This window comes from Sarcophilus harrisii, chromosome 4 (assembly GCF_902635505.1).
Source record: "Sarcophilus harrisii chromosome 4, mSarHar1.11, whole genome shotgun sequence".
Classification (NCBI taxonomy): Eukaryota; Metazoa; Chordata; class Mammalia; order Dasyuromorphia; family Dasyuridae; genus Sarcophilus; species Sarcophilus harrisii.
The window spans coordinates 124,527,491-124,599,579 of record NC_045429.1 but is presented as its reverse complement, the minus strand read 5'-3'; the positions used below and the strand labels follow the sequence as shown (position 1 = coordinate 124,599,579).

The 72,089-nt window shown below is 35.7% G+C and overlaps 1 long non-coding RNA gene across 1 annotated transcript; it reads right to left on the bottom strand.

Annotated features, from left to right (window-relative positions):
* Positions 1-39,658: 39,658 nt before the first annotated feature.
* Positions 39,659-46,806, bottom strand: LOC116423530. Its single transcript, XR_004234139.1, has 2 exons — positions 46,149-46,806; positions 39,659-39,852 (listed from the first exon to the last, which is right to left on the bottom strand). It is a non-coding gene; the product is annotated as an uncharacterized LOC116423530 (long non-coding RNA).
* Between the last annotated feature and the right edge of the window lie 25,283 nt (positions 46,807-72,089).

Sequence of the window (72,089 nt, the reverse complement as noted above, 5' to 3'; positions counted from 1 at the left end):
TTCATTTCACTGGATTGTCACAAAAAGGTTTGGCCCTATTACTCATGGAAAAAATGAACCTTGGGTTAAAATACATGCAAAGGAAATAATCAGGGGAGGATACAGCCATGTTGACTGTTTTTTTTTTTTTTTCTTTCCACTAAGAACCATGCCAAGTTCAGGAGAAAGTGCAAATCAGTCAAAACCTAACAACTTTATTCAGTTGGACAACTTTATTCAGTTTGAATAGATAGAATTATCTGGGAAAGAGAATTCTTCATTGTCTACCTGGATTCTTTTTACAAAGTTCATTTAATGCTCAATTGGGAAGTTTCCAGAGTAATGTATCTGGCAGGCTGGCTGCTATCTTGGTTATATAGGCAGTTCTCTGACCATATATCTACTGATACTTAGAGAAGTATGGCAGTTACAGCAGGGCATTACTACTAGTAGCAGCCGGAAAAACGATGACATGGCCTCTAAGGTTCCCTTTAGTTCTGCATCTGTGAACCCAAACAGCCAAGTACTAATGTAGTCTGTCACATAAGATGCTGACTCCATCCCACAAGAGACTTGCCTTTGTTTCCTCTCTTTGGGACTAAACTCTCATTCTTAACATTAGGCACAAATCTTGCCAGGGTTACCCTAGCTCTAAAAATAGGCTCAAACTCCTTTCTCAAATGGGTGTTTTGATGCCTGGTCTCTAGTAAAATCCAATCTCTGAGGTATTTACTGGATAATTCCTCAAGGTCCAACAATCCTTTCCTTTGTCCTTAACAATACCTTGTCCAAAGATCCTCTTGTTGTTTTTGAATAGTATCCGACTTTTAGTGATTCCATTTAGCTTTTTTGGCAAAGATAATGGAGTTTATTTTGCAGTTGAGGAAATTAAAGAAATAATATTAAGTAACTTGTCCAGAGCCACATAGCTGATAAATGTCTGAGGCCTGATTTCCTAACTCCAGAACTAGTGCTCTCTCTCTTGTACCACCTAGATGCACTGAGGAGCCACCTCATACATTTACTAACTGTATGACCTTGAGACACTTAAACATTCTTCTTCTCACTTCCCTAATCTATAAAATGGGGACAATAAAACATTTGCCTCTGGAGTGTTCTGTGAGGATCAAATGAGATACCATATATATTATTAATATATTATATTATTGAATACTTGTCACATGGGAGACTCATTTCTCTTTTTCAAGAAAGTACTTGTAACATACACAAGTAAAGCTTGCTTACAATTATTTGACCACTTCCATTTCTATATCCTGGAAACATATTGTCCAATATATTTTGGTGGTCTTCCCTTATATCTACTTTTGCATTAAAGTCACAAAATATTAAAGCATATGTTTTTAAATAAAACTTTATAAAACAGACCATTTAGTTGGAGTTTAAGATAAAAGCAAAATGGAACACATTTCTCTAGTCTAAGCAGTAAGATACGTTAGGGAGACAACTCTAGAAATCTCTGATTTGTTGAATTTAAAAAAGAAAATATTTGTATAAAGGGGTGCCACACTAAAGCATACTCTAAATCACCACACCCTCCAGGGAGCCATCTGTAGGGTAAAATTCACAAGCTAACAATGAATCTTTCAAATAAACACTGGAAAAAACCTATCTAACAATTGGAGTTTTGCATATCTCTAGGAAATGCAATCAAGAAAGGCTTGCTTACAATGAATTTTCTAAAAATAGTATTTTGTTAAATAAATATATATTCATTAATATCAGAATTATGCTTTGCTTTGATTAACTACAGGATATAAAATTGGGTGTGTACAAGAACTAGGAAAGTAGCAGAGAAAATCAATGACTTCAGCATTTTATCCACAGTAATCTAAAAGACACCTAACAATGGAAAAATGAATGAATCCAAAGAATTTTGAATATTCAAAAAGTTGCCCATAAATTTAATCTACTTCAAAAATGTCTTATTTCATAATCACTTTTCAAAATGGAATGAATATCACCTTTTTTCCTGTTACAAAGGAAGTTCTGACCTATACAGTCTTTCTCTCTCTCTCTCTCTTTCTCTCTCTCTCTCTCTCTCTCTCTCTCTTTATCTCTCTCTCTCTCTCTCTCACACACACACACATACACACACACACACACACACACACACACCTTACAAAAAATTTTGGAGAATTTAAAAAGGCAATGGTACTAGTAAACATAATAATAGATTATAGAATAAATAAGAAAAGATTCTCAATTCTAAATCTGTAGTTCAAGAGACTCCAAGCAACAGTAATTTTTAATTTTGTATATATACATATATGTATATGTATATACAGAATAAACAATGTACATGTAGAAATTCACATGTGCGTATATATCTGTATATGTAATACCATTCTAAAATGTATGTATATATCTACACACATGTAGATATACATTATATGTAGATATAATTTCATAAATATTTATGTGATATACATTCTGCAAATGTGAATATATTTACATATATACATATTTCTTCAGATTCTTCATTTTGGCTTATTCTGCTAGGTTATATTTCCTTCCTTAGTGTGGCCAAAATAAATCAGTTCATAGGATGAGAAACTTAAGCATTTATAAATAATACTCTAATAAATGAAATAAATTATTTATTTCTTCACTAGTATGCCACTTAATAAATATGATAATTTTTATATTTATAAATTTTAAAATAAGAATAAAATAAAATATGTAATATTTTGGGAGGTAAGAAAGAACTGAAGAATTTCTTCCTGTGAACCCCATATGAAACAACATAATTAATGCAAAAAATCTGAATAGTCTGTTATAACTTTAGAAAAAAATATTCTGCTAGTCAAACAATCTGCAATGTCATTTTCCATTTCCCATTTGCACATTGAGTTCTATCTTAAGAAAGAAATGAACTTGTTTCCTTACAAATATATCCTAAACTGGGGATTTATTTTATTCATTCAATTCAGTAGCTGCAATTCAATTTAATTCAATGCATTTTCATTTCAGTCTAATTTGGCTTAATAAGTGTTTATTTATTGAGCTCCTAGCATATACAAGACACTGTGCTAGGCACTAAAGATACAAAAATAAAAATAGAAAACTCATTTTCAAACCAGTATTCCTATACTTTGGCCTGTTTCCTCTTCCCATCAGAATTCAGATTCTGTCCTTGGAAACTTCAGCTAGGATAGGTGGGCTTTCACCTTATCATCCCTGAAACGAAGTTATCAGACCACTTCCTGGCCATTTCCAAAATACACTGATACATGCTGACCTTTCAACCCCATCCCACTCTTTTCTTTTCTCTTAAAAAAAAAAAAGATGTTTTGTTTTGTTTTTTTATTGGAGAGGGAAAATTTTTTTTTTTTAATTTACAACTTGGGGGCATATAAATATAAATCAGCTATGACAATTTAGACTAATAAATTAAACTAGATATCCCATATGGATATATTTTTTTCATTCTGTTTATTTATTTATTTTAAAAAATACAGTTATTTGACTATGTCCCATTGTCAAGCAGAATGAATGAAAAGCTGGCTAGTTCCAACAGTGAAATAATCATTAGCAAATGTAACTTTAATGGGTCCACTAAATGCTTCCTTACCACTAATGGCAATAATACAAGCCCTTATATTGTATAACTAATGTGTCACTACATCTGTTGGGGACAGTTCTATCAAGCAATACATCCAGTTTTGGTTTTGGTTTGGGGGATTTTTGTGGCAGATGGTACTTCTGACAGTTTTGCTATACAAAAACAATGAATAAATGAACTTCTGTTTGTGCAAAAGATTAAGTAAAAGATGCAATTTGATTTGCTTAGAGACTTTCCACTCTTATCCAAACAAGAAATAAATTTGTATGGGTTACTTTCCTTTGATAAATATAAGTTTCTTGAAAGCAGAAACTTATTTGCTCTTATATTTATATATTCAGCACTTAGTACAGTAAATACTTAATATATATATTTTTTCATTTTCTTAGTCTCAACCTTAACAGAACTAATGTATTAGAATAGAAATATGGAGGGGAAACAAAGTGCCTCACAGCCCCCAAGGGTTGAACCTTAAAGGGCTCACAGTTTATAAGACCTCCCTTATAGGTGATTTCTCTTTCATCAAATATTCCCTTCTTGAGGATAAAGATACCTTCTCTAAGTGCCCCAAGCAGAGATTGGGGGCTCAGGAGGGTGAGAAAAAGAGTCAGAGACAGAGAGACAGAGAAAGAGATAGTGACAGAGAAATTGAAACAAAGACACAGACAGTGACAGAAAGATAGAGACAGGCAGAGAGACAGACAGAGATAGACACAAACACAGAGAGACAGAGAATGTGTATGTATATGTATATGAGAGAGTATGTTTGTGCTCACAAAAGACTCATTACCACTGAAGATAGCACTCTTCAGGGCTGCTGAAATAATGTCTTTTGAGTTGGGAAGATGGAAAGCCAGCTGCTTCAAATAAAAGAACAGACAAATCACATCCATCTTGTGGTTGAACTTGGAAGGCCCAAACACTTACAAAATGTTTACTGTGACATCAAGGGATAATTCACAGACAGAAGAAACTGGAAATAAGCAATATGATAATAAAATGTTACACATAATGAAAAATTACAAGGGAGATGAGGAAGAGGTGTCATTTAGTCAAGTCTCTATCTCAGAGGCAAAATTACAATGAAATAAATATTAAAACCAAAAATCAACACAAAATTACAATAGTAGGAGTTAAAATATGTGAATATAAGTCAAGTTATCTGACCTTGAGTTCCAGCTTTTTCACCAATCATGTGCAATTCTGTGCAAGTTCAGTTTTCTGGAAACAGAACTTTTCAAGCAGGTCAGACCATAAGGATAAATTTGTTGTTCCTATGTCAAATGCTTTGGGGAGTTTTGTTTTACCTATTTTCCCTCACAGTTTTCTGGCTTATATTCACAACCTGTACATTCTGTCAGTGAAGCAAAGAGTAAAAAGGAAGAATACAGAATCCAAAAGTGATTCTAGGATTTGAAATATCACTGGGGATTTTGTGTTTTCATATAATCTTTTTTTCTGTTCTTCTTACTATAGGAAAAATTAGTGATTTGATGTTTCTCAAATACAGAATAACAAAAAATAAAAATTATATATTAAAAAAGCCTTGGAGGACCTTTAAAGTTTCAGAGTGTTGCTTTGGGGCATCTATGTGAAACAACAAAAAGAGTTCTGGTCCTGGAGTCATGAAAATCCATCTTCCTTCAGTTCAAATCTGGCTTCAGATATTTAATGGTTATGTGACTCTGGGCAATTCATTTAATTCTGGTTGCCTCAGTTTCCTTATATGGAAAATGAACTAGGAGAAGGAAATGGCAAACTACTCCAGTATTGTTGCCAAGAAAACCCCAAATAGAGTCTGAAGAATTGGACACAATTAAATAACAATTACTTTGAGTACAGAGAGATTGTCCAGACTTCAAGCGTTTCTCTGCACCTCACAAGAAGGATGTCATTTTTTTTTAGTAACAAACTTCCTTTTCAGATATAAGGCATAGAGTGAAGGAGAGGGATGGAACAATTAGAACCCAGAGCTGAGAGCAATACTCAAAAAGAACTGAATCTTCCACAAAATGGTTGGAGTGTAATTCACTTTCCTATTTCCTAAAAATGTTTGAAGTAAATGTAATTGAACTATAATATGAGTATGTTTCCTTTTTCTGGGGAGGAGGATTATATGAATCTGGGATAGAGCAGAATATTTTTTCTAAACTTTTAAACCCTAGATCAAGGCTAGAGGAACTGGGACCAGTGTGAAGGAACAGGTGTTTTGCCACAATTCCTCCCTACCACACAGGATGGGCAAAGTCTTTACTTCCTCTATTGACCCCTATAACAATTTCTTCATTTACAACACTGCTCCATTTGAGAGGAATTTACTTTGTGGTCCACAATGACCCAAAATGTTCATTATTTCTACTAACACCTTATTTGGTTTTCCTCATTTTGAAAATCTGAATTAATTTCTCAATCTTCTGCCCTAAGAAACTGAATTCACTTCAGAATTCTTTTCATACTCTGTAGCCAATTTGACTATTTTCTCAGAAGATAAATATTTATTTATAATTAACAGAGATGGGATCATGGAGACAGTGTCATTGAGCTCAGATAATTTTAACAATAAGAGGGTCAGGAGGTATATTAGTACAACCTCCTTCTAAGTGTAGAAAAATATCTTTGACCCTCCCTGGCAAATGGTCATCTAATTTCTTGAATAATCCTTAGGCTAATACTACTACTCCACTACTAGACAGTTTGAATTGTTAAAAAGATCTTCATATGAAGTTGAAATCTGAAGCAAAGACAGATAATGAGATCTTGGGGTACAATTGGGAAAGGAGTCTTATCCACAAGCATAGAAGGCATTGTTTCCTTGAGTTTTATACCCTGTTTTGCCAGAAAAATTCCAAATGGGGTCACAAAGATTTGGACACAACTAAATGACAAAACAACAACTAATTTTTTTAAGTCTCTACTAAACTCACCCTAGAAAGGACTCTATCCATGGGAGCCTAGAGCTGATAATGGGGTGAAAGGAAGGAGAAGCAGTGGCTGTCATCTGGGCATCCTATTTTGAGAAGTTCATTGATGCCCTGGAAAGTATACAGAAAAAAGGTAGGAATCTTTTTTAAGGTCATGATTTGTGAGAATCTATTGAAATAAGCAGCAAAGTTTAGCCTACAAAAAGATAAAACTTTGTAGGTACAATAACTCTTGTAGGAATTACAAAAGCAATCACATGAAAGAAAAATTAGATTTTTTGTCAATGGGTAGAAATTATAGAGACAGATTTAGACTTGATTAAATAAAAAGCTTCTTTAATTCCTATTAGGACTATCCAAAAACATGATGGGTTATCTTAGAAAGTAGTAGAGTCCTCTTCACTATACATCTATTAGGGAAATCTGGATAAATTCTTGGGTAGAGAGTATAAGAGGATTCTTATTTAGGTCAGCTTTGCATGAAATGGGCCTTGAAGGTTCTTCCATATCTGCTTTTGTTATTTGGGTGACTGGATTTTATCTTTATATTCTTTATTTTCCACATTAGTTATATAATAAGAAGTATATATTTTTCTAAAAATTTCAAGATTTTTTTTGCATTGCTACATTTAAAGGAGCCAATTTTATCTACAAGTGCTCCTGAATGGGTGTTTTTATTTTTTGGTCAAGTAGAGAATTTTCTATTCTCTTGGTGAAGCCCCTCTTTTTCATTCCTACTATCACCTTACTCTAAGACCTTCATCTCTCATGCTGAGACTATAATATACTCCTATCTCTAGTCTCCCTATCTCTAAGATATCCAGTATACTGGTGCTTTTAATGACATGATGGACCTATGATTTCATAAAGTGAATTATTCTCTCTACCAAGATTGTAATCCCTAGAGAGCTTCTGATCCCATAGGATTCTGGTGTTTGTCTTTCTTTTGAGGAAGATTCATGGAAAAGTACATTCTGATCATCTTCTCACCAGCTACCCTGTTGCTGCATCCCTGAACCACAATCCATTCCTTGGAAGATTTAACCTTTTCAGCTCCCAAACTCCTGTCTTGCCACCCTGTTCATTAGTAAATTCTGATTCACCACTGAATCACCAATGAACTCACCAATGATGAATTTTTATTAGTGAATGCCCATGCAGCCCACTCTGTCTCCAGGTATTTAGGTAACTCCAAAGCATACTTCACCTTGCCCATTGACCATCTTCTCACCAGATGCTCTGCTATCCAATGTGAAATATCCAATAGGCAGTTGTTGATGGGGAACTAGAACTTGGGGAAAGATGAGAACTGGATATAAAGGTCTGGGAGTCATCTTGATAGGGATAATAAACATTTGAGTGAATTACTCTTATTATTGATATTTCTTGTAGTTATTTTTAATTCAGTCTTTATCAAAATAAGATTTTTCCAACCATGGTTAGTTTTTCTATGCTGATAGGTATACCATGTTTCATGTTATATTGAAATAAAATGAGGGCATCAGAAAATTCCTCTGATATAATCCCATTACAGGAGATGACAACTTATTTTGATAAATGTTGAAATGTAGAACAAGAACAAGAACAGATTGGTAGAGAGAGGAGTAGAACCCAATAATTAAAAATTAATTCAGAAATCTCTTGAATTGAAAAGGAACCATTCTTTAAAATCCCACTGATTCAATAAGCCTAATTTTATGTTTTGTTTTCTTGAGAGAGGGGGAACAAAGGAAACCAAAAAAACTTTGGAAGGGACAGAAAACTACACATCCTTTAATATTTTGTTTCAATTGAAGAGTCCTTAATACTAGTTGTGGTAACTGTTGCTTCTGTTAAAACAATATCAAGTCTCCCTCTAGTAAAAATAGGCACAATTTCCAATCCATAGAGCTTCAAATATGCCTAATTTTATTCATATTTAGCTTCATTTTCCTTCCTCAAGCAAGTCTTTTAAGTTAACATCCTTGGCCCCATTTTATTTTTACAAGAGAAGAAATGGCAAGAGAACATTCTTACTCCAAAGCTGTTGGTTTTTCATCATCCCATAATTTAAAAATAGCTGAGAAAGGTTACTCCCACCCTAATTTTCCCTTCCCCCCCAAATTATATTTTCTCCTAAATATACACCACCTGATTACTAATGTAATTTTTACTGATGAAATTACAAACAGAGAAGGAGGAAAAATATATAATAAAAACACATCTGTAAGTCTGCGACTAAACTACTATTTTCTTCAGTGAGAATCTGTTAAGATAAACCTATATTTTAAATTTACTCTACGACCTGTGGTCATTTAACTTCTCTGTTCTTAAACTTTCTCATTTGTATACTTTGAAAAGTTATACTCCCAAAGTACCTCAAAAGAAAATTGTGAACATGAATGAGTAAAATATAAACTGTTTGGTTCATCATTGGAGTATAGAAGAACAACCTCTCCACCAATTCCCCCGCAAAAAATAAATTAGTGCCAAAACAAAGTTTTCCAGTACTGCTACTACAGGACAATCAAAACTGCTACAAATTATTAAATTTACTAAAAGGGAGGGAAGGAAGAAAGGAAGGAGGAGAGAAGGGAGGGAGGGAGGGAGGAAGAGAGGCAGAGAGGGAAGGAGGGAAGGGAGGGAGGAAGGAAGAAAGGGAGAGAGGGAAGAAAGGAGATGGGATTACTTTTGATCAAGAAGAAGTGACATACTTAAACTTGTGCTTTAGAAAAAATTACTCTGATCACTGTGTAAAGTTGTGAGTTTTCCATTGAATAAGAGTGTATCACAAATATTTTTATACATTTTGTTTTTCCAAAGATATACTATATTCTGTATAACTATTGGAATCCCTATGCAAAGGTTCTTAACCTGGAGTGTTTACCAAAAAGGGATTCCACAGTTATAGATTTCAGGGAATTTTGGATGGAAAAAAATTACATCTTTAATTTCACTAAATTTTAACTCAACAGTTTTCTATTATCTTTAATTATGAATTTTTAAAATTTTTTTAAAAAAACCCTAATTCTGAAATCTATATTTCACCAGACTTCTAGATTCCATAGTACAAAAAAAGTTAAAAACTCCTGTCCCAAATTATATAAATAACCTGTACTATATGTACATTTGCAACCATTTCTACTAAGTTGGATTTTAGAAGAAAACCACTGATGTGAGGTTTTAGGTCTAGGAAATTTCCTGCATGAAAACTCCTTTCACTGATGTAGATAAGGAGTTTTTACTAATAGTCTTAGAGTTACTCCAGAACTAGTTGGTGTTAGGATTTGAACTCAGAAAAAGTTATTCTTTTTTTTTTTCTAGAAAAAGTTATTCTTTATCCTGCTTCTGTTAATGTAAAAAAAAACTTATATGTATTTTTATATTATTTGTATGTATTCAATACATCCTTTTATGTGTATTTGTTGTGTTCTAGAGAATGTAAGTGGGGAGCAGGGGAGGGGCACAAAACTCTTTCTTCTTTGTCTTTGTCTTTCCTGTGACTAGCACAGGGTACATAGATACTATATATATAGAGAGAGAGAGAGTGAGAGAGAGAGAGAGAGAGAGAGAGAGAGAGAGAGAGAGTTTTACTATATGAAAAATCCAAGTCAATTTAAAGTTACTAGCAGCATCCTATCAGTAATGTTCTCATAATGTAATATAGTAACTTCTGCCTGTAAAAACTGCATAACCCATTCCTATCTAGTCAATCTTACCCATACAGGAGTTTATATTATTATGTGTTTCCCAATAGTCATTTCAGTTGGTTAGCCAACAAGTGTTTAATAATCATTTACTATGTGCCAATCACTGTTTTACAGACTGGACCTACAAAAGAAAGTAAAAACATTATCCTGGCCTCAAGGAACTCACATTCTAAATGGGGAGATAATATGCAAGCAACTAGGTGCAAATAAAATATATAGTCTTCTGATCATAATATAATATTCCACAAATGTACCTCACTATTTAATTATACACTGCTCAATTACTACTGGAAATGTGCACTTTGAATCCCACATTTTAAAGTCTTTCCATTTGGAAGAGCAGAGAAGAGAATTCATTCCTGGCTCCTCCTGGGGCCTGCTCCTACTAATGATTTTGATTTGCCAGTCCTTCTGTGAGTTATGATGGTTCACAGCCTTTCACTGAGGACCATTTCCCCAAGAAATTATTTCTTTCTTGGCAGAATGCACACAATTATAAAGTGCGCACTACAAGACTTTCAGTAAGGAGAATGACAACCTTACATTTAGATTACATCATAATTCATGCCATAGATTACTTTTTGATGGAGGCAATTTAAAAATTGGAAAGATTCCCATTTGTCTAAGATATTTAAAGGTTTATTGAAAAGGTGGAAACTCAACTCAGTGACCTCTAGTTTCCTTCTGCTGTGTTGATGTTATGTGATTTCAAGACTCCAGCATGGGAAGGGTTCATCAAGTCGTCAGAGATAATAAATGTGCACTCTTATTATTGTAAGAAAAGTAAACTATGTCCCTAAATCAATAATTACAAAGATAGGATTTTACAATCAAATCAGACATAAAACTAGGTCTGAATAAGTCCAAAATAGCACTACTGATTCTATCAATTAAAGACTAGACTGTGAAAATTCTTGGTCAGTTTAGAAGCCCTTGAAAACCACTGGAAGAAATGGAGTGACATAAGAAACATGTTTGAATGACTCTTGGTCATTTTTATATAAATTGCATTCCACTTTGGAATCTAGGGATTGGAACATCTGCAAACTTAGTGGTGGAAATCAAGTCCCTAAAAAGAATTCATTGGAGGGGAGAAAGTTGGGGTGAGATGAAAACCTCTAACCTCTGTCCCCTTCTCCTCTATCCCCATCTTTGTCTAAAGTTGGAGAATTTGGACTTTTTAAGACATCCTCGCAGCATTCTAGAAGAGCTGATGGCAATGTCTGTGCTGCAAGCTTAAAACAGACTAGATAAGATGAATAAAAGTTGATTCAATGTTCCACAAGGAACTCAGTAAAAAAAATTTTTTTTAATTACACCATACCTAAAAAGAACTCCATGAATATTTCAAGAAGTGAAGAAAGGGATTTCTAGCAATTAGCAACTAGCTGACTCTGGAGAAGACAGTAAGACTGATGAGTGCACAGCTCTGCTTCACTTAAATCTAGTTCACTTGAAAGTCAAGACATCACCACCATCCTAATGAAGTTTTTAAGAAGAAAAAATAACAAATAATAGGTATCTGTCACATATGCTCTCTAGGTTTGAATTCATCTACCTTCTACCATCTACCTTCCCTTGGACTCTATATATACTGGTGGGAGAGTACTTTATGCAATTTATGAGGGATGTTTTGTGTCAATTATATCCCTGCAATAAATTGTTATTATTCAGCCATTTAAGTTATACAGTAGCTGCCCTATTATAATAAATATGTTTTTAAAAACTAAGTCTAGCTAAGTAAGATCAACTGATACTCATGGAGGAGAAGTACACTGTTTGGATCTAATAACATACAGTTTTAGAAAGACATTGAACAATACTTCAGGATATTTTAGAACCCTAAGGGGATTTGTTGTAGCTATATTCTGGGGGCTCAGCCTCCCATGGTGAGTAAAAGTTAGAAGACAAGCTCCAAATATAATATATTAAACTTAAAAATCATTGAAACTACCATGTATGTTATTGAAAAGCATTGTGGCAAAGAGAAGAGGGCTAATGTTTAAAATTCTTCTTGTTGATCTCTCTCTCTACGTGTGTGTGTGTGTGTGTGTGTTTGCTATTTGACCAAGGACAACTCACATAATTATCACAGGGCCTCTAGTATCTTATCAATAGTGGATAAAATTAGATTAGATGATCTCTAAGGTACCTTTCTGCTCTAAACTATGATGCTAAAGACTGACTCCAAGACAGCTAATTCTGGTATTAGTTGAAATCCTTAGAAATAAGTCACAACTGAGCCAACTATGGTGAAAGAAGACATAACATGCTCCTGATGTCTATCTGAATTATAACTTTTCTTTCCTGTAGAATTGGAATGGGAAAATCTTGGTAAATGACTCTTCAGGAAGAGTGGCAGGGTTTCCTGAGCTGGCAGCACATCCAGATTCTATAGGAGTGGCTTTTCTAGGAGACTGCTGTACTTCTGTGTCTGCTTCTGATTGGCACTAGGAAGTTGAAAGGTGTTAGAACCACTAAAAAGTTAAATCCAACTCCTGTCAAGAAACCACAGAGTTGATTCTCTCAAATAGGAATCTTGGAAGTAAGCCCCACCACTGGCAAGGAAAATTATCCATGCTTGTCAGCTCCTCCTCTTGGCTCCTTTACAAAAACTTAGAACAAATATTAGTTTTGATAATATTTTACATTAATATTCTGCCTTTCCCTCAAGACTACAAAAATATAGACACACAAACACTAAGACCTAAGAGGGAATTTAGCACTTCTTTGATCATACAATTCTACCTCGAGGAAAAGCAATATTTGCAAATACAGCAGAATATTTATCTGACTAAAAGTACAAAAGGAGTTCTGATCTTTATAGAACAAGATAAGTTCGATATTAAATTTTGAAGGATGCAACCCTAAATTCTCCAACATTATAAATTACTTAATAATTGCCTACTTGACAATTAAGTAGACAATAAAATGTCTACTTAATAGACAATTTTAACAAATCATTTTTGAGAGTCCAGTGTTCATAAGGCATTGAACTAGGCCTTTGATTTAAGTACAAGAGAGGAAACTGGATATAGTGATTAGAGTATTATAGAGTCAGAAAAACCTAGCTTTGAATTTTGCATTTGATATCTACTAGTGTTATGTCTGTGGCTAGGTTATTTAACCATGAGTTCTGATTTTCTCACTTATAAATCAGTACAATAATACCTTACCAAGTGTGACTCAAATGAAATAATGTCTATAATATGCTTATTATATATTTGTCAGTCATTCTTACAAGTTAATCTCTGCCCTCAGGGAGTTTATACTTTAGTTAGAGAGAAAAGGTAAAATTACATTAAAAAACAGAAATTGAAGTCTTTTCTGGTAAACTACCAAAAGAAGAGTAGGCCAAAGTCTGTGGTTTTGTTTTTTGTTTTTTTAAACCTAAGTGAAGTTGATTTAACTCATATGGTTCCCTGAGGACCCAGAGTTAACTCAGTGACAGTAGAGTAGAATCAAACTTCAAAAGCATTACTTTTTAAGAACAACTCTGAGTGACTAAGTCATTTTCACTGTTATAAATAACCAACTTATCTATGAAACACCTATAAAGAAAGATGCTCTATGTGTCCAGAGAAAGAACTGATAAATAAAAGTATATATAGAATAATTTTACATTGAAGCATACTATTTTCACTTTTTGTTTTTTTTCTTTCACATTGTTTTTCCCTTTTGATTTTTCTTTCACAGACTAATACAGAAATGTGTTTTTAAAATGATTGTATATCTATAACATATTTAACATGTATAAGACTACTTTTCATCTAAGGAAGGGAGTGGATGGAGGGAAGGGAAAAGTCAGAACAAAAGTGAGTGCAAGGGATAATGTTGTAAAAAATTACCCAGGCATATGTTCTGTCAATAAAGAGTTATAATAAATAAAATAAAATAAAATGATTGGATATGTATAACCTATATCAAATTACTTGCTGTTGAGGAGAGAAGAGAAGTAAAACAAGGTTGCGAGAACAATATTTGAAACTCAAAATCTTATAAAAATGACTGTTGAAAATTATCTTTATATGAAATTGAAAAATAAAATACTCATAAGTAAAAAGAAATGATTTTACATATACTTTATACACACACACACACACACACACACATATAGGAGGAGGAAAAGAAGGGGGAAAAAGTTACATGATGACTTTATTATAGATTTAAAAGAAATAGCAAGTTGTACATAATGGATTTGCAGTTTCATGTACTATCATCTTTTTTTTCCTATTGTACTATGTTCTGGAAAAGCTTGTTTTATTTCTTTATTTTAGAATAAAATAATTATTTATAAAAAGTCAATTCTTTACCAGCTGAGCAAATTAATGAACACATTTAAAAAGAAACAGTGTTAAGCAATGAGGGGAAAGCACTGGATTTCCTAAAATCCCAAATTCTAGCCCTTCTTCTGATCCAAATATAGAATGGCACTAAGATGTAGAGAAATTTCACAAGACTTGGGTGGCTTCAAGTCCAAACTCTCTCTTACGTGTGTGTGTGTTTGTGTGTGTGTGTGTGTGTACTACACAATTGTAAGCAAATCATTTATCCTCTATGAAACTCAAGTTTCTTCCTCTGTAAAATCAGTAGATATGACTAGATCTCTTAAAAGTCCCTTCCAATTCAGATGCAAATGTTTTATAGATCTTTGAAAATAGGCCTCTCTTTAAATCAGGAACATGTTGCCTTTGTTTAGACAAGAAAAAAGGAAAGACTTACATTTTCAAGATTCACTTAGGTTAAGACGAAGATGACAGGATAAAAGCAGAGACTCATCTAACCTCTTCCAACTCCTCCCCCCAAAAAATAATGTGACAAAGCAAATAGCAAAATCAACAGAGTGAAACATGATCACAGCCCAAGATGACATAGAAAGTTGGTAGCAAAGGTCTGCCTCAAAGGAACATAGGGAGGAGAGTAGATGACCATTATATCAGGGAAGTGGTGCTATGATATACAAATGAATTGGATTTAAATGAGAGAGGACTGCAAAATCACAAGTCTTACTTTCTCCTCTGGAATTATCAAGGCCAAATGGAAAGACATGGATCAGGATGACTGGAGATTGCTCTGTATGCAATGGGAAACTTAGGCATTTTTCATTTTATCTGTAGCAAGGATAAACCAGGAGCCTTCCTATTAATATCAGGGATGGAACAATGAGAAATGAAGAAACAAAAATATCATTCTTTATAAATAATAGCATGGTAAACTTGAAAAATCCCAGAGAGCCAACTAAAAACCTGTTAAATAATAACTTTAGTAAAGTTGCAGAATATAAAATAAACTCTCATAAATCATTAAAATTAAAAAATATAAAATATCAAAATTATATATATATGTATGTATGTATGTATATGAAGAAATCCAGGAGCAAGAGATAGAAAGAGAAATTACTTTTTAAATTGCCACAGACAATATAAAATATTTTAGAATTTACCTTATAAGACAAACTCTGGGACTATATGAACACAATTAAAAATGCATTCCACAAATATAAAGTCATATATAAACAAGTAGAAAAATATTAATTTCTCATGGGTAGGCCAAATAAAAACAATAAAAATAATAAGGCTACCAAATTAATCTATTTGTTTGATGTCATTCCAAACTATCAAAAAATGTTATAGATAGCCAGAAAAAAATAATAAAATTCATGTGGAAGAGTAAAAAGTGAAGAATATCGAGGGGATTATTAAAAAATATGAAGAAAGACAACCTAATTGTACCAGATCTCAAACTGTATTAGTGAGCAGTAATAATCAAAACATCTGGTACTGGCTGAAAAATAAAGGAGTAGATCAGTGAAATACGTTAGCTACACAAAACAAAGTAGGAAATGTTCATAATAATCTTATTTCTGATAAACACAAAGATCCAAACTTTTGGGGTAAGAACTCACTATTTGACAAAAACTGCTAGAAAACCTGGAAAGTAGTTTGGCAGAAATTAAGTATAGTCAACACCTCTTACCATAAACAAAGAAAAAGTTAAAATTGGTAGATAATATAGACATAAAGGATAATATCATAAGCATACATGGAGTGTGTTAAATGGTTTACCTGTCAGATCTATGGATAAAAAAAAAAGAATTTATTACAGAAGAAGGGATAGATACTATTATAGGAAGTAAAAATGGATTTTGATTACATTAAGTTAACATAAACTTTTGTACAAATAAATCAATATAACCAAGATCAGAAGGAAAGAAGAAAACTGGGGAAATTTTTCTATATAAATTTCTCTGATAAAGGCCTTACCTCTCCAATTTATTGAAAACCTAATAAAATTTATAAGATTAGGATCATAAGAATCATTCCCCAATTGATAAATGGTCAAAAGATATGGATAGCTTTCAGATGAAGAATCCAAAGCTATGAATAATCATATGAAAAAATGCTCTAAATCACTGTTAATGAAAAAAAATTAAAATAAGTCTGAGGTACCATCTCATACCAATCAGTTTGATTACTATAACAAAAAAGGAAAATTACAAATTTCAGAGAAAATATGTGGAAAATTTGGATGCTAATATACTGTTGATGGACTTGTAAACTGATTAACCATTCTGGAGAGCAATTTGAAACTATGCCCAAAGCTCTATAAAATTGTAAATATCCTTTGACCCACTAATACCACTCATAGGTCTGTTTCTCAAAGAGATTTAAAAAGAAAAGGATAAGGACCTATATATACAAAAATGTTTGTAGCCATTCTTTTTGTGGTATCAAAGAATTAGAATTGAGAGGATGCCCATCAATTGGGAAGTGGCTGAACAAGTTATGGCATGTGATTATAATGGAATACTATTGTGTTATAATAAATGATGAGGAGGAAACTTTCAGAAAAACCTGGAATGATTTACATGACCTGATGCAAATAAAAGCAGAACCAGGAATATACTGTACACCGTAATAGCAATATTATATGATGATCAACTGTGAATGACTTAGCTATTCCCAGCAATATAAAGATCCAAGACATTTCTGAAGGACCTAAGATGAAAAATGCTATCCATCTCCAGAGAAAGAATTGAGAGAAAAGGTGATTTAGGCCAATTCTAATAGACTTGTGATGGAGAGAGCCATATGTATCCAGAAAGAAGTCTTGGGGATTGAATATGGATCACAACATAGCATTTTCACCTTTTTGTTGTTGTTTGCTTGCTTTTTTCTTTCTCATTTTTTTTTCCTTTTTGATCTGATTTTTCTTGTGCAGCATAACTGGAAATATGTATAGAAGAATTGCACATGTTTAACATATATTATTTGCTGTGTAGAGGAGGGACTAGGGGATGGGAGGGAGAAAAATTTGGAACACAAGTTTTACAAAGGTAAAATATTGAAAACTTGTCTGCATAAATTTTGAAAATAAAAGGCTATTATTTTTTGAAAAGTAACAAAAAGCTATTATTTAAAAATCATAAATACAAATGCAAAGTAGCAAATTAAAAGGTAGCTTGAGAGAGAGAAATACCATCAGGTGAAGGAATAAGGATCACATAGATGATGGTAGTTGAGGTGCATTTTAAAGAAAGAGAGACTCTATAAGGACAGTGGTCAGGCATAAGTACATTCCAGGAAAGGAAGGACAGCCAATATAAAGTATGAAGATGGAAAAATGGAATTCTATGTGTGAGGAATAGAGGGAAGGACAGCTTTATTGGATTTCATAATGTAAGAGAAGTAAATTACTAATAAGACTAGAAAGATCGGTTAGGGCAATTATGTGAAAATCTTTAAAAGCTAAAATAAGGAGTTTATATTTGATCACAGAGGTAATAAGGAACCATTGGAACTGGTTGAGGAGGAAAGTGACATGATTAGATCTACAGTTAAGGAAAATCACTCTGTCTTTAGTGTGGAGGATGGACGAGAATCTTGGTGTAGGGAAGTCAAACAGGAAACTGCTGTACTAATCTCAGCAAGTGACAATAAGGGCTTGAATTAAGGTGCTGGTTATGTGAGAAGAGAAAAGGGGAGGGATCTGAGAGATGTTTTTGAGGTAGAAATGGTAAGATCTTGGCAAGTGATTGGGTATGTGAGATGAAGAAATGTGACTTGCTGAGGAATAACTAAGCTCTTCAATGGTTTACAAATTACATATTTCCAACACTGATCTGTTATATTTTCTCAAACTTGTCTCTTAGGTATTTGAAATATCATTTCTTCAGTAGCAAAATAAGACCTGTCACTGATCAGTCCAAAAGGGGCTGTGCATAGGAGCACATATGCATCTTTCTCTTTTTTTAAGGATCCTAGAACAATTCTTTTTTGATTCTCTAAAAAAAGTAACATTCGGCCAATACAATACATGTTTTTTTTTCTTTCTCAAAGATGACATGTAAAATAAACTAAAGAACAAATAAACTATTGAAAGGAGATTTTCAAACATTTATATAAACATAATTTATAATGCTTATTTTTCTCTTTTTTTAAATTTAAGGTCACAGAACCAAGAAAGTACAAAATGCTGGATCTGTCAAATTAGCAGGATAGATTCCTTGATCTCTAGGGTCACTGTGAGCTATCAGAATTTGTAAATTTATGAATGATAAACAGAAAAAGCAAGAAAATAGAACTTCTATTCTGCTGGAATAAGGCATTTTATAATAATTTTATCACTAGAATACAATGCAAGGAAAGTACAATGCTTTCACCTGAGTTTTTCTTTAGAGCATACTGTAATGGTTTTTTATTTTGTCACTGTTAAAAGTCTGAGGTAAGCTACAGTTGGCAAAACATAAGACTACACGCGGATTCTCAGCTGTCAAATGACAGGTGCTTGAGGACAAGGCTGTTTTTGACTTTTTTTGTGTCCCCAAAACTTGACTCTTCAACCAGTAGCTGCCATTGAACAACAGGATTGGGAGAATCATCAAGATAAGTATTAACAAGTGTCAAACTTTAGTACCGGACATATCCTACAGAGTAAATAAACCCCATGCTCAGGAGCAACACCTCAGGCTCAGCCTATTCTTGGCTCATACCAAACATGTATGTTAAAGTGCACTTGAGCTGAGAGCCAAGGTGAGGCTATTCTTCAAAAATGTTCAGTTTTTCATTTCCAACCAATGGCTTCCAGTCCAATGTCTGCAAGTAAATATTTTTTCAGAGCTGGTTGGGGTGGAGAATTTGGAGTGGGGTGATGTGCTGTTACAAAGAGAGTAATTGCTATAAAGTGCTTAGCATTCTCTTCCCCTGTTTTATATGATTAGGGTAAAAATTGAATTTGGAAAACTAGGAATCATTCACCATGACTTGACTGTCTAGCAATAAGACTAGATCGCTCTAGGGGCCTTAACCACATATTCAAACCAGCATTTAGTAGACACTTGTTGCATGTAAAACTGCTAGATATCAGAGATATAGAATAAAAAATGAAAAGCAGCCTCAGCCCTCAAGGAATTTTTATTCTTTTAAGGGATGCAACATTCACATAGCTTAGTTAATACCCGACAATTTGAGAGGAGAAAGAACACTAACAAATATGGGGAAGACAGATAAATATTCCCAGCACTTTTCTTAAAGGATATAACTTAAGTATGATCTCATGAAAACATAGATTTAGAATTAGAAGAAACCTTAGCAACCATAATCCAAACTTTTCATTTTGTGCATGAGCAAACTGAGGCCCAGAGGAATGGGGTACTGGTCAAGGTCACTGATCATAAGCAATAGAGACAACTTTAAACTCGCCTCCCCTGTCTCCAAATCTAGTATTTTCCCCGCTATATCACTTTTCCTATATTTTTTTAAATTTTATTCTTTGAATTTGTATCTCCAGTGACAAGCAATCTTGACATGTGAGAGGCACTTAATGCTGGATCACTGATTCAGTTATGGTTCTGATTGGATTAAGTTCTGAGCTCGGCTCAGACTTTCCACTGTTCCACATATATCTAAAACCAACCCATGATACCAAGGGTACAGGAAAGATGGGAAAGGAAGGGTTTAATCTGCAAGAAGATACTGCCAATTGGCACACATGTCTGCAGGGGATATTTCTGCCTTTCACACTCTTTACTACAGTAAACACCTCACCAAAAAGTAACCAGACATGTGGGCATCCCCTGGGGACATACAAGTGGGACGTATCACTCAAAAATGTTTTGGAAACGTACAGACAGATCTTATTCCATGTTTCCTTTCCCAGCTGATGAAATCTGATTGGTGAATAGGGTAGGTGGGGATGGAAACAGGGCCCAAATATATGAGATGCTTTGCCTGACTATATCCAAGCTGGCTGCATCATTGACTAGGCACACATCTTGTTTAGAGTAACTTGGACGCCAACTCCTGAATCATATTTTCATCTCTTGGCTGGCTTCTCAAGTTATGTTCCACTGCCGAATTCAGGTGGGAATTAATATTCAGGCTCAATCTTGGGAGAAGTGTGTTTTTCATCAGGTCCTAGGAGAGGATGTAGAATCGTCCAAGTTAATGTTTTTCCAGACTCCAGTCACCTGCTCCAGGATGTCAACAGCACATGTTTTACTGTGTTCTACAAAGTGTCTGGAAAGCACCAGTCAGGGGAAGCAATTTTAGATTGGCTGACATTGATGTCATACCTAGCCCCGAACTGGCCAATAAAGGTGAAAGTTTAACTGTTTTCATTAATATCATTATAAAACTAAGGTTCATAAAAAACCTATAAGTCACTCCAGGTGGTGAATTTCAAAACTATAATAACACTCTTTGGTGTATAAAAGTCCCCCTTCTTTTGACTGGTGCCTTCATACCACCATAAGAAGCAGGCACACTCATAGTTGGCAAGTTAGCTGCCTGCTGTGTTATATTGCTTAAACTTGTTCTAGGCTCCTAAACAAGGTTAAAATGTATATTAAGACATGAACAGTAGTGCACAGATACACATAGCCCCGCTGTAATAATTATACCAAACACCTTTCCTGGGGATTTGTCATTGATTATAAGGAGAACCCTGTCAGGCTTTGTGGGAAAGAAACATTTTCAGCCTCTGAAACATAATTTCCACAGGAATTATTTGAGATTTGTGTTAGCTAGTATCCCCACCCTTTCGCCCTTTCTGCTAAGAAAAGCAGTTATTGTATTGAAACCCTTAGAGCTGCTCAGACCTAGAGGTTACAGCAAGAAAGCTATGATTCTATCTCTCTTGTTAATAACAACTAATATTGGTTTATCCCAGTTTTCAAATAGCTTTCACATTTTATGTATGATCCAGGCCCCACCAAAGGCCTCTCCATATAAGTTGGTCAACTGTTATTATTCCCATTTTATAGACAAAGAAACCAAGGCCAGGAGAAGTAATGGGAACTGTGTAAAGCATCCAGATAGTAAATGGCAGACTTAAACCTTCTAACAATTTATAAGTTAGCATTTAGTCCTATTATTGGACAGGAGGGGTTGAAAACCAGTTGATAATGACTTACAGTTTTTCAAGAAGATGAGTTCAAATCTGGCTTCTGACAATTACTAGCTATGCGTCCCTGAATAAATTATTTGATCTCTCTATGCCTCAGTTTCCTGATTTATAAAACATCTCCTTGAATATGTCCTCTTCTCCATTCTAGTGCAGGCCTTCATCATGTCATAACTGGATTATTGAAATAGCTTACTGTTGAGTCTGCTTGCCATGGTCTCTCCCTACTCATACAATTCATAATTCATCTATTAAAGAGATTATCCTAAAGTACAGGTTTGATCCTGTTACCCCCACCCCTACCCTAAGAGTCCTCTAGCTACTGAAGTACTCAGTGAATTACAATGTCTTCTCACTGTCTCCAGACTCGAATACAAAATGTTCGCTTTGACTTCATAACCCAGATCCCTCCTATCTTTCCAGCCTTTTTACATTTTACTCCCTAACAGGTACTTTTCAATCCACTAAAACTGGATTTCTAGCTGTTCCATGAGCAAGACAATTCATGTTTTGGCTCCAGGAATTTTCTCTGGCTATCCCATATGCCTGGAATGTTCTCTGTCTTCACTCCAACTACTGATTTCCCTGGCTTCTTTTTTTAATCTCAAGTCAAAATCCCACCTTCTACAACAAGTCTTTCCCTCTTTTAGTTATTTCCTATTGATCTTGTATATAGTTTGCTTTATATACTTGTTCGCATATTATTTTCATCATTCGATTATAAGTCCTTTGAGGATAGGAACTGGGGGGTTTTTTTGCCTTTTTTTTAATATCCCTAACACATTTGCATGAGTCCTGGCACATAATAGATGAATGAACAAAAAGAAAGGAAACCCTTGAGGAGTCAAGACCAAGTAGAAGTCTGTTGGAGTCATTCAGGATGCAGTAATGAACCCTGAACCAGAATCCTGGCAGTGTCAGAAAAATAGAGATGCATAAAAGGGAGGTTATGAAGGCACAAGATAAGAAAGAGAAAAATAATGAGGTGAGGGCAAGTAAGAATGTCACTGAGGATGTAAGCCTGGGTAACTGGGAAGATGGCACAATGCAGTGAACTTAGATCATAAGGAACTGAGAGTTTTACTCAGGATTATAGGATGGTAAATTTATGGCTTTAAAAGAATAAATTTTAATGTACATTCCAAGTCCACAACAAATACCTTATTTCACTTTGAAATGAAGATGAACATAGGCAAACACATTACCATTAAGATAAATGCAACTAAGACAAGTTGCTAAATTGTTCATACTCTTTTATTCAGCAATCTCTCTAAAGGGCATATGTCTCAAAGATGTTAAAGACAAAAAAATGGAAAATATCATATGCATCAAAATATTCAAAGCAGGACTTTAAAAAACACAACACTGTGGTCAGTCATGTCCTACTCTTTGTGACCCCATTTAGGTTTTCTTGGCAAAGATACTGGAGGGGTTCACCATTTCAAATTATTTTACAGATGAAAAAACTGAGGCAAACAGGATTAAGAGATTTGCCTAAGATTCCACAGCTAATAAATGTCTGGGACCAGATTTGTCACTTAAATTAAGTCAACCTTCACAGGAAAAACAGAGTTAACCAAAAAAAAAAAAAATTCAAATAATGAAAGTCAGTTGGACTGAACATCCACTGAGGTAGCCCATTGGCACATATATTTTGGACAACTTTTATAGATGGAGGATTAAGTAGTCCCATAAATGGAGGAGATTGGGCTTGATCACATCTGGGGAATTATAGAGTGAAGTCAATTATTTCCAGCGGCTTACTGCCACAGAAGTCCATGTTTCTAATGTCGGTATTTTTCTCAAGGATACTATGTAGCTATAAATTATAGTATGCCACAAACTCAGAAAAGTCACAATTGTAGGTTACCCTAGGGATAGAGGAAAGATGCATGGTGACTGTGAGCAGCCTACAACATATTATCAATAATAACCACTGCTTGAAAATAGCAGAAAAGGAGTTATTATGTGATAACATATGATGAGGAAAAAATAGTTTCATCCTTTAATGAGAATAAGGCATAGTAAATTAATAGCTTAATTGTTGCAGTGATAGACACAAAATATTAAAAATAGTGAAAGGGATAGTCTCTGAGCATTTGGAAAATAAAGAAAAAATCACTAAAATTCATCATTGGTTTATCAAGAATAGGTTAAACCAGGCAAAACTCATTTCCTTTTTTGGGACATTCTTAAATTAATTTACCAAGAGAATACCAAGACATAGTTTACGCGGATTCTAGTAAATTATGCATTTGACTAAATTCTTCAGGATACTTTGCAGATAAAATAGAAAAGATATGGACTAGTTAATAGTAGAATTTAGAGGGGCTGAATTTCTGACACCAAAAAATGATGATTAACAGATCCACATCAGTCTGAAGAAAAGTATCCAGGACTATAATCATGGACTTCTATTCTACAGCATTTTTGTTAATATATTACAGGACAGATCCTATAAAACTGGAAAAGATAACTAACATGTTGGATGAATGAATAAGATCCAAAATTATCTCAACAGACTAGAATGAATGATACATCAATTCTATTACAATTAAATTCAACAGGAATGAATGTGATGTTAAATTTGAATTCAAAAATTAACTGCATATGTACAGGACAGTGGCAGCATAGGGGGTGGGGACAGGAGGGAAGTGACATGATTAGATAGCATCTGAAGCAATTTAATCATTTCTGGCTTCAATATTGATAAACTGGAGCATGTTCAGAACAAGAAGAATGATGACAAGATTAGAGGCTGTACCATCATTTAATAAATCAACAGCAATTTACTAATCACCTAGTACATAAATTGTGCTAGATACTAAGAACACCAAGATTTTTAAAATGAAAGTTTTTACTCACAAGGAGCTTATAGTCTGCTAGAAGAGACAGTATGTACATATATTCATATATATATATATATATATATAGTATAAATATTTAGGCATTTGCAAATCTATATATGTACATATACATATTCAAATATATAGAACTGTATGTGTGTATTATATAAATACATATAAGTATATATATATATATATACATATATACACATATAAATACACATATATAAAATAAATAAATATATATACAGAGACTACAGAATGGATCTTTGATTTAATTGGTATAGAACTCCCAGGTAAGAAAACTCCCATTTATCAAGGAGTATCATCTTTGCAACTTACAGTTTTTTAGGTTTGCCTAGAGCAGAGGTGGGGAGGCTTTTTTCTGCCAAGGGCCATTTGGATATTTATAACATCATTTCTAAGCCATACAAAATTAACTTCACCTAAAAACTCAAAGCAATGAGCAGTTGTTGTACTTAGCTTTCAGCTCATCACTGCTGCAGTTGCCTCAACAGGGTCAAACCAAACGATTTTGCTGGCCTGTGGACCAGACACCCCTTACTCTTGGCCTAGAAAATCAAACAATTAAATGATTTGCCTAAGTTCCCATGTATCTGACGTGATAGTTGAACCCAGGTCTTTTTTGAGTCCAGCTATCATGACATGGGGGAATCTGGGCACTAAAATTTGAAGGATCTGGAAAGGCTTCATGTAGGCATTGATGCTTGACCTAAATCTTCAAGGATGTGAGAGATCATGCCATATTTAGATTGGTCAAAGAAATTGGGAGTCCTTAGCGAGGGAGACTTTTTCAGGTGGAAAAGTCATTCAATTTGTTCTGCTTGGCCTCAAATGGTAGAATGTGGAAGTTACAAGGAGTTAGATTTAGGCTTGATATAAGGAAAAAACAAACAAACAAAAACTTCCTAAGAGTTCAGGCTCTCCCAAAGCAGAACAAACTGCTTCCAGAGGTAACAGGTTCCTCAACACCAGAGATTTCAGCACATATGAATTACTTGCCAGGAATGTTGTCAAGGGAACTTCTGTTTAGTCACAGTTGAACTAGATGACTTCTGATATTCTCTCCAACTTGGAAATCCTGTAATTTTGTTCTGGACACACCAATGACCTCATAGACATGTCTGAGTAAATTCATGTTGTGTTGCAGTAGACTAGATATAATCTGTTGGAGAGATCCAACATATTCTCTATAAAAGATTTCAGCTGAGACAGGCTAACTTACATAATAGATGCCAAAACCCAGTTTTATTGCAGATGTGAAGTTTTGATGAATCAAATGACTACAAAAATAAAGTAGTAATTTTAATGATCTATGCATTTCTCAAATGAGATAACGTATAAAAAAGCACTTTGTAAACTGCAATGTAACATATGTATGCACAATCACTTACCTTTCTATAAACTTATGGTGTTATTATTAGGTTTATGATCCTAAAATCTGTTGTGCAGAAAGGCTCATGATTGCTGTACTACCGCATTAGTCTGAAGCTGTCAGTGCTCATCTCTGACTCTTATCAGATAACTCATGATTTTTCAAAAAAAGTGTGTTGGCACAGTGGATAGAGCATTGGGCTTGGTATCAAGAAGACTCATCTCTGTGAGTTCAAATCTGACTTCAAATATTTTTTTTTTCTGGGCAAATCTTTTGATCCTGTTTGCCCCGGTTTTCACATCTACAACATGAGCTGAGCAAGAAATAACAAACCATTCCAGTATCTTTGCCAATGAAAAATGAATCAACAACAAAAGTGATTTCTCAGTTTTAAAGTAAGCTTACCTTATTTAATTGGAATCTTACTTTACTACTTAGCTAAGTCTTAAAATGGGGGAAGGAGGGAAAAATTAAAGGCTGCTTAAGAGTAGCTCTTCTTTTTACCATAAGCTCTTTTACGAAGGGCAGGCAAGTTGACATTTAAAGACCCTGCATTTGTAAAAGAGATCATGGTGAGGGAGAGGAGTAAGCCTGACAAAGCTGCAGGCTATCTAGGTGTCTTCTTTCCCTCTTTCTAATATTACTATCATAAATCAATATTTCTACAATTTAATTTTTACAAAATTTATATAGATTCAAACATATGGCCACCATAGAGACTAGTCTAAAAAGTTTTTCATTAAATTCAACATAAATTTTATCTCAATATATAAAGTCCTCAAACCCATAAACCACCTGATCAGCTTTCTGTATACAGTGGCAAGAGATCAATGATCTTATAGGAACAGCACTCAGCTTGGATTCAAAAAACGTATTATTAACCTTCTTTATGTTCTTGAAAGAAATTACTTCTTTTCTGAGCCTCAATTTCTTTACTTGTCAAATGAGAAGGTTGGATTATAAAATTTCTAAGCTTAAAATCACTAGTAAAAACTGCTTTCTATACACTCTAGCTTGAAGGACATCAAGTCATAGCACCTAACTTTTGTCTGAGAACACAAATGATTTTCCCAACGTCACACAAGCAATGCAAGTAGCAAAGTCAATATTTAAATCCAAGTTAACTGACTCAAAGTCTAGTTCTTAGTTCACTGTGGCCAGAAGTGTTAAAAGACCCTTAATAGTTTTTAAAATTATTTAAGAAACAAATGGTTTTGGTTTATGTGATATGTTTGTTAATATATTTGAAATTAAATTAATAAAATTTTAAATTATTAATTCATTAAAATAATAAACCTATCATATGTTAATACAAATAGTATTTTTATAAAAAAGTTTCTAAAATAAAAAAATTTAGTGGGAATAGCTTTGTTTTATATATTTTTGCAAATTTTTTTAATATTAGACTAGATTTTCTTATCTGATTCTGCATTCAAGTCAATAAAAATAATATGTTATTTTGGAGGAAATATATGAAAAAAAACTTGCTTCACACATATGTGTAACTGGAAAAGGGAAAAATAATTTAATTGACAAAAAATCATAGCATTGTTACAAATATAGATAGTCTTTGCTATCCTAGTGGTCCTCCAAGCGTACTTTGAGACCTAATATTTTCATTATACCTATGTCTTGAGAGTTATACTTGGCTAATTCTCTGGGATACATCATACATTATTTAACCTCATAAGCACAGAGACATTTAACCTCAAAAACATTTACTACATGCTGGTAGTAAATATCAGAAACTAGAATACAACCAAAGCACATCAAAGTATTATATGATCAACTTTCAAAATATCAAAATGTGAGCAAGGTAAACCAACCACGAAAAGCATAATCCTAATGTAATTTTCTCTCACATTACCAGAAGAAAAATATTTTATTTTGTCAAATATACCTTATGTACTAATTGATCTCATGGATGTGGCTTTGCGCTTCATTTAAGATTCTAATATGGGGACATTTAAAAATAGATGACCAGTGGCAAAAAAAAAAAAAGGAAGAAAGAAACAAAAGGAAGAAAAGGAAGGAGGGAGGAAGGCAGAGAGGGAGGGAGGGAGGGAAGAAGGAAGGGAGGGAAGAAGGAAGAAGGAAGGAAAGAAGGAAGGAAGGAAGGAAGGAAGGAAGGAAGGAAGGAAGGAAGGAAGGAAGGAAGGAAGGAAGGAAGGAAGGAAGGGAGGGAAGAAGGGAGGTGAGGAGGGAGGGAGAGAAAGGGAGGGAGGGAGGAAAATGAACTGAAATTTGAAAAACTAATAAAGTTATCAGACTACATTAATAAGAAGCAAAGTGTCAAGAAAGAGGGGACCAGAAAAGGTTCAATGATCAACATGATACAGACAAATATCCAGTCTAAATCTTTCTTTTGAACTCCAGTCTTGACATCCCAACTATCCGATGAACATCTCCACTCTCTTCTTTACTTCCCCAGAATTTGTGCTTCATTACTACTCCAACCTTGCCAATGCCAAGCTGAGAAGAGTAGGCAACAAATTACAGCTGGGGGAAATTGGGAAATGTGTAAATCGTATGGTGGTAGCAGGCTTAGCCAAAATTTTCACTCTGGGATTTACCCATATTGATGAAATTGACAATCCAGACCAAATATGTATGAAACATTTGACTTATTCCTCCTCAAGAACCTTGTAAAATAGAGCAGCACTAACAACCACACTTCACAAATGCAAGCAGTAGCCCCAGAATTTATAGTAAAAAAAAAAAAAACCACAAAACAAAACAAATAAGTCTATGGTACCTCTCAGACACTAACAAAGGAGAATCAGGTTCCTAAACCTTTAATCAAGTAATCAATCAACAAGTCTTTATTAAGTACCCACTATATACCGGGCAAATGCCATGTATTAGGCAAGTCTTAGGCAATGGAGATATAAAGACAAAAGCAAAATAGTTCCTGCACTCAAAAAATGTATAGTCTTGTTGAAGGAAACATCATGTACATAGATAGCTGGAGAGACAGACAGATGAGGATGGATGAATGGGTGTGGATATAAATATAAATATGGACATACACACAATAAGAGACAAGGTGATTTGGAAAGAATTGGGAAGATGGTAACAAGGGCTTGAGATGGATTAAGAAAGGCCACATAAAGAATGTGGGCTTGAAAGACACTAGGATTTCTAAAAGATGGATAGGAAGAAGAAATGCATCCCAAGTACGAGGAAAAGACAGACAGTGGAAAAGAACAGAAAATAGAGAAAGAATGCTATGGGTAAGAAAGAAATAGAGAAAGAATGCTATGGGTAAGAAAGAGTGAGAAAGCTAATTTGACCTTTCACAAAGCATATAAAGGGAATAATGTTGGGGGGTGGAGAAGGCTGGAAAGATAGGTTAGGGATAGATTTAAAAGGCTTTAAATGTCCAATAGGGAAATATATATTTGATCCTGGAAGTTAGAGAGAGTCATTCAAGCTTACTGATTACAAGAATAAAACAGACTTGTGCTTTGGGAAAATCATCTTAGCAGGTGAGCTGAGGGTGGATTAGAGTGGGAAGAAACTTGGGGCAGGGAGACCTATCAGAAGACTCCAGTTTAGGCCAGAGACTGACAATTTATGGCCATAGGGTCAAATTCTGTCTGCCCCATCGTTTTGTATAGCTAGTGAGCTGCAAATGGCTTTTACATTTATAAATGAAACAAAATTTTATTTGCAAATGTAAAAACCAATCTGTCTTAATTTGCTAGGTGAGAGGTGATGGGAACCTTAATTGGGCTGGAGGCCCTATGAGTGGAAAGGAGAGAATAAAGATACAATAGATAGAGAAGTTACAGAGATGGAGAAATTTAGAAGTTGTAAAAGTTTCAGAGTTCTGTCTCAGATATGGGCACCTTGTGATACAGAATTGGAGGTTAGGTCAGGAATAGGTATAGAAAACTGAGAGTCTCCTTACATAGATATGAAAATTGAATCTAAATAAGTAGGTTTTCTTTTCTTTTTTAAGTTGTTATTGAGTAATATTTGTCATAAATTTTTAAAAGTTATCTTTAAAAAAAAAACCTCTCTTTTGTTACATAAGATGTCTCTTTGCCTGACCACTAAATCTTCCTTTCCTGAGCTTAGTCCTTATCAATGTCGATGGAGTGTTTGGCTAATGCAATGCCCCACGGGAAAATTCTAGAATGAAACATAGATATTTCCAGAAAAGAGAAAGGAGAGCAATCATAATTCATTGTCCAGAGCAACCATAATTCATTGTTTGTTACAAGGGAACTATCTCAGGAATTCATAGACTTCAACCTTTTTGAACTATGAGAGGATTCCAAATGTAAAATCAAACTATTAGTCTTCACAGAGTTTAAGACTTTAAGAAAAATTTCAATATATTACCTAGGTATTGATTTAACAATACTTACCATGATTCTGAATCTGTCCCTTGTGATAAATAATAAATTTCTGTATTGGTTACAGATTAATTCCAGAAGACAAATCTCTACAAGTTAATTTGTGATGTGATAGTACGACAAGACCTAAAATCCAAACCCTCTTATGTGTAATAACTGACAAATTGATGTACTTTAAAGAAAACAATTTACAAATTAACAGATTGCACATCATAATATGGGTTGCGTGGTAAATGAGCCATGGGCTTCCTAGTGGTGATGGATTACATTATTATCTTGGGCTAATCTTTTAGCCAAGACAGAGTGCCCACTACAATGCACTACCATGCACCCAACAGATGCTCAATAAATGAGAATTGATGAAATCTCTTATATGTATCTCAACTTCTTTCTCCAGTGAATGAAGATAATGATCCCGTTGGCCACATAGATATGTTAACTCTGTTTGACACACTGCCCAAAATATCATCATGTGCATAATATCTTGTAATGATGGATCTCTTGAAGTTAACCAGAATTTTAAAGTTTGAAGGAATCTCAATGGTCATTTCACTCAATCTCCTCCTTTTATGGATGAGACAAACTGAGGACCAGAGAAATTAAATAAGCTGTTCAAAGCCATGCTACCATAAGTGGTGCAGAGCTGACCTGATCGTGTGGATTTATGAAAATGCAGTTATGAAAATGCAGAGCTTTTGTTGAAATAAAAATAAAAAATCTAGAGCTATAAAGAACCTAATAGGTCATCTGCTCCAACCCCCTCATTTTACTGATGACAAAACAGGCCCAAGGGAGATAGGCAAAGTCACACAAGGTCCCACACAGTAGTCAGTGGGAAAGCAAGGTTTAACATGGGCTTCCTGATTCTTAATCTCTTTTCACTGAGCCATACTTTCTCATTTCTAAACTATTGAATAAAGCACTAAAAGTTTTGAAGCAATGGGCTGGACCTCACAAAAAAGGGCTTATTTAACTTTCTTTGAACCTATGTTAAGGATTTGTGCAGTTGTGGATATGAGAACAGCCCTACCTGGCACAAATCATAACCTGGCTATAACTTAGTAAGTCCTGGAGAATTGACTAAGCCACAGAGATCAATTGATATGTTCACAATCCCATAGCTACAGTGTCAAAGATTTGAATTCAGGTCTTCTTGACTCCAAGGGACCATTTTATACCTACTGTTCTGCTATATTATGATCTTTAAATAGAAATTATCATACATTTACCTCTTTAAAAGGTTTTCATGACCAAGTTCTATGCATACCATTACACTGTTCTAAAACTCTGGAAAGAATATCCAATATCCTACAGAACTCTATATCCTGGCTGGCAGTCAAGCGCCTTCAAAACTGATCACCAAATGACCTTTCAAGCCTTTCCTACTTTCCTTTCTATACATACTTCTGTGATTCGATAAAATGGATCATTTGCTATAATGCAAATACTTGCATTTGTCACACTTTTGCTATTTTCTCTGAATGCCTTCTCTCCCATTTCCTTCTATCTAATTCTTAACCATTCCTCAAAGACCAATCAAATGCCATCTTCTCCATGGTTTCTTCATAAATTAAAAGCTTTCTCTCTTCTAGGCTCATCTAACACATTTTATCTATCCCTCCGATAGTATGTATCATATTCGTCATTTTATTATAAGTTTGTTTCATACCACTTTTTAACTAGGAGTCTGTGAATATCAATAAATAGATAAATAGGATGAATGTTGTGTATATATATGCACATACTTATACATATATGTATGTATATACACATGCACATATATGTGCATTTTAAATATGTGTATAAATGGATATACATATATTGATATATGTTGAAAACTGTATTTCAATATGGTTTCCTTTGTAATCTTGTGCATTTTATTTTATGCATTTGAGACATTATTCTGAGTAAATACCTACAAGCTTCATCAAACTGCCAAAAGGACTCTATGACACAGAAGCAAGTAAGAAGCCCAGGCAAAGGTTTGACCTTCCTTACTGAATTGTAAGCTTATTGAAGGCAGGGACTCTCTCTTATGTAACCTTGTATCTTCCACAACTAATCCAACACCATAAATGTAGAAATTGTTGAGGAGAACTGTAAGTTGAAATTTTTTGCAGCCAAGATAAGTGTTCCAAAAGGCCTCTACAGATGAAATGAGGGGGCAGGACATCACCTCAATGCAGAAAACAGAGCCAGGAAACTGGTAGGAAGCTGTCTCAGTGGCCCTAGGACAAAGAAAGAGGTAAAGAGTAGGGGGAAGATGGTGAAAAAAAAAAAGAAAGGTGGAGAAAGAACTGATCCCAGTGCATGACAGAACTTTAAGAAATGTCAAGGTCCTTTGAATTCCTACTCTGGGGTAAAATCCTGATCACTGTACTTCTGTTAAGATGTGAGTGCTTGGAAATGTTTGTCTTAGGGGGCAGCTAGATGGTGCAGTGGATAGAGCATCTGCCCTAAATTCAGGAGGACCTGAGTTCAAATCTGATCTCAGATACCTAACTTGTACTGGCTGTATGACCCTGCTTAAGTCACTTAACCCCAATTACCTCAGAAAAAAAAAAGTTTCTCATAAATATTAAGATTTACTCTTTTGCCTTATGACACAAATTTAAATTACGTCCTTCAACAATTTCAGAGAGCATAGAAATATCTAATAATGCTTCATCAATGAAGACCCAATGTTTCACATTTATTTTTATGGACTTGAAAAAAGTAAAATCAAGAGTAATTTAACACTTCTAAACTGTTTTTTTATAAGAAATGAAAAGTTTAAGTCAGCAGTCGTGGGTTGAAGCCTTACTGAAAACCACAGCTGTGCCAGTAATTTCCAAAGATAATTTGGCATTAATTTTTGCAAACTGGCTTATAGGCAGCCATGTGGCTTTTTATATTCCTTTACCTACTGAATGTGGGCAAGCCAAACTTCACACTTTACAAAAGAAAGAGAGAGAGAGAGAGAGAAAGAGAGAGAGAGAGAAAAAGAGAGAGAGAGAGAGAGAGAGAGAGAGAGAGACAGAGAGAGAGAGAGAAGAAAACCATAAAGCCCTACACATATTCCATAATTCTGACTTGGACCACTTTTAAAACGTCTTTTTTAATGTAAAGTAATAACTGAAATCTGACAAGGCTTCAGTCAAAACCCAAATAATAAAAGCAAAAGGTCCAATACCCTGAAGAGTGAGGGGGTGAAAAGCAAAGGCACATTAAGTTACAAGAGAAGCCAAGGGATATCCCAATTACTTATGGGGGAGTGGGGAGCAACAAGAAAATAATATTCCAGAACATTCCAATAAAAAATAGGAATTAGATATGGATTCCTTTCCCCATATTTTTTTAAATCCTAGAAAATATTTTTTCATCACATTATAGAGGATGAAAGTTCAGCCTAAAAGTAATGACAGCTCACACTGACAAAGGGCTGGAAGACTTTAAAAGGACTTTTTTGCATTAACCCTTTCAGATATATGGATCAGGATTGTATTAATTGCCTCAATTTATAGATGAGAAAACTGAGACCTAGATATGTGAAGACCGAGTTAGCACCCTGGATACCTTAGAATCAGCTGGAGTCAGGATAAGCAAAAGTCCTTGGTCTTTATTCTTAGTCTTTAGGAGTAGAAGTGAATTGATGGATGCAGAATCTCCACGACCTCACCTCTTTGTCTTCCACTCAAAAGTGACTCTGGCTAGTCTTACTCCATCCCCTAGTCCCTCCTACAGTTCTCTGGATACACAGATTATCAAGCCAGCACAGAATAGTGGGAAGGGCAATTTTCTAAGCATGTGCTAATAGAGTATTGTCCAACCGGTAGTTAGCCTTAAGTGCTCAGTTTTCCCTCCTCAGTGCATCAACTCAAGAGTTTCAGCCCTTTACATGGATAAGCACAATAAGACACAGCTATAAGCGTCAGAACCAGCATTAGAACTCAGATCTACTGAACACAAGACTGACAGGCATGATAGACTTATAGATCTGGAGCTGAAAGGGACTTCATAGGCCTTAGTGTCATACATTCTCATTTCACAGATGAGGAAACTGAGGATGAGGAACTCTTTTTCACTATATCATATTGTCTCAGTCTAACTCAGGAACAAGAGAAACTAGTAAATGAAATCTTACTCCTGGCAATGTGTTGCCACATTCATTCATTCAACAAAGGTTAATTAAGTGCCTCCTACATACTAAGCATTACTAAGTGCTAGGTGTAAAAAGATAGAAATTAACCCATTCCTGCCTTCATGTTTGGATTCTTTTGAGAAGAGTGGTGATACATGAAAAGAAGTGATTAATGATAAAATATAGAAAAAGTCATTTTCAGAGATGCTAGGGAAAGTACTAAGCAACTTGGAGGTTATGGAAAGGAGCTGAGTTGAGATGTGAAAAGGAAGTTAGACAAGGCAGAAGTAGGAGGCAAAATATTCTAGATTTTCATTCTCTCTATGTTTTCCCAAAGCTAATTAAACCTCCTCAAAATAGCATGTCACTCAGGTCCACCCTCAGTCAAGAACTGAGGATTGAATTATATATGGATTACAATATGTAATCTAAATAGCATGAGATTTGGAGTGAGAAGACAAGGTTTGAAGTCTGTGCTTGGCTTCAGGTGCTTCTTACCTGGAGTCTGCTCTCCCCAGAGTTCAGCAATATATATGTGAACTTGGGGGAGAGCATTGGGAACATTACTTAAAGTCTCTGATTCCATGAGGTTGAAAATCTTAGGATCACAGGATTATGTGATCATAATATACTTAGATCTAGATGGAACCTTAGCTGTTATATAACATCCTCCTTCTACATATGAGGAAACTGAGTCTTAACAGATTATATGACTTTTCAACAGTTATAAAGAATAGTTTAGCTGTAATTTGAACCTAGGTCCTCTGATTCCAAATTAAATGTTCTTTCCCTTGTACTTATTCATCCCCAACTCCCTGGGTCTCCACTTCAGCCCTGACTCAAAATTTACTTGCTCCTTAGTCAAAAAGTTCTTATGAAATATCTGCTAGAGTATGTTCTCAATCCTTTGCTGAAGGCTTGAGCCTGAGAAAGGAAAGGAAGGGCATGGAGGAAGTAATACACTCCTCAAATTTCTCATTGCATTTGGGGGCTCTCTTTGGGGTTTATGACATTTTTGGCACCATAATTATTTATAGGTATATGTTACTCATCCCACAAAGACTGTAAAGATCTTTGAGTCCAAGGATGATATCATTGCTCATCTTTACATCTAGTATCTAACATTTAATAAGAACTCACAGCAATTCTGGTGGATATTGGAAAAGTGTATCAAGTACCCTGTCCTTAAGGAGTTTAAAATTCAGTTATACAAAGACAAAAGAAAAGATGAAGTGATTAGAAAACAGCACAATTATTCATAATTAAAATGTCAAATGTATTAAATATACCTTGGTTCAGAAGAAGGGAGATCAATAGGGCTTGAAGAGACTCTGTTTCTGCTTAGTAAAACCAAATGAATGAATCTAATTAATTAACCTAGAGTGATGCATCAGTAACTGGGTGTTCTTGTCTAAATATATTGCACCCTTCAGTTCTGAAATGCACATTGTAAATAGAACCTTTCTGGAAATTAGTGTCTTAAAACAATAAGATAATTTTAATCAATAATTTTTCCCTCTTCCTTCCGCCCCACCAAGGAAGTCTTACCACCTTCCTAGTTTATTTTGACATGGGAAACTATAAGTTGGTCACCCAATGAGGCACTCATAAATAGAATAACTTTATTTTTAAACTATCCTTTATCTTCAAAGCACAAAGAGAAGCCAAGTCCAATGGCTTTTTTAACTTCAAAACTCAAAACATCTATGATCTTGGTAATGTGATTACCTTCCCCAAGGATACATATTACATACTATCACTGGCTGCCCATCTAGTGTAAACTATTTATGAAAATCTACCACAAGGCATCTGCAAATGTTTTGGGAGTCTTTTGGTCATCATCTTAGTATCATCACATGGATGCCAATGGAGTATGTGAATTGTGACTGTATGATCAATTTATTTTTTGAACTGTTATATACTTCTGTGATAGCATTCCTTATTTTGCTTACTTTTGTGTTTTCTGTGTGGTAGCCTGCTAATACCCACCTAAGAAATCTGGTCATTAATTCATTTTTATAATATATCAGTATATGGAATATATGCTGTACCAATTATGTGTCATGAAAAGCATGCTACATAGGTCTTTAGTGAAGATCTTACCACCTCTTCCCATAAATAGCAAATGGGTTTGACTTCATTTCTAATATTCTTCCTTTTCTTTCACAATGAAAACAAAGAAAGTAATTCAAGAAGTCTGGTTTAGTGCTATCTCCTAAAATCTGAGGGAAAATAAACAAGATAGCATTATTTGTGGTGTTTAATTTTGGCCTGATTTTCCGGGTTAAATAATTGGGCAATTTTCATATGACATCACACAAATTAATCAAGTATAACAACAGTAGATTCATTGGAATGTTGAAGTGGAAGCAACCTTAGAGAGCACTGAGTCCAAAGCCAACTGTATATAGTCAAAAACCCAAATGCGGATAAGAAAACAGAATCTGAGGCTTGAATGACTTGCCTAAAAGCCAGGAGTCAAGCCCAAGTTTTTTTAATCTTAATACCACAATCTTTCCCCTAGGTCTATATCCTCTGCCAAAAGCAGTCATTTGTGTTATAGATGCAAACCCTTCAAAACCAGGGAAGAAACACTTGGTAGGACAATGGTGGAAGAAAGAAAAGCCTAGACAACATGAAGTTTTCTACTGCTCTATCCCAAGTTTTTTGAAGAGACCCTCTGTTCACAAATTTTCAAAAATTTCACAATCTTTAATGACTAAAAAAGAATACTTTTTTTCTTCACTTAGTACAGGAATGGGAGAATACAATCATATCTAAATAGATGGGGAACTGTTATCACTGTTTTCATTTAGATCATTCTTTAGAAATTATACCTTCTGTTTCTCCCCCTATAGATTTACTAAAATAGGTTAGATATTTTCATTTTTTAAATACTCAAGAGGGCAGCTGGTTATATGGGCCTGAAATCATAAAGACCTGAGTTCATTTCTGACCTCAGACAAGTCACTTAACTCTGTCTACCTTAGTTTCCTCATTTATAATATGAGCTAGAAAAAAGAAATGGCAAACCATTCCAGTATCTTTGTCAAAATGACCCCAAATGGGGTCATGAAGAGCAAACCCAACTGAAAAACAACTAAATATGTTAAATAAGAATAATTTTTTATATCAGCATAGCATTTTACAGTCTACAAAATACTTCCATATATTATCTCATTTCATCATCACAGTGATACCAAAGAAAGTATTATTAGCTCTGTTTTAAAAAAGACAGACACTAGAGTTCAGAGGAATTGGGTGATTTTTCTAGTCACACATCAGTGAATACATGAATTGGGATTCAATTTATAAGTCTTCTCAATCCTAAACTAAAGCTCTTTCCATGATATTGATTGGTCCTGGTCCGATTGGAGTTTCTAAATATAAATTGTAGGAAATTTGAGCATGATTATGAAAAGTTGAGTACAACTACTAACAAACACTAGTAGTTTCAATAATGATATTTATGTATTTTACAATTTGCAAATCTTGGTCATGCCCAGTATTACATTTCACATTCACAACAATCCTCAGAAGTTTGCAGAACATGTATTTTCCTTACTTTCCAAATCCAAGACTCGAGAGTTTAAGTGATTTGCTCCCAGTTAATAAGGCAACAGTCACTTTGGAACTGAGATACTTAAGAACTTCAAATCTACCATTTTCCCACTATACCATGCTGCTTTTTTGGGTCTTCATTAAAGCAAACATGATTAGACTAGTCTTTTAGTCTTTTCCATTGTAGACATTAACTTCTATCAGCAGTTCATATTTTTAGCAATTGTCTATCACTTTAATTATATATATATATATTTTTTACTTCCATCTCAGGCAACATCAGCCAACATTAAAATTTGAAAAAAAATCATTGGAAACTTCTTTCCATGGTCATACTAATTTTTTTCTAGTCCAGAATCATTACTTCATAATTACAGAACAGGTATTTAGAAAAGAAATTAAATCCCTACAAATTCTAAAGGCTTAAGAGCAGTTAAAAATTGAGCCAATCAAATTCTGTTTGAGACAATCTTGTTCTATGTCAGAAAAAAAATTCGATAAATATGTATTTATATTTGAAGGAACAAAGTAGTAATAAAGTGTAGAGAACTCCCAGTGTGATAATTTCCTGCACTAGTAATAATAATTAATATTCACAGAATACTTTAAGGTTGAAAAGCACTTTAAATATTATTATCTTAAATAATATTAAATTTATCTTACTTTATTCTTACAACAAACTCCATTTTACAGATGAGGAAACTGAGGCAGACAGATGTGAAGTGATTTGCTCAGGATTACACAGCTAGTAAATATCTGAAGCCAGATTAGGGCTCAATAATTACTAGTATTAGGTCTAGTATTCTATCTATTGTGCCACCCAGCTACTTTGCTACTGAAGAATGTCAACTCATCTATTTATATGCTCGATGTCACACATAGAATTGTAGAAGACAGCCAATATTTCTGCTTCAATTCTCTCATTTTGTCAATGCCAATTTTGCCAATGTGTCCTAGAGACATCAAATGACTTCAAATGACATTTTTTAAAATTTCCTAATAAATTTAATTCTACTAGTAGTTATCTACAGACCCAAAGAACTCAGATAAACCAGGTGACATAAATTATACACTCAAAATACCAGAACCCTGTATGAAATAAATTTTGAAAACAAACTGATACCTAATCAAAAATAAGATAATTAATCATATGACTTAAAATGTTACATACGCATTATTAGAAATGAAAATTTGTTTCCTCAGGATCACATTTCCAGTCACAGAAAAGAAAAGACCCAAAATTAATAAATAATTTATGACAGTTGGTCAATTTATTCTTAGGGGTCAGACAGACCATATACTCAGTTAGTAGTCTATATTTTAAGCTATTTTGTGGTGGTATTATAGACATATCTTATATGGACAGTACTCTATGGGCACCTATAGACAGCTATCCAAATTCAAACATTCCCTGCATAAAGTGATTCAGTGATATAAAGAAGTCCCTTGCAGTTTAAACATGTTGCTATTAATATTTTATACTTGTATAAGGCTTTATATTTATTCAAATGTTTTGACATACCAAATTTTTCATTAACAATTTTGATTTTTATGTCATATAAATTTCCAAAATACCATTTTGTACTCTTTTCCATAGAGCCATTTCCTATTACAAAGAATAAAAGAGAGAAAAGACACATTTCAGTAAAACATCAACCACAGATGATATTATACAATATTTCAGCCCCTTGACCATATCAAAGAAGAAAAGGAGATATATTCTTCCAATTTTCCTTTGGGACCATCATTTTATAGCATTCAGTTGCAATAGTTTTGTTGTTCTTGTTTGTATAGTCATTGCATTTTCTGTGTTCTGCCTCTGTTGACTTTTTTTTTTTTTTTTGCATCGGTTGATGTGTCTTCTGATGCTTCTCTGTATTCATCATACTCATCGTTTCTTATAGCCCAGCTATGTTCCATTACCTTCATGTATCACAGCATGTTTAGCAATGCCCCAGTCTACAGCATTTACTTTGTTTCCATGTCTTTGCTACAACAAAAAGGTTTACATGTTATTGCATTTTATTATCACATCTATTTTGTGAGGGGATGAAATTGTTATACCTGTTTTACTGATGAGGAAAAAGAGGCTGAGAGATTTCTCAAGATTTTCTAGCAAGTGACTTTAGGGGCTAATACTTAAGCACTGATTTTCTATTTTCTAGTCTTGGGTTATTTCCAAAGTTCCACATGTCTCAAAATGCCCCTGCTACCATCGAACATGTGGCTATGATAGAACTGAGGGGGCATAGAAACCAGAAAAAATGGACCTGGTTATATAATCCCATGAAAACCAACAAAGCTTATTTTAGTTTTAAAAATCCATGAGATGAATACATGAATTAAAACTGCGAAAAGGTTCTCTCATGAACAATGATCTTAAAGGGGTCTGGTCAGGGAAAATAATGGTGTAAGGATGGGACTTGTACAATTAAATGAGCAATTGGGGGGGAGGGGAGGATGGAAAGGCAAGGAACCTTGCTAAGAAAGACTGCATATAGTACAGTTTATTGTTGTATCTAGTCTTAAAATAACTAAAAATTTCCATAAATTCAAGTTCTGGAAGAAAAAAATTAAAAAGAAAATAAAATAGACATATGTGCTTTACTACTTCAACAAAACAACGAAAGATGAGTAGATATCTTCTATAGCATCTCTTCCAGGCTGTTTCCTTTTGAATACTCATTAACATGCTCATCTATCCTACAAATTACAGAGTCTCTACCACACTCTAAGGTTTGATTTAGCTTCAGAATAATAAAGCAGTAAGACACAGAGAAAAACAAAGTTATGGCCAACACCCATTTTTGCACCAAGTTTTCCCAACCAGTTGTAAAGGGGAAAAAATCTGTATAAATTTCCTCCTTTTCCTCCAAAGTTGACCCATCTACACATGGTCTCCACCCATTTTAAGCAAGAGAGTCATCTGAAACAAGGATGGAACTCACATTAAGAATAAATCTGGCTCTAATTGTATACAAGCAGGAAAACACACACACACACACACACACACACACACACACAATTATCCAATCACTCAATGGAGGTCCCAACAAACTCTCAACCAGGAAAATGACATTTAATTATCCAAAATGTGACATAGATTTTAGACAGAAGAATAATCTAAAAGTTCATATTTATATTCTTGGTGATCCACTCATGTATTCTTCCTCCAAGGAGAAACTCTTCTGGATGCATACAAGTAAATAACTAAGAAAATTGTTACCAAAGTATAATGAGAAAATACTATCAAGGAACCTGAAATGAAAGATTCATCATTTTTTCCTATGGATGCTAAAGAATTATGCATTTTAGGACATAGAGATAAGCAAATGAAATAAAGAACCCTTGCACTTTCTTTTTCATGCACCGAGTACAAGAGAATGATTATATGTACTTCTACCCGCCTGCATATTCATGGAACATTTCAGAATCTCAACCCAAGCAAATAATTAGATCACCTCAAAATCACCGTAAATGATCAATGAAATTTGTTTCTGAATTTTTCTAATGAAAGAAATGCTAGAAATTGTCCAGTAGTGGTAAAATTTATACAAAAACTGGTAGTTCCTAATCCATTCACATAAAAAAGTTACTTTATTTGCTCCTACTGGAAGTTCTTTAGCATTCAAGGTCTTTAATGACTCTTTAGAAACTTGAACTGCTACTTTTCTCATATAAGTCCTTATAATGTTATATAATGAAACATTCATATAATGAAGCTGGAGTTTCAAGAAAAGGGGGAAAAATGAATCATTTTAAAAATTCATATGAGCAAAGAACCTTTTCTAATGTTAAACGTCATAACATACTCTGTCCTCTTCTTCTTTCTAAGAGTAAATATAATAGAAGCTGGTTATACACGTGTTTATCTTGTCCGTTGCACCAAAGCCAATAATTCACAACAAAATATATCCAATACAAGATTACAATATACTATACACACAATCCCTTAGTGGTTAACACAGTTAGCCATGTACTTACATGGCTATAAATTATCCATCAGCATTTGTATTTATCAGATAAAAAAGAGAAAATAAAATTAAAAGTCATCTAACAATTTATTTAGTCCCCCAAACTAAGAATGAGCTTTTGCCTCTAATTTTTAGTCAAAATAGGGCCTCCGAGAAAATATAAGCAGCATCATAGATATAAATTCTCTTATTTCTGATTTACAAAAGATTTCCAGTGTGGAGGTTATAACAACAAGGAATCATGTATTGCATTTGTTTTTGAGAGAATACTACCTCATACCTGCTTTGCCAAACCTCTGTTAAACATTTCCATAAGAAATGAACTTTTAATAAAGATACTATTCTTGCTTCTCTAAAAGACTTATGACCATGCTGAAACTACTCATGGAAAATGAAAGACATTTTGCCTCCTCACCCCTTTTTAATGATAATTGTCAGTCTCCTTCCATGAAAATTATTGGTAAACTCAAAGAGAAATTAATGGTATTTAGTCTTGCAAACTAACTCTCAGGTCAAAATCAAGAGATCTTTTAAAGATGGTCCCATGGCCAGTCTTCATAAAATGGGAAGACTTCTCCAAGCAAAGCAAAAATAACATTGGACAAAGTAATTTGCTCATATGTTAAATGTACCAAAATACCAAATTTGCCTTAAATAGTAAAGATTAATGACTGAAGGGATTCAAAATAATAACACCCCAAAAGAAGTCAAAGCAATAACCCATAATTGTCTTAAGTGGGACAGCATCAATATGACATGCCTAATAAAGCCAAAACCAAAGGACAGAAAATCATCTAAAAAGAAATGCATTTTAAATGCATACATCCCATACAAAACTCTAGTAGAGATTGAAGTTCACAGTTTTTATTTTTTTTTTATTTATTGTCAGCATTATTGACATTATTGACTGATTGTGGCAAAAAAAAAAAAAGACCACTCACTCTATATTGGAGAATACACTCCTATCCCTATTTGGTTTTATGCTTAGTTCTTCACTTGTTAAAAAATAAACAAAAGGCTATTCTAAAGGGGAAGAAACATTAAAGAAATGCTTTTTCAACTTGATCCTAGAGTTCCATCACTTCATTTTCCACAGCCATAACAAACAATCAGACATTTGTACCTCATTCTCTCTTCTCTGCATTTTAACTACAGCCTAGGTATATAGCTTGACTTGGTTCATCTGGGCCTACTTTTAACTTTAAATTCAGAATGATCAAAAAATAATAAAAAGCAGTTACTGGGCCTCTTCTGCCTGGAAACCAGATATCTAAATAACATTTCTGCTTTCATAGACAATTGTACAACAACTTTATTTTTGCATTGACGTTATTAAAGGAAAAAAAAAAAAGAGGTACCCAACAGCTGTCATCACCCATCTCTTGAAAGAGAGCAAAGACCTATATCTGCTAAAAACCAAAGCACTAACTTCTATCAGATGCAGAGTGAGTGTGCTGTAAGGGCAGGGTTTAAGCTTCTGTATGACGTAATTTGGAGCATCTTAGAAATGGGTGTGGAGGGGGTGCATCTAGGAAATCCATGTCATTCCCTGCTCCCTTAAACACAGTAGTCATTATGCAGGTATCACCGTACCCTACCATCTAAGCTCAGATGTCCTGAATACAGAGATCAACATCAATCAATAAGGAAGACAATTTGCCCACACAAATGTAACTGACAACCAGCAAATGGAAGCAGGGGAAAGATTTGGGACTGATCGCAATTTGCCCTGATCAGCAACTGGCCCTCATCAATATCTTTCAGCCTCTTCTAACCACCTTAGCCAATTCCTCTCTTCCCCCTATAGTACCTAAAGTTCAGATAATGCAGACCTGTGTTTTCAACATCTTCTCTCAGTCCTTCAGTTCAATCCTAATTTTTAAAATCTTCTTCCCTTCCCCCCAAAAAAGTCAACTTGAGTTCTATTGACCCAAGGAAATAAAGAGAAAGACAAGTTGATGCATTCCTATACTGGGATCCTTCAACTCCAAAACATTTCCTTTTTCCTTTGATTCCTTTCTTTTTCTTTTTTTCTCCTCCCCCACCCCCCTTTCACTCCTCCCTACCTTGCTCCTCGATGCTGCCCCCAAATAAGGCTGTAGGTTCCTCGGATGGGAGCGGGGATCCTCCTCCTCCACCACCACCACCCTCCAAGGTTTTGCGTTTCTTCGACATCTCTGGCCGGTGCAGGGAGTTTGGGTTTTTTTCCCCCCTTCCCCTCCCCCACTCTGGGAGAAGAGTGAACGAGGGGGTTATGTGGAGGGGGTGAGAGAGAAAGACGGAAGGGGTGGGGAGAAAAGAGAATGAGGGAGATTGAAAGAAATTGCTGCTTAAAGAGGGGAAGAGACTTTGGAGTGGCTGGAGAGCAAAGAGGAGGCAGGGACTAAGTGGAGAAATCCTACAATCACAATTCCATCAATTCAGCCCCGTCTAGGGGGTTGTTTGTACTCTCTCTTCTCTCTTCTCTCTCTCTCTCTCTCTCTCTCTCTCTCTCTCTCTCTCTCTCTCTCTCTCTTTCTCCTCTCCTCTCTCTCTCTCTCTCTCTCTCTCTCTCTCTCTCTCTCTCTCCTCTTTCTCTCCCTCTTTCTTCCTTTCTCTCTCTCTCTCTCTCTCTCTCTCTCTCTCTCTCTCTCTCTCTTTTTCTCCCCCCTCCTCTCTTTTTCTCCCCTTCTCTTCCTTTCTTCTTTTCTCTCTCTCTCTCTCTCTCTCTCTCTCTCTCTCTCTCTCTCTCTCTCTTTTCTCCCCCTCTCTCTCTCTCTCTCTCTCTCTCTCTCTCTCTCTCTCTCTCTCATTCAATTAGCACTGTGTGCAAGGTGGGGAATGAAACAGAACAGAATCTTTGGACATCTTTTAGCTCTAGCTTTAGGGGGGAGGTGGTATCAGGTATCTTGATGGGAGAGGGTGTGTTATATTCTAGATAATTCCTCCTGTTTGTTGTAGGTGAAAGGTTGTGTGTGTTGAGGGAAGAGGTATTTTTTATTAAATTAAGGGGAAATAAAATGGGAAGGAGAAGGGGAGTAAATTTATGGGAAAGAGAAGAACAGATGCTCTTAGGTGCCAAGGACTCTGGAATCCTTCCTCCCCAAGGACATCAAATGATCTCTCGGGAAATATTGGAAAAGGGCAGTTAAGTGGATGATGGGGCAGCTAAGAGGAGGACGGGGCAGCCAAGAGGCCTAATGATAGAAGAGAGAGGAAATTCTTGTGCCCATTCAGAAGTCAAGGAGGAGGAAAGTGGAGGAAGGCAAGGTACTGGGGGAGGGGGTATGATACACACTAGCAGTTTCTCTTGACCGCCCCAGGAGGCACCTGCGGGACTAGCATTACAGACGCTGCGGTTTGCAGCTGGCTGGTAATATTCACGTGTAACTCACAGCTTGCAAAACTCCTCTGTTGTGCAAAGTCAGTGCCCCTGCAGTCTGTCTGTCTATACTTCTCACTCAACCTCCCTCCCCCCCCCTCTCTCTCTCTATTTCTCTGTCTCTGTCTGTCTGTCTCTCTTTCTCTCTCTCTCTCTCTCCCTTTCTTTCCCCCCCTCTCCCCCCCTGTCTCTCTCTCCTTTTCCCTCTCTCTGTCTCTGTCTCACTGTCCTCTCTCTATTTCTCTGTCTGTCTGTCTGTCTATCTCTCTGTGCCTCTGTATGTCTCTGTCTCTCCCCTCCCTCCCTCTCTCTTTGTATCTTCCTTTCTCTCTTTCATATAGATAAATAGATAAATACAGATAGATATACATTCCTCTCTCTCCCTCTTTTTCTCCTCCCCTTTCCTCCTTCTAGCTTTTTCTGGGTTCCTCTTTTTCTTCATTTTCTTCCCTACCTCTCTCTTCTCTCTTCTTCACTCTTTCCTCTCCTTTTTTCTTTTTCCCTTCTCTCTCTCTCTCTCTCTTCTTTTCTTCACTCTCTGCCCCTCCCTTTCTTCTCTCTCCTCTCTTTCCCTCCCTTTCTCCTTCTTCTTTCCCCCTCCCTCTCCCTTCCTCCCTCTCTCCTTCCCTTTCTCCCTTCTCCCTCCTTCTCCCTCACTCTTTCCCTCTTTCCTTCCCTCTCTGTAACCCTTTGTGTTCGGCCCTGGCTTGATAAATTAAGATTCTGTCTTTCTTCACATCGCTTTGCCCTCCTTTCCAATTTCTCCCAACTCCTTGAGGTCTTGTCACTACAATCCTGTTCCTCTCTCCCACCTCCAGATCCTTTCTGTCTTCTCTATACGTTGCGGTGAGGGTGAGGAAGGAGAATAAATACGCCAAGAAAGAGGCTTGCACTAAGTTCCAAAAACCCCTTCTGAATTTATGAGAGATAGAAAAGGAGCGAGCAACTTACCCGCCAAAGTATGCCAAAGCTCATTTCTGTTTCCTGCTTCAAATCAAGTTCTTAAATAAAAAAGAGAGGGAGGGATTAAAAAGAGAAAGAAAAGCGACTCGGTCTTCTGTTCGATAGAGAAGTGGACAAGACATGTTGCAAAGAGCAGACCAAGTGGCCCAACTTCAGATTCTTTCCTTTCAAGAGTCCTCCGGGCTGTTCCATTCATTCAGAAGGCATCTTCCAGGTTTTAAAGTAGGTTTCCACGCCGATCATCCTTCAAAGGTGGGAGGAAGGAAATCCTAACGAGGATGCTTAATGATTGAGTCTTCTTTTTCTTCTTGATGCATTTAATAAAACAGTGCAGATAAACCGTTGATGATCAGGAAATTTCAGTTCCTTCTCCCAACGACAGTAACTTTGAATTCATACAAACTATATATAGAACCTGCATCTTTCTCTGTGTGCGTGTGTTTGTGTGTGCTAAATATTTTGGGGGTGCATGTGTTCTCCGAAAAGACTCTCTTGCTGGCTGCCTGGAAGTTAGAGAGTTTTCCTTTAAGCAGGGAGATGATGCTTGGACACATCTCGCGTCCAACAGGAGGCAATGACGTCTGTAGCTTCATCGCTATAACAGTACCAAGGCTGCAGTTGCCATTCATTGAAATGATAAGGGGAGCTCCGACGTAAGCAGTCTGAACCTTTAGCTGGAGGCTGCTCAAGCTGAGATGATTCTCCACCCCCTCACCTTCCACTGCGCCCCCGCAAATTTAAAAAAAAAAAGTATTTTTTTTAAAAATCCCTCAAAGTAGCATAGGGGAAGGGGAGGAGAGGAACTACATGAAGCGATGGGGTTTGGCGGAGATTTTTTTTTGGGGGGGGGAGGGGGTTGATAATCTGCCTGGATATTTCTGTACCTAAGGAACTGATTATACAGTACAACCTACAGACACACTTTCTCAATGAAACAGACCGTCCCCTGTAAGCCCCTGTCTCATTTTTTATCTGTATATCCTGCTTGGCTCGTGAAAGATGTCAAAACCAGAGCCACTGTTTTCCTCGCTTGCTTCTCTCCATTCGTAGGGGCACAGGCTAAAGGGTTTCTGGCTCCTACTGAAACTGCAACGTAGGTTTGCACCACAGACACTGACTCGTCTGCAGCCCTGATCTGAGGAAGGTTCCCGGAGGGCCCAGGGTTCTGTCGACCCAAACCTGGAGAAGACCCCCCCCAAGCTCAGCCTTATGCATTGGGATGTAAGCGGAGGTGGGAGGAATAAAGGGGGAAGGGAAAGGGTGTGCTCCTAATTGCCCATTCTGGTGGGTCTGCGTTACCCTTGGGCGTTCTGAAGACAAGAAAACTTGAAATTGGGGGTGGGGTGGACAAATGGACCGGGAAAGAGAAAAGAGAAAGAACCTGAAGCACAAATGGCCTGACACACTCCCCACCCTACCCCCCCCCCATTCCCAAAAACCATCATTGGTGTTGGTGTTAGTGGCCAAAAATTTAGCCAGTATCAACCACAGCTGGACTCCAGAGTTAGAACATTGGGGTTCAACGGCTAGTACACTGCAAACAACCCTGCCTTCCCTTTTTATTGTTGGCCCAGGAGTTAGCAAGGGGGTGGGTTGCAAAGTGAATTGGGCAGATGGGGGATGGGGATTATGCGAGGCGAGAGTTCTAGAGCAAAAGCTAGAGCAAAAAGCTCCAGGGAAAATGAATGGTAGACAATTGACTTCAGAGGCACTGGGAGTGGGGGTGCTGGGGCAATTGGGAAACAGAGGAGGGATATGGAATCCGAGCTTAGTTGCCTGTGGAATTGGCTTCCTTTTTAGATCCTTTAAAGGGGAGCAACCGGAGCAGAACTGTGAACACAGTAAGAGAACTCTATCAATGCTGCCTGACCAGAAAGAGAAAAAAAAAAGTGTGTATGAGAAAGAGAAAGAAGAGACAGACACAGAGAGAAAGGGAGACAGAGACAGACAGACAGACGGAGAAAGGGAGACAGACCGACAGAGACAGAGAGACGAGAGAAGAGAGACAGAGAAGAGACACAGGAAAACAGAGAGAGAGAGAGAGAGAGAGAGAGAGAGAGAGAGAGAGAGAGAGAGAATGGAGACTACTAGAAATATTGGGACTGGGGAGATAGGGAAGAGGGGTAGTCTTTGTTGAGGAGCAAAAGATATGTGTGCAGAGTATGTGTTTTCTAAGTTTACTGTTGAACTTTCTCAATACAAGGTACTACTTTCTACAAGTTACATATAATCTTTTCATGGTTGGGAAGAAGGAAAAGAAAGGGAGAAAGGGAACAAGCATTTATTAAGCTGCTAGGCACTGTGCTAAGTGCTTTAGAAATTTTGTCTAGGAGGTAGCTGGATAGAGCATCAGCCCCGGAGTCAGGAGGACCTGAATTCAAATCAGAACCCAAACATTTGACACTTACTAGCTATATGACCCTGGGCAAGTCATTTATTCTTCCCCACCGCAAAAGAAAATAAGAGACAAAAAAGAAGAAATATTATCTCATTTGATCTTCATAACAACACTATATGAGATAGTTGCTATTATCTCCCCATTTTACATCTGAAGAAACTGAGAAAGACAGGGTTTAAGTGACTTGCCCAATGTAACATAGCTGGAAAGCAAGAGGCTGAATATGAACTCAGGTCTTCCTGACTTCGAGGCCAAGGCTCTATTTACTACTTCATATGTTCATCAGAGCATCTACATATTTTACATTTCCATAACTGTGACCATGTTCTATTCCCTCAAAAATATAAACTCTTCTGGAGACTGCTTTGGTTTATTGTTCTTGTTGCTTTGTCTTGGTATCTCCTGGGACTCCATAAAAGGAATTTAACAGGTATTGAAAATGTTAATTTATTGAAAAGGTAATAATATTGTAAACTCAACTTTGTAATTGGTAAAAACTGAGAAAAAGGATCAATCCACAAACACTTATTAATACCTGTTTTATGCCGAGCACTGAACTCTGTTCTAGAAAGAGATATTGAGAGAGCTATTTACACTGTGTCTCTCTCACAGGCCTCTAAATTCTCTGCAGTAGAGCTTCAGATTCTCATTCTACTGAAACTGCTTTCTCCAAAGTTAGCAATAAACTCTTAATTGCCAAATACAATGACCTTTTCTCAGTCTTTAACCTTTTTGACCTCCCTTAGGACACTATTGATTGCCTTTTTTTATAACCACTCTTTCTTAGTTTCTTTTGTTAAATCTTCACCTAGCTCACAGACACGAGTTTCTGTCATTTACTTTCTTTTCTTTCCTCTATACTAGCTCACCCACTGATCTCATCAGCTTCCATCAACTCAACTATCATCTCAATACAGCTCCAATCCTAATCTTTTACCTCAACTCCAATTTCTTCACCAACTAGCTTTTGGATATCTTGAATGGCATGTCCTAAAGGCATCTCAAATTCGACATGTTCAAAACAAAAACCCAGTAAACAACCAAAAAACAACAACAACCAAAAACTTCCATCTTCCCAAATTCCTTATTACTGTCCAAGACAACGCTATCTTTTCAGTCACCCAGGCTCATAACCCACATTATCCTCAATGCCTCCCACTCTCATCTCCTATATTCAATCTATTGCCAAGTCTTGTTAACACTACCTTCACAATTTGTCTCTTAAACTCCCCCTTCTCTCCTCTGTCACTGCTGCCATTTTGGTACAGATCCTAATTATCTTACCACTGAACTACTCACTATGGCCAGTGAGTTCCCTTTGCTTCATCTCCTCCCTACTCCAATCCATTCAGCTGTCAGTGATCTTCCTAAGTCACAGGTCTGATCACATCATTCCCTCTACTCAATAAACTCTCTATTACTTCCAAAATCAATATAAAACCCATTGTGAGGCAATTAAAGCCCTTCAAAAACTTGGCTCCTTCCCACTTTTCTAGTCCTATACTTTACTCCCCTCCAAATACTGTTTGATAAAGAAATATTGTCCTCTTGCATTCTTCTCTACTCTATATTTTTTCACTAGTCATCCCAAATACCTGGAATGTTCTCCAGTTTCACCTCTCTGGCATTTGACTTTCATACCTTTTTTCAAGACTACACTCAAGAAGTGAACAGAACTAGGAGAATATTATACACAGCAATAGCAAGATTATGTGATGACAAATGCTTATTTGCATCAAGAAAGGAAATCTATGAAGACTGAATGCAGATAGAATCATACTATTTTCACTTTTTTTGTTTGTTTTTTTTCTTTCTTGTAGATTTTCTCTTTTATTTTGATTTTTCTTTCACAATATGACTAATATGGAAATATGTTTAAAATAACTGTACATGTATAACCTATATCAGATTGCTTCCTGTTTAGGGGAGAAGAGAGATAAGGGAAAGAGGGAGAAAAATCTTGCAAAAATCAATGTTAAAAATTCTTTTATATGTCATTGGAAAAATAAAATATTATTAAGAAAAAAGAACTTTAAGTGTACTTTTAAAATTGTAAAACAAACCAAAATAAAATGTTTGTACATTAAAAAAAAGAATACACTCAAGTCTTACCTTTTGCAGGAGACCTTTCCTGGCAGCTCAGTTACTGGTGCCTTCTTTCTCCAAGAAGTCGAAGTGAATAAAGCATTGGGTTTGAAATCAAAAAGGATCCTCTTCTTGAGTTCAATTGACATCAGATATTTCCTACTAGTAGTAGACATTTACTACTGACAAAGAGTCAGATCAAATTGAAAAACAGCATAAACCATTGGCTGATGTTAGCTTAACTGATTTTTTAAAAAGTAAAATATTAAAACTTAAAAAAAAGAATGTAAGCTTTTTTTTTCTGTTCTTTATATTTCCAGCACTCAGGCAGAACTCATAGTAAATCTGATAAATTATGTGTTGCTTGAATGGCTATCAGGAGGACCAGACACAATTTGGAATAATTGCAAAGTTTTTGAGTATGGAGAGGGTTCACTGGTGTTCTACCAGATTTTTTATAGGAATAGAGGAGGAAGAAGAGGAGTGGTGGTGGTAGTCCTAAATTTAAAAAAAAAAAATGTTTGATGAGGAAACATGCCTCCTGGACTCTTGTAATAAAGATCCTGGGCTAGATAGAGGAGTCATATGAATGAATGAAGCATTTATTAAAGACTTACCATGTACAAAGATGCTAAGTGCTGGTGATACAAATAGAAAAGGAAGAGAATCTCTTTTCTCAAAGAGCTTACATTCCATTTGAGGAAACATCACATTATGGAAAGTTTTAGTTACAAGTCAGATGGCAAGGTCCCATATTGTTTAAAGTACAGCTGCAAAGCAGATGGTAATGTAGGAGTAATGGTGGTAGTGGTAGTAAAAGTAGAAGTGTACTAGAAATGGTAGTGGTAGTTACAGTAGTGGTGGAAGAGGAGAAGGAAAAGGAGGAGGAGGAGAAGGAGGAGTAGCAGCAGCAGCAGTAGTTATAGTTGTAAGAGGAGGAAGTGGAGGAGAATGGTGATGGCAGAATTAGTAGTAGTAGTAGTAGTAGTAGTAGTAGTTTAGTATTTAGTAATAGTTATCTTCTATGACTATTTGTAAAATAAAATGTCTGTACTTGTGTATACCATTAAGTGACAATTTGCCTATAACCAAAGGAGTTTGTGCCAGCTTTGTCACTCTGAAAATGCCTCTTAGCTTTTCTTGGCCTGATTTTCCTATCAGAAAAAAAAAAAAAAAAAAAAAAAAAAAGGTAGGGGGAGGTTGGATTAATGGCTTCTCAAGTCCATTCCAACTTTAAATCGATATCCTTTAATCTGCAGTAGAGTTGTGGATTGAAAACTGAAAGATCTGGGTTCAGATGTTTCAATTGACATAGTCTGTGACCCAGCCAAGTCACTGAATGTCTGTATGCTTCATTCAAATCTCTATGACTAATATTGTGAATCATTCCCCAGTTGTAATTAAGCTGGGAAATTGGAATCCACACACCAGGTGTTTCCTCTGCTGATGAAATTTAAGATCTTTCCTTTATTCCTATAAGAAATATAAATAATAGGCTAAGTCATAAAGATTGATTATTTTTTCTCATTGTTGTAATTAAATTCAATAAACATTATTATTTAACATTGTATGTTGCTAGGCTTTGTGGGTAAGACAAAAAATTTATTTAGAACACAGTCCCAGCTCTCATAGTGCTTAAAATCTAAAAAGGGGGTATGAAACATGCATAAATAATATTACAAGTGATAGTACCTGGGCTAAGAGATTCTGTAGATATTTTCTTTGGAGTAGTCCCAGATTAAAAATTGTTTGATAAGGAATCATGCATCCTGGACTCTTGTAATAAAAAAGGTCCTATATTAAAGGTGTCGAATAAATGAAGCTTTTATTAAAGACTTACCATGTATAAAGCACTATACTAAGTGTTGGTGATACAATAGAAATGGTAGTGGTAGTTACAGTAGTGGTGGAAGAGGAGAAGGATATTATTCCTCCCTCCAATTCCAACCCTCCAATATTAAGAGAGCCTCTTTTCTCAAGGAGCTTACATTCTACTTGGGAAGATACCTATTATGGGAAGTTGCAGTCAGATGGCAAGATCTCATGTTCCTTAGAGTCTAATAGCAAAACAGATGGTGATGACTTTGCTTTAATGCCATTTCCACTGATAAAATTAAATCGTTTCTGACACTGAACCACTCAACAATGCCAAAGACTTCGGTGACAAGAACTTTTTTCTAAGTCTAAAGTAGCTATCCCCCTAAAGTCATCAAGTTCCCATGAAGACATCTAGTAATATGAAACTCCTTTCTCTCCAATGAAGCCCTTTAAGTTGTTAAATTTTTTTGTGATACAAAATAGAAAATTTTGATTATATCAAATTAAAAAGCTTCTGTACAAACAAAACTAATGTAAACAAGACTAGAAGGGAAGCAACAAACTGGGAAAACATCTTCACAGTTAAAGGTTCTGATAAAGGCCTCATTTCCAAAATATATAGAGAACTGACTCTAATTTATAAGAAACCAAGCCATTCTCCAACTGACAAATGGTCAAAGGATATGAACAGACAATTTTCAGATGATGAAATTGAAATTATTACCACTCATATGAAAGAGTGTTCCAAATCATTATTAATCAGAGAAATGCAAATTAAGACAACTCTGAGATACCACTACACACCTGTCAGATTGGCTAAGATGACAGGAAAAAATAATGATGAGTGTTGGAGGGGATGCAGGAAAACTGGGACACTGATACATTGTTGGTGGAGTTGTGAACGAATCCAACCATTCTGAAGAGTAATCTGGAATTATGCCCAAAAAGTTATCAAACTGTGCATACCCTTTGATCCAGCAATGTTTCTACTGGGCTTATATCCCAAGGAGATACTCAAGAAGGGAAAGGGACCAATATGTGCCAAAATGTTTGTGGCAGCCCTGTTTGTAGTGGCTAGAAGCTGGAAACTGAGTGGATGCCCATCAATTGGAGAATGGTTGGGTAAATTGTGGTATATGAATGTTATGGAATATTATTGTTCTGTAAGAAATGACCAGCAGGATGAATACAGAGAGGCTTGGAGAGACTTACATGAACTCATGCTGAGTGAAATGAGCAGAACCAAGAGATCATTATATACGTCAACAACGATACCATATGAAGATGTAATCTGATGGAAGTGGATTTCTTTGACAAAGAGACCTAATTCAGTTTCAAGTGATCAATGATGGACAGAAGCAGCTACACCCAAAGAAAAAACACTGGGAAATTAATGTAAACTGTTTGCATTTTTGTTTTTCTTCCCAGGTTATTTTTACCTTCTGAATCCAATTCTCCCTGTGCAACAAGAAAACTGTTTGGATCTGCACACATACATTGTATCTAGGATATACTAGGACATATTCAAGATATATAGGACTGCTTGCCATCTAGGGGAGGGGGTGGAGGGTGGGAGGGAAAAATCGGAACAGAAGTGAGTGTAAGGGATAATGTTGTAAAAAAATTACCCTGGCATGGATTCTGTCAAAAAGTTACTATAATAAAAAAAAAATGTTGTTTTAGCCTAAATCTTCCTTTGAAATATTTACCCATTTCTCCTAGTTCTTCCCTCTGAGGCCAAATAAAATGAGTCTCAACCCTCTTCCAAGTGGCAGTCCTTAAAATATTTGAATATAGCTATTCTCTTCTTCTCTTTTTCAAGCTAAATATCCCTAATTCCTTCATCATGTAGTCTTCAATCTTTCCACCATCTTGGTCACTTCATTGCCTAAGTAGCAGTCCTTAAAATGGAGGGTTTGGAGGCTAGAGCCAAGATAGCAGAGTAAAGGAGGGTCTTGCCTGGGTTCTTCCATAAATTCCTGCAAATTTCCTTAAATAATCACTCTAGGCAACTAGATAGTCCAGTGGATAGAGCATCAGCCCTGAAGTCTGGAGGACCTGAGTTCAAATTCGCCCTCAGGCAATTAACACTTACTAGCTGTGTGATACTGGGCAAATCATTCCCTCTAGAAAAAAAATAATACATAGATGATAGATAGATAGATAGACAGACAGACAGATAGATAAAAGTCCAAGCAAATTTTAGAGCATCACAATCCACAAAAAGATATCTTGGAATATTCTGTCTCACTAGGGTGGAAGTCCAGTTCAGCACAGCCCTGGCTCCAGCAAACTAGGAACAGATCTTGAGGCCTTTGGGTCAGTGGCAGCACTGGGAGTTTCCAGATCTCTCAACCCACAGCCTACTTGGAAGATCAACAGGAAAAATTTGTCTCACTAAGATGTGAGGGCCTTGGGAAACCAGCAAACCAGGATTAGGCTTTGGGAACCACTGGAGAGCAGTGACTGCAACAACAGTGATACACCAACAACAACAGCAGTGGCAATGACTTCTTCAGGTCTCAGCCCCCTAACAGGGTCAAAGAACTGGTTAGAAGGTGGTCTTTACTCAATTACTAGTACTGAGGAAGAATTCTGTAGCTTTCCACACTAGAACTTACAGCCACAACGGAGTGAGGATTCTCCTCACAGTAGCAGGGCAGAAAAGAGTGCTTATGGTCACTCAAACACTCTTTTCCTTATATTATAACACCTTGGAAGAACTGAAAACATATCGGTCCCTAAAAGGATCTCTGAAAATAGTTGCATAAAACCCCTGAAGCTTGGGACATCATACCCTTGAAGCAGAGCCTTACTTGAAAAAAAAAGTTTAAAACTGAGTAATAGACTGAGAAAATGAGCAAGCAACACTTCAAATGGAAGCTAATGACATTATGAGAAATCAAGAAATTATAAAACAAAACCAAAAGAATAAAAAAATACAAAACAATGTGAAATATCTCATTAAAAAAGCAACTGACCTGGAAAATAGATCCAGGAGAGATAATTTTAAAATTATTAGTTTAGGGGCAGCTAGGTGGTGAATGGGTAGAGCACCACCCTTGAACTCAAGAGGACCTGAGTTAAAATCTGGTCTCAGACACTTAACACTTCGTAACTGTGTGTGACCTGGGGCAAGTCACGTAACCCCAACTGCCTCAATAAAAACAAAACAAAACAAAAAATACAAAAAAAGAAAAATAATTATTAGTCTACATGAAAATTATGATTCAAAAAAGAGCATGGACATCATCTTTCAATGGATGGTTAGAAGCAAAGCACATTTGAGGAGGGAAAAGGTAGAAAGAAAGAAAGAATGGAATAAAGAGGAAAATGCAATTAGCAATCATAACTGGGGGAAAAAAGCAAGTTTCTCTGATGAAGATCTCATTTCTCAAATGTTTAAAGAACTGAGTAAAATTTATCAAATTTATTTTTAAAAAATAAGAATCATTCCCCAATTGATGTGATCAAAAGATATGAACTATACCCATATATATATTTTATATGCATAAAATCATGCATATTTTTTGATGTAACAACCCTTCTATGAGGCATGAATCTCAAAAGAGATTTTTAAAAAGGAAAAAAAACTATATATACAAAAATATTTACAGCAGCTCTTTTCTCAGGGCAAAGAACAGGAAATTGAGAGGATACAAATCAATTGAGGAATGACTGAATAAATTGTAGTATGTGATTATAATGGAATGTAATTGTTCTATGACAAATGATGAGCAGGATGATCTCAGAAAAACCTGGAAAATTTTTCATGAACTCAAGCAAAGTGAAATGCACTGTATACAAATAGCAATGTTGTAGGATAATCAGCTTTGAATGACTTTGCTATTCTCAACAATACAGTGATCCAAGATTATTCTGAAGGAATTTATGATGAAACATGCTACTCATACCCAGAGAAAGAACTGATTGTGTCTGAATACAGATTGAGGCATCCTTTTTTCCTTGAGGGTTTGTTTGGTGAGGGGATGGAAGAGAAGAATTGTTTTCTTTCACAACTTGATTTGTATGGAAATATTTTGTATAACTTTACATGTGCCTTCTCAATAGAGGGATGTGGGGAGGAAAGGAGAGAATCTGAAACTCAAAGTTTTAAAAACAAATGCAAACGATTGTTGTATATCTAACTAGAGAAAATTAAACTATTAAAACAAAAAAATTAAAATTGAGGGTTTGGGGGGAAAACAAGACAATTAGAAGGAAGGGCCAAAGGTATTTCCGATGTGTGATCTTCCCAGATTAGAAAGGGTTTTTTTGGCATTGTAGAGAAAAATCTGTAGAGAAGAATGAAGAGACTTGCTTTTAGGAATATTTATTAGCATAATATGCTCTATTATACACTATAGCCCTGTGATTCCTTTTAAACATTTTTGTCATGAAAAAAAAAATGATAAATGCTGGAGGGATGTGGGAAAATGGGCATACTAATGTACTGTTGGTGAAGTTGTGAACAAGTGTAAACATTTTGGAAATGTTACAACTAGTGCAAATAATTTGGAACTTTGCCCACTTTCAAACTGTATGTACCCTTTGACCGAGCAAGTGATCTATAACCCAGAGAAAATCAGAGAGAAATGAAAAGAGCCCATATGTTTAAAAATGTTTATATAAGGTCTTGTGGTAACAATGCCCATCAATTGGGGAATGGCTAAGCTAGTTATGAGATATGAATGTAATTGAGTACTATTGTGCTATAAGAAATGATGAAAGGGATGATTTCAGAAAATTCTAAAGATTTATATGAACTGATGAAAAGTGAAATGGGCAGAAGTAGGAGAACAATGTACACAGCAATAGCAATATTGTAAAGAAAATCAATTGTGAAAGACGTAATAATTCTGAACAATACAATAATCCACCACGATTCCAAAGAACACAAGGTAAAAAATGCTGTCTACTTCCAGATGGAGAACCAATAGACTCAGAGTGCAGATTGAGGGTTTTTTTTTTCTCTCTTTTTTTTTATTTTTTTTAATTTTTAATATGACTATTATGGAAAAAAAAAAATAGGTGACTTCAATTCTGAGCCAGGTCTATCTAAAGTTAGTCCAGTGATTGATTTTAAAGATTATAATGGAGACACTCAAAGACAATAAAAACAACTTTAGTAATAATAAGACTGAAAAGGATGCAGTTCCTAGTTAGAATCAAAGAAAATGCTACTAGCCTTTGCAATCACAAGGACAAATAGAGATTGGGAATTCTGTTAAACTTCCAGAATCTTGATTTCATTTGGACTAGGGTTTTTGATTCTTTAGATTAACCAAAACCCCCAAAAGACTTCCTTGTTTACTTAAGGAGAAACCACCCTAATTTACTTAAAACAAATGTTGTTACCACAAATCATCAGCATTCTTGTCTCATCATTTTCCATCCATTCATTTTTTGTTTCTTGCTTTTCATATGCTCTGGAATAGGAAACCAGATAACCAAGTTCTTTAAAAATGTGTATAAATAGCTTTTGAATGTTGACCTCAAGTTTCTACCATAGACTCAAATACTTAGTTATAGAGTTTCCAAAATTATTTCATGTACCGCTTGTAGGTTCTTTGCAGTATTCCCTAGTTTGCCAAAGATAAATTTTTGGGTAATTGAAGTCTTATTATATTGATCTCTGGTCATTTGTAAGGAGGAAATGTTTTTCTTTAGACAAACTCAAAAGAAAATATGCAAAATTATGGAAGAAAAACTTTATCAAGGAACCTACATGCTGATACTAATTGTGAAAGCTGTGAACACTTTCCCAGTTTTTTAGACTATGGTATTTTCCCTATGAATTTTTGATATACTTTTTGTGTTTGGCAACTCAGCAGAATGGTTAACATTTCTAAGAGTACTTCTTACAGCCAGAGAATTATGAGCGGACTGGAAAGTGTGACAGCTGGTTATTGAATGTTACAGATGGGTTGAATCTAAGAATAAGAGATTGTAAATCAGGGAAAGATGCAAATTTTAAAATATGTATTGTTGGGGGAAATGGTGCCACATTATATTATGTTTTTTTTTTTAAAGGATATTATACATACTTTACATTTCAACTTTTGCAAACAAATTGTGAAAACTGTCTTCTCATTTGTTCCTTTTGCTCTTCCATGAATGGCTGGTGAGCTCAGTGAGCCCAAACATGTACATTAGCTTAATGATTTTTGCTAGGATTGGCTGTTAAGAACAATTGTAAAGAATTGCCAGTGGTATATCTGATATGTAGTGACTGGGGATTCTTTCATGTGTTCTATAAGGATGACTCATTTACCTAATCTGGAAACATTAAGCCTATTAATTCTAGTCTCTGTCCTATATTGAGAGTGCTTTGGAAACAAATTTAATAATACATAATTAAAATGCATTTGATATGCATGTATTATGTGCCTACTATATGTTCAAACACTATGTTGGACAATGGGGATACAAAACAAAATAAAACAATCAAGCCCTCAAGAAAATTAAATTCAATTGGGGATAGAGGAAAAGTAATAAATTAAACAGACAAGTAAATACTATATATATATATATATATATATATGTGTGTGTGTGTGTGTGTGTGTGTGTGTGTATGTATGTATATATATATATATATAATACTCCAGGAGGCTTACAAACATCTGAAGGGATAAAGAAAATCTAGTGAAGTAGATGGTATTTGAGTTGAATCTTCAAAAAGTATAATGATTCTAAGAGGAAGTAGTTTAAAATCCCCTACATGAAATGTTAATATTTGAGCCAGAAACTTTTCTATTCTCTTCTTTTATTTATTAACTATTCATGGAGTTAATCAAGATAAATTACTACATAGATAATTACAAACAATAGATTACTCAAGTTGCAATACTCCCACATTTCTCTCAAATGAGATATATCCCAGCCCTATGAATTAATATCTTGAAGGCAAAAACAACTCTCTGAGAACAGAATGATGACAATTTTGAAGGGACTGAAAATAAACCTCTGTGGATTTTTGTTCTTCATATATTCCCTCTGAGTTTATCTGTACATAGATATATATATATATAACTTCCTCTACTGGACTGTGAGCTCCTTGAGAGTAGGGATTGGTTTTCTCTTGCCTTTCTTTATATCCCTAATGCCTTAATAAATGATACATGATCAATTGATTGATGCCTTCAATGTACTCCCTCCATCCTCCCTCTTCAGAAACCCTTGTTTTCTTCAAGACTCAGCTTAAGCACAACCTTCTTTTTGAAACTTTTCCTGACCGCCCCCCCCTCCCCAGCTCCAGTGTCCTGTCTCTCTAAATTACCTTGTATTTATTTTGTATATATTCTTAATATACTTATTTTGTACATATTGTTTTTCTTTAATTGAATGTTAACTCATTGAGGACAGGTACTGGTTCATGGGTTTTTTTTTTATAATATAATACAATACAAAAGAATTAATGTTGAACACTATAGATACTTAATAAGTACCTATTGATTGATAAACTCTATTAAAGAGCAGAATATGCTTTTATACTTTCATTCATTAATCAGATACGAAGTGTAGTAATATTAATAATACATATACATATATATGACTGGCTTACCCCAGTTAAAGGCTCATATATCAGTCTATATAAAACATTTATAAAAAGCTTAGAAAGTACTTTTCTTGCAACAACCCTGAGTGATAAGACATATGTTAGTCTATTTGTTTAAAGATGAGGAAACTGAGAGAGGTGAAGTGATTTGGCAAGACTTACACAGTTCATAAAGCTTGGAACCAAGATGTGCCATCAGCTTTTTTCTGTCTAGCATTCTTTTAACTTTCCACATGTAAGGAACCATTCTAGTTGTGATAAGAGATAAAGAATTTCAACAGCCACAAAATCTAGCAGAAGAGGCAACACAAATAACTATAAATCAATACAGATTGTGAACGTTTTATAAAAGTTTTAAGGAGGAGATCACTTTTGATAGGATAGAGAGTTAATAAAGGAAGATTTATTAGAGGAGTTCACATGACAGCAAGTCTTAATGGAAGAGTAACATTTGAACATGCAAGAAATGAAGGAGTTGGGGAAAGGTACATTCCTAACACAGGAAACAATATGAACAAGGGTATGGAATCTGGAATGTGGGAGATATTTACAAAGTTTAGTGTATGTGAGGATAAATAGTGTGAGTGCCTCGGCCTGCGAGGCAGAGTGTGTGGATCCTGGAAGAAAAGAGACAAAAGCAAGAGACAGGGGATACAGAGGAATGGAGGCAAGACAAAACAATCTGATCAAGCCTGTTTTAATGAGTGCAATAGTACAGGTATATATAGCAATAGGAAAGGAAGCAGGGTTGCCCAAACTTAGTACAGGGTGGGGGTCCTAGACAAATGATTGGTTTCCTGCCCAAGGATGAGCTGATCAGGTGTCTTTGGTCCTAGGAAGCTCCAGGATGTGATTAGGAGATGCCTAGGTATCTGCCTATTCAAGGTTAAGGCAGTCTTTGGAATGTGGCCTTATCACCTGTATGGCCTTATGGCCTTATCACCTGTAGATTAGTGCCGGCTCCCCACTGTGAGGTAAGGTTACAAATGTTTGTTGTATCTAAATTTGGGAGGACTTTAAAAGCCAAAGGATTCATTAGGCCACAAGGAGCCATTGGGCCTTTTTGAGCACTAGCAGCACCATGATTCTATCTGTGCATTAGAATGATTAGTCTGGCGTTACCATGAAAATTTAGTTTCTAAGAGGGATAGATACTTCCTTTTCCATCAATGATTTTTATGTTCATTGGGGTCTTAAGCCAGACAGCAGTGGCCAGATTAAAAAGTATAGCCTGAAAGGTCAATTTGGAATCATAGGGGAATGAAAAAGAATTGTCATTATGGTTCTAAGATGGAAAAGACAAAATCATTAATCAAATGAACAAACCTAGCATCAAGGAGGTCAGCAATCAATAAACAGCAAAGATTTAGTGGAATCTGCAAAGAAAAAAATTATTCTTTCCTTCTTCCTTCCTTCTTTCTTTCTTTCTTTTCTTCCTTCCTTCCTCTCTTCTTCCCTCTTCCTTTTTTCTTTTTCTTCCTTCCTTCCTTCCTCCTTTCTTTCTTTATTCCTTCCTTCCTCCTTTCCTTCTTTTTTCTCCTATATTTGCCACAGGCCGCCAACTTTTAAATGTCCCAACATTAAGTTCTTAAATGAAGTCCAAAGCTAAATAAATCCATGAGATCAATTAGTATATAAGGTATACTTAACTATGTTTTTTTTTTCCTAAATGGGGTTTCTAAACTTCAAAGCTCTAAATAAATGTGAATCACCACTATTATTACTATGTTTGTCTTCGAATGAAGTGAAAGAATATTGAATAGGAATCAAGAGAACTATGTTTTAGTCTTAGCATTCTGACTGATAGTTTTATAATCTTGGGAAAGTCACTTCAACTCAATTTAGCAAGCACTCATTCAGTTCTCACTATGTTCAAAGCATTAAGGATATAGCCCAAAGACAAATGAAAAAGCCCCTGTCCTCGAAAATCTTACACGCCATCGAAGAGATATGAAAGGTACAAAGATAAATAAATGCCAAATAATTTAAGGAGGAAAAAAGGACTAATTACTGGAGTGATCAGAGAAAGTTTACATTTCCAGGTCTCAGTTTCCTCTTCTATGAAATGTGGGACTTGGACTACATTTTCTCAGAGGCTGAATATCATTTAAACCCAAAAAATTTTAATATTCAAACATCCTTCAAATAGTTTATTCTAAGCAATCAGTGATATCCTCTTAGATTTGCAATGTACTTCCCTTCAAGTCATTTTAAAGCTCCTCCTCTAGGAATGCAAAGATAATTAGAAAACAAATCACTTTAAAAAAGATATTTCCAGCAATTTTTGCAAAGGCATACCTTTTATTAAAACAATACTAATAATAATTTGTACAACTCTCTAAAGTTTGCTAATATTTACAAATATGTTCACATTTTTGTCCTTAAAACAATCCTTGGAGGTGAGTATTATTATTATCCCCATTTTACAAATAAATAAACTGAAACAGACAAAGGTTAAGTTACTTGCCCAAGGTGACTCAGCTAATAAGTGTCTAAGGATTGATTTAAAACCAAATTTTCATGACTCTATGAGCTCTGCCACCTAGTTTCTTCTTTTGAGCCAAGTTTAAGAAAGTTTCACCACTTAGTCAACATTTTTAGCTTATTACTGTATCACTTTTGAATTTTTGTAATATTTTATTTTTTCCTAATTATATGTAAAAGCAATTTTAACATTCATTTTTTAAAATTTGAGTCCCAAGTTTTCTTTTTTCTTTTCCTTTCTCCATTGCTGAAATGGCAAGCAATTTGATATAGGTTATATATGTGTAATAAATACTTTTGAGTTTTTGGAAAAGAATTCAGTTTTATTTTTATAATCATAGAATCAAAAGTTGGATGGAATTTTGTAGATCATTAATCCAATCCACTCCTTTCACAGAGGAAAAAAACAGAGAAAGAAGTTGCTCAATAATTTGTCCATGGTCACAGGGGCAATAGGAAGTGGAGTGGGAGTGGAAACTGGATATTTTTACTCCAAACCTATGGCTCTGACTATTAGACCAAGCTATCATTTTTTTTTAATTCCATACTAGTTTGAGAACAAAGAATGTTGTTTCATTGACTAATACATTTGTAGTTTTAGAAAGAAAAGATAAGTTTATAATGCATGTCTGAAATCCACACATCACTTCCTCAAAATACAAGTCGCTTAAAAAAAAAAAGTAATGGTGAAACAGTAGATAGTAATAAAGGAGAATGAGGACTATAGAAGATAAAGACATTTAAAAAATTTATCATTAACATTAAAGCACTAGCTTTAATCAGTACTCAGTACAATGCATGATAGTAGATGTTTATTGATTTGCTGACTATTAAGTTTAACTCTTCAGAAAATGATTCAAACATATTCCAAATTTTTAAATATAGTCTTAGCATCTTGCCACAGCTCTAATCCTTCATGACAAATGCCTGATATATTTTGAACTGGAATCTCAGACTCAACATGCCCAAAGAAGAACTTGTTATTAGAGCCTGGTCAGACATTAAAAACATCAAGATCATCCACTGCATCCTGGGGACATCGCCTTTTGTCTTGACTTTTGCCTTGCCATTGGACTTCTATGATTCTGCAAAAATAAATGACATTGATTACTTTATGCAACTTTGCCTCACTTAAATCCAATTCACACACAAGTCAAGATGTCATCCCATGATGTCTTTGGTCCTCTTCAAAACCAAGGATGAACAACAAATAAACAAACCCAGGTTATCCAAATTACTACCACTAGTTTGGAAGTATATAATACTTTTTTTTTTCTATTTTTTTTTCTTTTCGGTCAACCTTTAAGTTGGATACACTTTGTCCTTGGTTTGGACAAAGATGTTTATCATTGAAAAAAACCATCCATATCGGAGAGATCACAGTTCCATCAAAGCATATAAGTATTACTGAGTACATACCTGGCCATTTTATTATTGAAAAGAAATCTAATATCAAGTTGTCTTTAGGATTGCACATAATATGTTACTTCAGAAATAGTAAAAATGATAAAGGAGAGGCAGATTTAAGAAGTGATTTTCCCCTTCCCCCCAAAAATTCCCACTAACCAACTTATAAGACAATTCTATTTATGTTTCCTGTATCAGATCAAATGAACACATATCAATGCTGATCTTACCTTCTGGCCCATAAGAAAAGAGAATTTTTATTCATGCTAAAATTGAATCTTTTGGTGAATAGATATTTATCTGCTTCATGAAATAAATGAATTTCATAAGAATACAATAAGAATTGTATAAATTATATTGCATAATAAAATCAAAGCTATTTCACAATGTGCCTGGGTTCTGTAGATATTCTCATTTGCTAACAACTCCTTCTCCTAATCTTTCCACAAATGCCATCTGCAGCAATTCAGCAATGCTGTTATCTTAGATATCAAGAGATGCTAATTGATTTTGTGAACCTCCTATCCCTAGATTCATCATAATTCCCAATACATTTGCTAGATTTTAAGATACTAGTGGAAATTTTAAGATTAAATTTCTTTCTTGTCTTGGCCTTGCTCAGATTTTCACCGTTGCACAAATGTGGGAGCATGCTATCACAGTATGTAATCCATTTATGTGATCCCTTGAGCAAAGTTGCTTCAATTATTTCCTTTGGTAACTATAGCAATGATTAAAAAAGTAAATGTATACAATGGGTTTTATAAGAGATTTGTTGTTTCATGTATATACTCAAATACAACTTGAACTAAAAACATGCACATAAAATTTTAAACCAGCAGCTCTCTCAGAGAAGTCCTATACAACTGAAAGAAGACTGGATAATATAAAATCTTTAAAATTTTCTTTCAAAATGTATGTGGCTCCATTTAAGAGGAAAGCTATATGTTTCACCAATCTCTCCTTTTTTATTTTAAAACAAAGTTATTTTAAATATTTCTTACCCCCAATTTTATTTTCTTTATATTTCTACATTGTTGTCAAGAACTTGCAAATATTATCTAATTAAGATTCTTGCCATAACTTAATGATTATTCCTATTTTATGGGTGAGAAAACAGAAGCAGTGAGATTAAATGACTTGCCTAGGATCACACATCTAAAAAATGTCTGAGGCTATATTGGAATTCAGGTCTTCCATTTCATCTCCACTGTACCACCTAGCTTACTCTAATAAAGAATACAGGGAGTTAAGAGTTTGAGGTGATCCAAATCCAACTCCTAACTCTAAATCTTTGGTACTCTCTATTACACCAAAGATAAATATAGGAGATCAGGGAGTTTGGTATCATAATATAGTTACTAGCACATTCTTCACCTTCATATCTACCTTCTCCCTAGAGGTTTGCTTAGAAAAAAGTATAAACATGCTCAGTTAAGTATTATGCTATGATGTGCCTACTTATGGGAAGGGTCATGTCATTCCACATTTATGTGGACATACTTTCTTCCTAACATTTTCCTTTCCCAAAAGATACTGCAACAAATGAAATATATGTTATAGGGAAAAGTCAAAGAAGGCACTCAAGAACAGCATATGACCACGATTTTCTACAGTAGGGGACAGACCTATTGCTGCTTATAATAGTACTAGAGGAAAGGCACAGAACATGAAGATTGAAAGCTCTTCTGCTTTTCCTATGTAAAAAATTAACATGGTGGCAAAACATCTTCCCCAAACAGGAACAACCCTTTGTTCTAATACCTGTACCATTGGGAGGGATTAGGGCAATTTCTGGTATTTTTTCTTATCTTAGTATGTTAAATCAAAACAGTTAAAATTATAAAGACTAAAAATTCATAATCTATTTATCTACCACTTCCATTGGCAAGAATGGTTTGTCCAGGATTTGGAGTCACAGAAAGACCTAGGTTCAAATCCAAACTCATATAACTACATTATTCACTAATGCAAGTTATTTGTTCTTTTCTGAATTTCCTCAAAAGCAGGGATAGTTGATTTCTAAGATTTCTTGCTTATGGTAATGTATGAAAACCATTTGAAATATATTAAGGGACTAATTAAATGATAGTTATTATTATTTGATAATGATGGTCTAGAGGCATTTGACATTTGTACATAGACAATATATATCAATTATATCTCATATCACATATATCAATTCTATCTCTTTACTACTATGCTACATAAAAATAAAAAGGCTGCACATTGTGTTCAGGAATTCTATTTTAATAGGAAGCTAGGGCAATAGACTAAAGAGAAATGGGTTGTACTGAAGCATCTGACCCGGACCCATTCATTACATTAAAACTGTTCCTAGCCTATGCTCCCAAAACCAATTTAAAAAAAAATCAATATAACAGTCTTGCTTGGAACTGAGATATTTATATTTATGACTAAGAATGGTATTATCTGTAAAAATGTAGATTCTCTCATCATATTTCCCAAAATACAACAAGGCCCTCATCCCAATGTTATTCAATATTTTGGGTGTACATTTTTTTTCTTTGGTTCCTTGAAAAATATAACAGACATAATGCTATTCAATAACCTTCTGATTAAAAATTAAACACCACTGTTAACACAAGAACAATCAAATGAATGAAGAATACCTATTGTCCTGATCACAGTATGTAACCAAATAGAAGATCTATGGCAGTGGTTCTCAAACTTTTGTTCTCAGTATCTTCATGTTGTTAAAAAACTATCGAGGATCTGTTCAAAGAGTTTTTGTTCACATGAGTTATATTTATAGATATTTACTACATTAGAAATAAAAAATGATTTTGAATTTGTAGACCCTCTGAAAGGGTTTCAGAGACCCCAACAATTCTTTGGACTACACTTTGAGGACCACTGATCTCTGGGATTGGCACAGATGTATCTGGGACAATTTATATGGATAGTGAGATATCCCAGAAATTGAATACAACCAGTAAAGCTGCCTCTGTGAAATTATGAGATACTTTTAATGACCCCAGTTTTCTAAAACAAAGGATCATTCTTTCACAAAACAAAAAATCCCAATATTCTTCTGGTAAGTCATGAAATACAACATTCTTCCCATCCCAACAAGTTTAAATTTGAAGGTCAACAGAGGATACAGGTAGATTGTAATATATTAAGAACAAAACATTGTATGGGAGAAGTATTGTTAGCTTCACAATGAGTGAATATGTAACTTGGAAAGGAGGTAATATGATAATCAGTGGGTAGCCTCTGTACTATACATACAATGTCAAGAAATCTAGGATTAGTACTCAAAATGTTGAGTGGACCTCCTGGGGAAGATTTTATAGAAGAATTTGGACAAGTGATAGGATGAGGTATGGCAGGGTTGTTTTCCTTATTTGATAGGAATATTCATATTGAGAGAATCATTGATCTATCAAAGTATTTTGCTCTTTAAAATAAAATAAATCTAATTTTAAATAGAAATACCCATTCTATATCTATGAAGGAAAACTTTTAACTATTTTAAGGGGTGAATATACTATATTTTTATCATCCTTTCTGCTGTATAATATCAGAAAGGGCAAGTGACCCAAGGACACTGAGCTACTAGTTTCACTTTTGTCTTGCGAGATGACATGCTACTTTTAGCAAAAAGTAGGTACATAAGTAAGAGGTCTCATTATAAGATTTCACAGAAATTTCCCAGAACTAGAATTATGATGACTTTTGAGATTGAAAAATCATTCAAACACAAAGAATCAAAAGCTGAAAGAGATCTGGATTTAGACCAGGGATTCTTACTTTAGGGTTTGTGAATTTATTTAAAAAAATATTTCAATAGCTATATTTTAATACAATTGGTTTCCTTTGTAATCCTATATATTTCATTTTAAGCATGTAAAATATTATTCCAAGAAGTGCTCTATAGTTTTCACAAGACTACCTAAGGTCTTATGACATACAAAAGGTTAAGAAACTCTAATCTGGCCCAACCTCCTAATTTTATTGATGTGAAACTAAAGTTCAGAAAAATTGAAGTGTTCAGGCTAATACATATAGGAAGAAGCAGAACCAATTTGAACTTATACCTGAATCCAAATCCCCTTTTCCCATTACACCAAGATGCTTCCCACAGGCCTGCAGATAAAAGACTTAGTTTCACAATGAGTGAATGTGTCATGAAAAAAGGTGATTTGATTCATGGATTTTTTTTTTTTCTGCCCACCAAAAGTTAGTGCTACAATTGAACTGATAAGTGCCAAGGTCCCTGATAATCAGGAAATGATTTCTGTAGCCAAATAAAGAGAAAGTATAGAACTGAAGGCATGAAATGAAATGGATTTGAGCTATGAGATAGATGGAATATAAGAATATGAAGTGAGGGACCAGATTATTAGCATTGGCAAATGTAACCAGAAAATTAGGCAGATGGATTTCTCCCATGTTTAATAGAAACTAATAATCTGGCTCCTTGCTTCATATTATATTCCATCCCATAGCTCAAATTCTTTCATTTAGCAATTTCATGCCTTCAGTTCTATATTCTCTCTTTATCTGGCTACTGAAATTTGCCTGATTTTCTGGTTATATTTTTTAAAAATAATAAAAGATAAGCAAGTTCAAAAACTGGAAGAAAGTTCAATGGTTAGATAGCCTGAGTAGCACTTGGTGCTCTTAGTAGATAAATCTTTGTCATCTTTACTCCTCACACACACACACACACACACACACACACCTATGATTTCATTAATATAGAAAATGCATCAGTATAGGGAATTCTTGGTTTAGAAATTCTCTCTCTAGATAGGGCTACTGCATCTCTAAATTAATCTTAGAAAGTTGTCTAAGGGCAATGAGAGGCTAAGTGATTTGCCTATGTGAGGGATTCATTTAGGTGACTCAGTTGATAGGGAACTGGGCTTGGAGTCAGCCTGGCTCCAATCCAACTTCAGACATTCACTAACTGTGTGACTGTTGGCAAGTCATTTACCCTCTTTGCCTTAATCCACTGGAGAAGGAGATGGCAAACCATGTCAGTACCTTTGCCAAGAAAAATCCCATGGACAGTATGGTCCATGGCCTCATGAAAAGTTGGACACATCTAAACCTCAACAAGAAGTATATGCAAAGGGCAGGTTTTCAACCAAGGTTTTCCCAAGACCAATATTACATGCAATATACCATACCTACCTAAAATACTCCTAGTGGCTTAGGAAAAGAGAACTTTATGACCATCTTTAAACTACACATTCGTCGCCCCATTATATAGAAGGGAAAACTACAAAGACAGGCAAAACACACTATCTCTGTAAACAGATTGAACTGCAAACTGTTTTGTTTTGTTTTGTTTTGTTTTTACCAGATAGTTCTAGGAAGGAAGGAAGGAAGGAAGGAAGGAAGGGAGGGAGGGAGGGAGGGAAGGAGAGAAGAAGGAAGGAAGGAAGGGAAGGGAGGGAGGGAGAGAGGGGAAGGAAAGAAGGGAGAGAGGGAGGGAGGAAAGAAAGAAAAGGAGGGAGGGAGGGAGGGGGAAAAGGAAGGAAGGGAGGGAGGAAGGAAAGAAAGAAAGGAAGGGAGGGAGGGAGGAAGGAAAGAAAGAAAGGAAGGGAGGGAGGGAGGAAAGAAAGAAAGGAACGGAAGGAGGGAGGAAGGGAGGAGTGAGAGAGTGAAGGAAGGAAGGGAAGGAGGAAGGAAAGAAGGAAAGGAGGGAGGGAGGAAGGAAGGGAGGAGTGAGGGAGCGAAGGAAGGAAGGGAGGGAGGAAGGAAAGAAAGAAAGAGGGAGAGAGGAAAGGAGGGAGGGAGGAAGGGAGGGTGAGAGGAGGAAGGTGGTAAAGAAGAAAGAAAAGAGGAAGAGAAAGAGGGAGGGAGGGAAGGAAGGAAGGAGGGAAGGATGGGGAGGAAAAAGGGAGGTAGGCAAAGGACTGAGGAAGGAAAGAAAGATGGAGCAAGGAAGGAAGGAGAGGAAAGGGGGAGGAAAGAAGGAAATGGGAAGGAGAAAAGAGGGGAGAAAGAAAAGGAAGGAAGTAGAGAAGGAAGGAAAAGAGGAAGAGATGAAAGAAAGAAGGAAGGGGATAGAGAGAAAGAGAGAGAGACAGAGAGAGACAGAGAAAGAGAGAGAGAGGGAGACAGAGACAGAGAGAGAGAAAGAGAGAGACAGACAGAGAGACAGAGACAGAGAGACAGAGATTAATTTGGACTTAACATGCTGGGGACAATAAGTACTTTCTAGGGACTGGGGCTCAAAAGAAAAGGAGGTGGGAAAGCAGGTGGGAAGAAGACAAATATAAGACAGAGGGGGAACGTTTCTGTTCCTACTCTACGGCCCTTGTTCTCTGTGACATGTAAGGAAATTGTATCCGTGGGCCTGTCACCAGCAGAACAACCTCTGCCTGTAGCCCTGCGGAGTCTGTACCTCAAGCCCTGTTTGCAGATAGGTCGCGCTTCAGCTAGTGCATGAGCCCCCATCTGCGACATCCCTCCTCCCTTTTTCCCTGGGCCCGGAGCCGCAGCCCCTTTCCCACACCTGCCCTCACCCTCGGCCTATGCCTAGCGCGCTCCCTCGCCCTCCCTCTAATGCACGCACATCATCACCCCCCCCGCTTCTCTCTCTCCATCCCTGCCCCCCTGCGCGGGCCGCGGGCTACTCGCAGCTGGACCCCGCACCGCGCTCCGTGCCTGGCACACTGATGAGGGCTGCAGCGGAGGCGCAAGTCATTGGCAAGGGAGGTGGAAGGGGGGAGCGCTGCTGCCTCCGGAAGGCGCCGCCGAGAGGGCCGCGGAGCCCGGCCTTCGCTTCCCCCTCTGAGGCCCCCCTCGGTTCCCATTCAGCCAGCCCCGCCGCAGCCCCGGCTGCTGCTGTCGTCAGAACTGCCTGCGTCAATGCTGCCTCTGTGACACACACGGCTTTTTTCTCCTCCTTCTTTTTTCTCAATGAGAGCAGCCTAATGGGATTTTTATTATCAGACTCATAAATCAAACCGACGGGGCCATCACTCTTGGCACGTGTACAAGACACCCCCTCCTCCTCCATTCTGGTGCCAGGGAAGAGGGGGATGGAAAGTGGCTTTTTATCCTTAAGGGAGCATTTTCATTCTCTATATCTGTATGTGCGCAAATGCCCGGTTCTTCACATAGACAATGAATTTAGAGAAAAGAGCTTCCATTATAAAGTACCTCTCTGGGTGTTCTTTGGGCACTTAAAATGCAAACAAACCCCAAGTGGCCACTTTAAAAGAGTGAAATTGCGAATAAAAAGAGACTGATATTAGGGGGAGGGGGCGCAATTTTTCAACCTACTGCAATATGATGTACAGTTACCTTAGGGATGTGGGAAGAGGATTGCTTGGGAAGGATTTCCTAGCACCTTTCTAACCTGCTTTTTCTTACTTTGTATCAATAGCACCAAACTAAACTGCAGTTATGAATACAAATGGGGAAACTAGTGCGTCAGTAGGAAAAGGAATTCTGAAGTGACAGGAATTCTTAATGCATCGCGTTTAGTGTCTGGGGGCTTGCACGCAGTTAACATACTCAATATGCATTGATAAACAAGTTTAATTGGCCTTCAGTTTAATTAGTTTGCTCTTCGGGTGGAGCGATGGGAAACTCAGATTAATCACCTGGGTGTTATAGAAAGGAGGGACCCTTTACCTTTGTGTGTCATGGGCTTCTTGGTCTGTGACAAGCCCATGGGCCCCCTTTTAGAATAATGTTTTAAAATACACACACACACACACACACATACAATTATTTCCACAGACTTAAGAACCTCTGATCTAAAATAACATGACCTGAGAAAGAGCACATAGATGTACATTCAGTGGTGAAAGAAATTTAGACATAGCTTGGGAATAGGGGATGTTCACATAGATTGACATAAATCATATGCTGATTTTGGTGCAGGAGTCATAATAAGGGAGACAGTCTTAGCTTATGGAAATAGACTTAACTAGTGGAAAGACTTCTTTTCCAGGGACCTGCAAATCTCATTTCATGCCACTGGAAATATTTCTTTGGGTATCATCCATGCCTACGTTTTGGAGATTTACGTAGAATTGCAAAGGCCCTGAAGGTGATGACCAAGATCCCAAGAAGAGTTCTGAGTCTTATTGATGGATATGAGCAGTGCAATGTCTTAGACTCTTGGGTGTTTCTCAGTATCTCTGCTTGCCAATGTATCCACCATTTTACACAGCACAGTAAATCA